Source organism: Mustela nigripes, chromosome 14 (assembly GCF_022355385.1).
Source record: "Mustela nigripes isolate SB6536 chromosome 14, MUSNIG.SB6536, whole genome shotgun sequence".
Classification (NCBI taxonomy): Eukaryota; Metazoa; Chordata; class Mammalia; order Carnivora; family Mustelidae; genus Mustela; species Mustela nigripes.
In genome coordinates this window covers 72,545,828-72,603,470 of record NC_081570.1, presented here as the reverse complement: position 1 = coordinate 72,603,470, position 57,643 = coordinate 72,545,828, and the positions used below count along the sequence as shown (strand labels likewise).

Below are 57,643 nucleotides of genomic sequence, written 5' to 3'. Positions count from 1 at the left end.
GAGAGAAAGAGAGAGAGTATTAGTAGTGTAGGAGTAGAGGGGCAGAGGAAAAGGGAGAGAGAGAATCTTAAGCATGCCCAGTACAGAGCCCCATATCACCATCCTGAGATCATGAACTGAGCCAAAATCAAGAGTCAGGTGTCTAGCTGACTAAACCACCTATAACCTTTCAATGTGACATTTTTTCCCTATAGAGTTCCCTGCTCTGGCTCTTTGATAATCGTATCTCCTCCAGGTTTGGCTTCACAGGCCTGATCTGTGTAGTCACAAATGGCCCTCTACTCAGAAATGTCCTGTGCTTGGTTTAATGCTTTGCTGTCATTGTCTTGAAATTCTCATTAATTTTGTCTTTGAGCTTGTGTTTTGTAAATGAAGCCATGCATTTAAGTAGAGGAAATACATGCACTATGAGCATGTACCATTCCTTGCAACCTGGTTTGCATAAAGCATTCATGATATCCCACAAACACAGAATTCTGAGTGGACCCACAATGCACTGGAGTTCAATGAAACTCAAAGTGAGTACCAGGTGAACATGTTATGTCTACAATCGAGTAGGTGTCTCCCTGACAGCTCTGAGAGGCTGAGCTTTCAGTTCAACCCAGAACTTTCTTTGAACAAGAAAAAAGGCAACGATAATCTAAGAAATACAAACAATGAAGAAATTGTATTTTTTTTTTGTTTTTACTTCCCTTTGTTAGCTAACTACTTATGTTGAAAATGATGGTATAGAAGGAAAGGGAAAAATAGGGCCACCCATAGTTCCTTCTTTTTACAAGGAAGTTAAAGGTAAAGCACATGTAATAAGATGTGAAATTAAAAAAAACAAAACAAAACAAAACTCGAGTTGGTTTTGTGCACTGTTTTCACCATTCTGGCAAGAATAAAATACGCATGCATGTACAAGCTACAAAATAAAGATTGTGTGTGTTTTTCATACAAGCTAGGTATTCTTATGTTTGCATTTAGGACTCCCATTGTACATAGAAAGATGAATATTACAGTCATATAAGCACTTTAAGATTATAATTTATTTTTATTTAGAACAACTTTAAATAACTAAAACACCAGGACAAGCTGAGAAAGACTATGAAAGAAAGGAAAAAGCTTTTCATTTTGGTAGCTTTAATAACATTAGTTACTGCTGCTTGAACAAGGAGTCCTGCATTTTCATTTTGTGCTAGGTTCCCATAATTATGTAACTGGCCCTTTCTATGGGGCAAGGAGTCCAGAGGGCTAAGGAATTGTACCCTTCAAGTGGATGACCCTCTTCTCCACTTTTAGAACACACCACTCATCCACTCATTCCTGAAACCGGAAATTCCCTGATTAGTTAATGATCCTCCTTCCATGATCTATATGGCCCAGAACTGATTTGGGTACCAGGGTCAGTTCTCCCTAGAGTAGATTATGTCAGAAGTGTGTGCATTTCCAGGCTAGAGAAATGGGCAAAGGGCTGCTGTTGATATTGTACATGGGCTTGAAGGGGCCACACCCATGAACATGAGGTCCCTCATGGTGAGGATTGGAGGTGGGAAGAGTAGGAAAAAAAGGGTGCTCCATGGCCCATCTCTTCCTGACCTGCCATATTCCAGCATGACATTGGGGGGGGGGGCATCCAAGGATTTTATTTTATTTATTTTTGTTTTTTCAAACCCCAACATGTGGCTTGAACTCATGATCATGCGATCAAGACCTGAGCTGACATCAAGAGTTGAACGCTTAACTGACTGAGCCACCCAAGCGACCCATAGAGGAGTCCAAAAATTTTAAATTTGAATCTGGCTTTCCAAGTCATAATGAAGGTATATTTGTGAAGAGAGGAGGTAAAAAAAACAAAAAAAAACAAAACCATTTTGAATAGTTTGTTAGTCAGATTTATAATGTTTGCATATTTAGACATATTTTAGGTGGGTCCCTTGTTTGTACTTTTGTCCCCAGGCCTCTCAAATATTAGGGGAGGGCCAGGTTGTGAGTATGGAAAGCACTTAGTGCGTAGCACTTGGTAAAATCCGGTAAGTGATGGCTGTTATCAGTATCAGGTAACAGAGCAAATGATGATGGTGATAATGTAATACCTTTCTATTTTTGTGCTCAAAGCCCTGAAACCCTGCTCACAACTCCCTCTACCAACACCTCTTCCACACCCCCAAGTCAGTGGGATAATCATGGTCATGGTAGTATTCTGCTTTCCAACCCCCAGATACTGAATAAGGCTTCCTCTAAGTAGACTGGTTGTCTGGTTCCTTGAAGTATTGCTCTGGGTCTCATGGCTAAACCCTATGAGTAGGCTTAGCCTTAGTTCTGTTCCTGCTAGAATCATGCACAAGCTTGCTCTGCCCTCTATAGTATGCATTGTGCTATCCATTCTGCAGCTCATCACATATGTTTTGTTGTTGTTGTTGTTTTTCTAATGGATTTGGGATTACTTCTGATATTTAGGAAAAGATTTATCTCTACTAACAATTAAATAGGCTAAGAAGAACAATTTAACATGTTTCCCTTCTCACATTGGGTGCCCAGAAATGGGTTAAATAGATTTTTCTCAATTACAATAACTATGCACTGCTTAGGCTTCCTAATTCAATGAATTTCCTGCCCTCATTATTTAGTTCTTATTAAGATTGTCATCTTTGACCATTTTGGTGAAATTTTACTGTAAGCTTTCTTGAGCACTGTCTCACTGATTTGTCTTCTGTTTTAATGAACATTGTTAGACAGCACGTTCTTTGGAAAGACTTTGATATTTCCTTAAAAGTCTGAAACCATGTAGGATTATCTGGGAGCATGTAGAATTCATTGGGTTCACATGCAGGTAGCTAAAGTATAATTTTAAAAACATGGTGTTTATATTTTCTTTCTCATTCTTTTTCTGATGTTGCTGATTGGATTATCATCGAGTGAATGAAAAGAACTTGATTCCAGAGTCACTCCAGCTTCCATCTGGCAATAAATTTTGACCAACGGGAAAGATGCAGTAATATTTGGAGAAATGGAAGTTTGTTTAGGATCATTTTGTTTCTTTTCCTTCTCTTAGTTTTTAGCCAGACATTATGACATTAAATATCACTTCCTTTGGCAGACATCACATGTGGACTGGCTACCAAACTATAGGTTCTTAAAATAGATGCTTCCCCCAAAACAGCACCTACATATTGTGCATTGTTACTTGCCTGCTTGCTTGTTTATTGCCAGCTGGCTATAAACTCCTTAAGAGCAGAAACGATTACCTGATTTGTCCACTCATTGTATCTTTGGCATCTAACACAGTACTTGGGACACTGTGTAGATACTTAAAAAATTTTTTTGTTGAATGGATAAATGAATGCCTCTAGCACACAGACAATATGCTTAATGCAAAGCTAGGGGCTTTCAGGGCAGGTATGGTAACAAGATAAGTAGAAGTAGATGAGGGAATGGAAGGGGTTGTCAAGGGGATACTTGAAGTGACACACCATATCAGGGTGTACAGAAAAAAAGAGAATGGGCTGGGTAATAGAGGCTATCGAGTAATGAGAGGTCATCATAAAATTGCAAAGCCAGTTTAGTGGGTTAGGAAGTGAACAACTCAGAAGTTAAGACATTGTGGTCAGAATAGGTTTTTGGATTTTAAGATTTCATATATGAGGTTGTTCTATGCCATTATTAGTTCTGGATTGGGCCTTAGAAGTAATAGGAGATCAAGTCCTTCATCCTGTTCCCTGATAGGTGGGGATCCTGCTTCTCCCTCTTCCTCTCTTCCCCTGAGCCCCAGCTCATGTGCATGCACTCTCTCTCTCAAATAAATAAATAAAAATCTTTTTAAAAAAGAAATATTGACCAAACCATGTGGAATTGTCAATATTCTCTCATCTTTTTTCTCTCATTTTTTTACTTAGAAAAAGGCACTTTTGGGGCACCTGGGTGACTCAGTCATTAAGCATCTGCCTTTGGCTCAGGTCATGATCCCGGGGTCCTGGGATGGAGCCCCTTATTAGGCTCTCTTCTCAGCAGGAAGCCTGATGCTCCCTCTCATACACACCCCCATCTTGTGTTCCCTCTCTTGCTGTCTCTCTCTGTCAAATAAATAGATAAAATATTTAAAATTATATATATATGGGACACCTGGGTGGCTCAGTCGGTTAAGCATCTGCCTTCAGTTCAGGTCATGATCCCGGAGTCCTGGGATGGAATCCTGCATCCATCTCCTTGCTTGGCAGGGAGCCTGCAGTTCCCTCTGCTTGTGCTCTGTCTCTTTCTCTCTCTCAAATAAATCTTAAAGAAAAAAGTGTGTGTGTGTGTGTGTGTGTGTGTGTGTGTGTGTGTAGGCATGAATCAGTCCAATAGTTTGCTAAAGTTTAGTGGAGATGGGGTGAAGATCAAAGAATTTTCAGGCTAAGATATTGATGGATTCATTCATATCGTTTCTGATACTAGGCAGTATGATTTTAGCAGGCAAGGGGGAAACATTGTTACCCAGGTGCCTGTCTTAGGTGAAATTGGTAGATGACAGTGAAGAAAATAGATGGATGATGACATAGATCAGTGATAGATTAGGATGAAGACTTTCTCCAAAAACCCATGAAAAACAAACATGAGACCATAGGAGTAATGGACTAGTTTGGAAGTTGCAAAGGGGAGCTTAGAGAATACTGCTCCCCACCCAGCCCTGGTACTTGTGCATTGGGAGGAGTACTATCTTCTAGAGAAAAGGGAGTCTTCCAATAAGGGTTCAGGTTCAGTTGAGTAACAAAGGCATAGAGAAGATTCACAGGGGAAGCAGAGTAAAACTTTCCAATAAAGGAAAGTCCTAAGTTAATAATGTCTTAGATATATTCACCAGATTCACCCACTCACTTAAGTGGCTTAGGAGAAACTAAAAACAAAACAAAAAACAAAACAAAAAAAACTAAGGTGGTTGTGGGGTAGTAATGGCATAAGGCAAAATTTGGGGGGTTTTGTTGTTGTTTTTTGTTTTATTGCCACATATGACTCCAGATTCATTTTGCAACAAGCTTCCCTACATCCCAGAGGAAATAAAAATGTTTTTCTTTGCCATTCTCTGCTTTCTTATTTACATGCTGACATTTATCTTTTCTCTGAACTAACACTATACATCCCTGTGTAGTTCCTGGCCTTATCCCATGAGTTTGCCCAAATGGGACATTAAAATCTCAATGAGTGATTTAGACATTATCCAAGTGAAACCCATAGCAGCCAAGTTCTATGGGGCTGAGTTGAAGACATCAGGTCCATTTTTCCACATGGCTTAGGTGAGTGGCCCTCTGGTCATATGTGTGCCCTCTGGTCATATGTGTGTAACTTTCAGAAGAAGACTTTGATTTGACCTTCTGTCCATTTGGTTGGCCGAGTACCTGGATGTGTCCTTAATAAGCAATGCTGAAGTTTAGAACATCGTTGTTTTCCTAGCCTCAGAACTCTCTGCTGTTCAATTATTATAACAAACTTGCTATAATGAAAGTTTGAGTTAGAAAATGTTCTGAAGGACAGGCAATCCATTACTCCAAAATTTATCTTTGGAGCAAACTCAAGAGCTTGATTCCCCCCTGTATAATTGTCTTTCCTAAATAATGCTGGGACATTACTCCACTGTAACATCACAGTGATGTGGGATTACAGAGAAGAATGCTGTGATCTGCACTCTGTTAAACTTGCTATTGTGATTATGATATAGATGCCACTGAGGCTGCAGCCCTTAATATCACAGTTCCCTAATTTATTAAGAATCTATGGGTAAAACTTCACCTGGCTCCTCCTGAGCCTCTGATGTGTTTTCCACTGTGGACTCTGTTAATTTTGTTACTCTATATATTTCCTTTGTTCTGCCTACTTGGAAGCTCAAAATAAAATGTGCGACTAGGATATAGCAATTGTACAGAACATTATATTGGGCACTGGATGTACTGAACCTTCCTTTTATTTTTAGTATATACTTATTTAATTTTTCTTAATTTTTTATTGTGTTTATTGAATGTATCTCTAAGGTACCTGAAATCCTATTTTGAAATAAGGAAGATCTACATAGAAATAAATTTGGGGCCTATGTAGAAAAATCTCCTATTGAAAATAGTTTATTTTCAATCAGAGAGCCACCCACATCTTGAACTCATTATGCTAATGAACTGAGAACCTGAACTGTCTTTTGCAGTAATACTTCTGGGAGGCCCTGCAGTTTGTGATCAGTCTCTGTGGGGACTGTCATACTGCTAAGTTTATTTGGCTCTTTTTTTCCATTTCTTCTCCTTCCCGTTTAATCTGTCACACATCTCCAACCTTTATTCAGTTCTTCACATGGTCCTCAAAGTACCTCTTTTGAAGCATAGTTCTGATTATATGCCTCTTAATTAAAAAAAAAAAATCAGATATCCTCAGATGTTCTTTATTACCTAGAGGAAAAAAAAACAAACTCTTACTCTTTTTTTTTTTTTTTTTTCTACTCAGGACCTAGCATGGGCAGCTGAGGAACATTTGTTGAATGAACTGAATTGTACTCCATAAGAAAATGCATATGGGGCATTGGTAGAGCATTTAGCACAAAGTACACACACACAAAAACATTTATTTCTTAGTCACTTCTACTTCACATCTGGCTTGAACCTACATTTCCTACCTCATCTCCCACCACTGTGGCTTTAAGCATCACTGACTTGTAATTTCATGCACATAACATACATTTCTATGCCTAAGGAGACATCATCATCCTACTGTTTCTTTCTGCAATGCAATCTCTTCCTGAAATGGGTAATCCTTGCAAATTTAGAGAAGAGCCATTTTCCTGGTAATGTTGATACAAATAGCAAGTTGTGCCTTTTATATTTAGATAGTTGGACCTAGCACCTTTCACATGCAATTACATGTTCTTTTTTAATTGGCAAAGCTCCTTAAAATGAATTAAACATACTTTCATTTATTGATGCAAGCACCTCTTCTTTAAAAATCATTAATAGGGGTGCCTGGATGGCTCAGGTCATGATCCCAGGGTCCTGAGATTGAGCCCCACATGGGGGGGGGGGGTGGTCTCTGCTCACAGGGAGCCTACTTCCTCCTGTCTCTCTGCCTACTTGTGATCTCTGTCTGTCAAATAAATAAACAAAATCTTTTTAAAAAATCATTAATAAATGCCTGTGTGATTAAACTTCTGGATTTAAATGATAGTCTTTATACATATGTAGCCAGTTGTTTAGCATTTGATTTTATTATATCACCCTCTACGGGAAAGTTTAAAATACATTTTGGAGAATTTTATAATCAAAAGAAGGGTGGATGATTTATTCATCTCATGAAACTCAGCCCAAGGCTACTGACAGCTGCAATTCCCCTAGCCACTTCCACATTATTTTTAAAATGTGAAGGCCAGGAATGGTGCTATTGACATTGATATCAGGACAAGGAGGAGTAGGTATCTCTGGAGGAGTCAGTGGAGGAATAAACAAAGACACTCCCACAATATTAGAGATTTCTGACTTGAGATTAGACTTATCAACAGCCTGAACTGCAATGAAGAGATCCGTGCCATTTTCAAAAGGGATGTTTTCCGGTGTAAACACGAAGACTTCCTTAGAGTTGGCCTCCTTCGGGATAAGATCAGATGTGTTCACTTGAAGTGATTCAGTGAAATTGTCTCTGAGATCAAGAATACTTGCACTTATTTTAATGATATATTTGAGAGCTAAAAAGAAAAAAAATCGTGACTTGTAATTCTCAAGTGTTATAGAAGTTTTAAGTCTATAAGAAACTATATTACCATTCTATAAAGTTCTAGTGAATAAATGTAGTTGATGGTCCATATTTATAAGCATTAGTATTCTTTTTACATCCTTGTTTGTGTATCGCAACAGAGTGATAAATGTAAAACTGGATCAAGGGGTGCCTGGGTGGCTCAGTTGGTTAAGCATCTTTACCTGATTTTGGCTCAGGTTATGATTCAGGGTGGTGAGATTAAGCCCTGAAGAGCTTCCTGCTGGGCATGGAGCCTACTTAAGATTCTCCCTCTCCCTCTGCCCTTACTCCTTCACCTGTCTCCACTCTTCCCCATCACGTGCATGCTCGTGCTCTCTCGATAAATAAATAAATAAATAATTAAAACTGGGCAGGCATGAGCTAAAGTCTTGATCAGCATTTCTGTATATGCATCTGGCTGAGAGAGGAAGTCTTTAAACTATTGCTTATTGTTTATTATTTATAGAGAAGTTTGGGGTACAGTGCCTCTCAAATTTTCATGTACATAAAAAATACCCAGGGACCTTAAAAGACAGATTCTGGTTTTGTAGGTCTCATTGGGGACTGGAGTTCATTTCTAACAAGCATTTCTATGATGTCCATGCTGCCATCTGAAGACTATACCTCAAGACAAAAATCTAGTAGGACCCGAGTTTTCTCCCAAAGGTCAGTTCTGCTCCATAGAGATCTATGCTGTATTCCCAAGCCTTTCCAGAGTGATTGCTAAGAATGGGGTTTATTAAAAGACAGTTTGGTAAGATTTCAAAAAAATCTAAAGATTGCCTGTTACTGGTTGAAACCTCTTAAAAGATAAATGTGGGCCAGCTTTCCAGGTTCTAAACCTCTCCTATTTAAAAATCCTAACCTTTCATTTCATAGGACATTCACAATCCCTCTTGCTTCCTGTCTTCCCCATGCACCATAACATGTCTGTCTGCCTCACCTCCTTCTGCACCCCTATTGGCTGGAAAACTCCTTTACACGGTTCACACTGTTGGGCTGGCAGGAAGGGCTACTAAAGATGGCGAAAGTTCCCGCCACAAGACCTGAGCTCGGACAGGAGAACAAAGGCCCAAGCAGGAATCTGAGACCCCCGCCCCGGGCTCCTGTGGACCAATGGGATCCCGATGAGCAGGCGGGATATCCAAATAAGGGAAACTTCCAAAAGACCCCTGAGCTTCCTCCGAGACCCCTTAAAAGCCCCCTCCTCCCTGCCTTGGGGGCGACTTCCGCCACTCTGCTTTCCAGAGTGGCGGAACCTCGCCCGAGGGTGCCCACCTCCTCCCGGCGCAACTTTCCTGGCTCCCCTTCTCCTGAGCCCTGAAACTTCGCCGGAGAGCATTTTTAATAAATCTTGCCTTGCACCCACTTTGCCTGGTGTTGTGTTTATCTCGCCGGAAAAAACTTTACACACACCACATTCCGCTTACCTCTTCCATGATCATAATCACCCCCAGGAGCTGTCCAAGTCAAATTAATAAATTTGTTCCCTTGGATTTTTGCCTTAAGATCAGTGATTTGACAAGGTGGAAAGCGGTCAGGTATGGGAGCCTGTGGGACACCAGAGGCCACAAATGAACCTCCTGAGGTTGTTCTGCTGAAACACACTTGGTTGCCGTCAAGTTCATTCTTACTAATTTCAGGTCTCGGTGGATTCCATTTTATTTCACCTGCAACACATTACATTACACTACATTACATTACATTATATTACAAGCAACTATATGACTATACTTCCCTTTGTTTTGTTGTCGGATTGCCCTCTTCCTACTCTCGCCTTTGCCTTCTTCCACACACAAAATTAATTTGGTGTAAGATCCCAAATCAGGTTGCATCAGAGGAAAAAAAGCAAAGAGAGAATCACAGTTTATTTTATCTTACAGATATTTTCTGGAATAACAATTCTCATAATTTATTTTCATGACATTTGTCGTGGAGTTGTTTCTCTTCCCATCTTTTTGCCCATCCTGATTTTACTCTTCCTAGATCAGTTTAAATCCTACCTCTATTTTAAGCCTTCTTAGACTGCCTCAAGAAATCTCTTTCACCTAGTTAATGTGGTTGGTTTTATTATTTTTCCTATTTACTTGGTAATTAATAATTTGGACCATCAAGAATTGCCCTGATTATTTCTTCCATGCATTTTCCCCCTCTATATCTATGTTTGTGTTTTATCATTCTTATTAGATGGCAGCTTCTCATAAACTTTTATGTTAGAGGTTCTAAAATTTTATGCTTTTCGAAGACTTCCGAGTTTCCATTGAATGCCTAGGAAATTAGTGCTTGTAGCAATTTCAATATTCTTCACATTCTTGCTGAAATGTTGTATAAAAATAATCCTGGAACTCAAAGAATACCCTGACCTGCTCAATCAGTAGGGTTCTCCAATTCTCATTTCAATAAAAATATTCCGTAATACCCTAACATGGCATTACACAGAATTTACTCTTTCCTAAAACCTACTTCTTTAACCCTTAAAATTTTTGTCTGTAAAGACAGATTGATCTTCATACCCATCCATCTGGTCTTGGGCAAAGATAAAGCAGATACTGTAGCAGGTTCAGAGTTAGTATTCAATTCACCAATAGAGAGCATCTCTCTTGGTATTCATCAAGGGATAGAGGAAAAAATATGGCTCTCCAATGCCAAGCCAAGTCCTATCACAGGCCAATAACCTCTCTAGCCTCTGTTTCTCAGTCTTTAAAGTGGCATAATTAGAAGAATGTAATGTTCTAATGTGAGCAAAACACTGAGCATGAGGCTAGATATAGCCATTAAACCAAAAAGCTCCTGCCTTTTCCCCCTAACTTGGAAAGAAGAACAAATGAAAATGAACTAAGCCGAAATATGTGAAATAGCTTTGGAAGCAATGTCTTTAAAGCATTGCTTTTTCTTGTGCTCACCTTTGCATGAAACACCACATGTCCTAAAATCCTCCTTTTACTGAGCACACTCCAAGTAAATAGGACAATGGGAAGCTTCTTGGAGGAGCTATTCCTACAATACACCAGGTGCTAAGAAAAAGAGATTGATGGAAAACAAGTCCTGGAACCCATCAGTACTAGTGTTGGTCCCAATTCCAGCTCTAATCCAGGGCAAGTGTTTATGACCAAGACTGTATAGGACTGTGTGTTTCTTGGAGCACAATTTCCCCACCTGCTTACTTGTGGGCTCAGTGTACTGGCTGATACTAGGTTCATCTACTATTCTCCCAGGTCTGAGCAAGAGAAAGGAGACAGTGGGGCTTGTGATACTGATGCATATAATAAGCTGTAAATTCCCTTATTCTATAGAAATGCCACTATCAGTGGAAAGAGCTTTATTATAAAATGTTTTAAAATTTATTAAAAATAATAGCAAACATTTAACACTTTTATTTACCAGCAACAGCTCATTAGATGTATTTCCTTGTTCATTCCTCATAACTACCTTACGAGGTAGTTACCATTGTTATTCCCATTTTATAACTGAGGAAAGTGAAGCACAAAGAGATTATCTAAAATACTTTGGTAGAGGGCTAGAATGTGAACCCAGGCAGTAGAAAGCTGCTTTCAATCTATTGGCTTTCATCTGAGGGTTACTTTGCCTCTAGAGGACAGTCGATGATGTTTGGAGACATTTTTGATTGCCATGACTGTGGGGGATGCCTCTGATACCTAGTGAGTAGAGGACAGGAATGCTAGTAAACATCCTACAATGCACAGGACAGCCCCCACAACAAAGAATTATGTGGCCCAAAATGTCACAAATGTAGTGTTGGCCCAAAATATAGTGTTCAGCCTGAAAAACCCTGATATCCAATCACACCATTCTCCCCACAGGCTTATTGGTTTTCTCCTGATCCCAAGCCTTTTTATTCAAGCCAGGTGTGTGATTACAGATTACTTACCATTCTCAATCCAGCCAGGCATGTGCATGGCTCCATTCTGCTGAGGTCTCACCCTCTGTCCAGCTGCATTTATTCCTCCCAGAGCCCTCACTTTCACACTGTATCTACCATTTGTATCATAAGCCGTAAAATACCTCGAATAGATACCATCGTCCTTAGTAGCATCGGCACCTTGAAAGGAAAATGAAGAAATTGATGAATATCTGAAAGGCGGATGCACATTTGTATATTTCCAACTCATATGTGGGTTAAAAATGTTCAAAGCAAAGATAACCTTGCACTATCTCCAAGAGAGTTTAGGATTTGATTCCGTTAAAGATGAAATCTACTTTTTCTCTTAGGCGCACATGCATATGCGTGTATATGTCTCTGTGTGTGTTTAGCTTCATATGTGTATATTTTATCTTCCTGAATTGTTGTCTTTCTTTCTGAAATCAGAGGTCATGCCATGTGTCTGCTACATCCAACATAGGTCAAGGTAACTATTCATTAAGTATCTGTCGAACTGAGTTGAATTGTTGCACATTACTATGAAGAAAAAAGTTATATGATTATCTTTTTTAAAAAAAACTTATGGCTTCTCACCAGGGTAGATTTGGGTAGGAAATCCATTTATAGAATTTGTTCTAATAAGGTTACTTGCATCATAGTAAGCAGTCATGTGCTTCTATAAAGAAATGTAGAATTCTCTTTCTCTCACTCCCTGATTTCTTTAAAAAATAATGGGCAGGATTTTCATTTTGGGGGCAAACTAATGCAGAGTCTGCATAGATATAGCAGGCACATATAACTGCACATGAATTTATCTCTGCCGCTTTCTAAATGTGAAAGCCTCAATTTCTTCATCTGTAATGTAGGGTTAATAATATCTCAAAAGTGTGGTAAAGATAAAAATGAAGATACTATGACATAAAATAGCTATTAATTTTTCTCCTTCCCTTTTGGGGAGTGTGGAATATCCTCTGACAACTCCCTAGAGTATCTAAGTGTATTAAACTTGAGCCACTAATGTGTTTGGTCTTTGCAGAAGCTAAAGGTAAGCCCTTCTTCATGCTGTCCAACATTTTAAAATACAGGAATTGTGGGGAAGCAGAGAACTCTCCCAACCAGACCCCCAGTGGCGGACTCTCTGATTCTAACTGTCCGCACCAGATCATGCCCTCCTTCTGTTCCTTGATTGCTTTTTGGAAAAGAAAGAAGTGTTTTCCAATCTTTGGAATGGTTACCTGCTCCATTGTCCAGTAATTCAAGGTTAACTGTTTTACCATTCACTGATTCTATTATAGCTGTGACAGTAGCCCTGAGGATTGGCGAGGATCCTTGATGAATCTTTGCATAAACGGCCATAGGGCTAGGAAATTTGCCTTGGTCTTTGCTCATTTTAGAGGTCACTGTAATTGGAGGCAGAGTAGCACTTGAAGCACGGGAGGTTACAGTCAGAGTCAGGGTTTGTGAGCTTGCTTTCAGACTGTAACTCCAAGTACCAACCTGACCAAAACAAATGGAGATATTTCCAATTAATAACTGTAGGTGACACAGACCTGACTTTAATGCTACCTATAGGAGAGCTTATCTGGTATAAGCATGTTACAAAAGCATATTTAAGAAGATCTCTGATATTTTGTCAACCAACGGAAATTCTGGTACATTTGGGTTAACTACATGGTTCTTACTGTCAAGAAAATCCTAGTTGGGGAAAATGAGGTCAGAAAGCTGTGTCCTTATTTCCTTGGTTTCTAAAAAGCAGTATCAAATCAATGGGTCCATGAGGTGATATTTTTCATGATCCCGAAGTTTCAAGGACCATTTTGCATCTTGGCTTCTATGTAATTTGAAACTTCTCCCTTTAGTACCTGTAGAAAATATCATCAATTTCCTTTCCCTTGATTTGCTGTCATACTAATGAGATAGAGAACTGGATAGAGAATTTTCCTTGTTCTCTCTTTCATTCAATACTAACTCTCCTTTTAGCAACCACCCACATTGAAAAAGCTATTTTGTAAAAACTTCAATTTATCTTGTCAAATTGTGGGAAGGATAAAACCCTAGTCCATACCTTTGCAGTGCCTGGGATCTGGAGGTAGGCCATTCTAGTGCTTGTGTCCACTACCAAGCCATCTTGTTTCTTTCCACTAGGATCACTGAGAAGGATTTGGGGAGGCTGTGTTGTCCAAGTGATGAGAAATAACGTGTCCTTTCCCACAGTGCTGTCCACAAGCACTGTGCCATTCATCCACTGATTGTTCTGGAGGGTTAAGCCTCTACTCTCAAGCTGTTAAGAAAGAAAAACAGCTCTTTACATTCTGGAGAATATAGCCCCCATCGCACAGTCTCTTCCATTCTGCCTCCAATTCCCAGTTGCCCCATTAAAAGCCTTCTGTGATGCCTGAGTCCTTGGTTTAGTATTTAGGTCTTAATCATTATCCAGTTCTAAATTACCTTTCCTCCAGCCTTAGCTTCCACAATGTTTATTCCTACACCCAAACCAGACCACTTCCCAAATGACACTCATGAATCCCTGACTCTGACTTTATCATACTCTCTGCTTTTCCTGGAAGTCTATACATTCAACTCCATTTATCTAAGCCTTACCAATCCTTCAAAACTCGGTTCAAATGGCACTTTCTCTCTGAAATTTTCTCTAAAGTCCATCTCACTTACTGACTGAGAATTCTCTCTCCCTCCTGTGAGTTCTCACACAATCTTGTTTCTGTCACTCCTTTGATACTCTCCCAGTGTTTTCCTTTATACCTACTTGTGTTTATATCTCATCCTGTTTACTAGACTATAAACTTAACTCTTTAGGGGCCTGACTGGGACTTTTTGCAAATAACCAATGCTGGATCAAGTAGCCCCTGTGAAGATAAATGAAAATAAGTCAAGGGCCAAGGCTGATTTGTTGTTTGGAGAAGAATGAAGAAGTGGCTAGAACAGAGACTGAGGTGGGGAAGGGTTAACAGGACTTTTACAGAGAATGTGATCTTGAGGACTGTCTCCTAGATAATTATCTCCTGTCCTTAAACTGATATCTAAGAGAAGATAGGGAGGCTGGGTCATAGAGTCAGATTTCTGATTTCATAGGTAGATTTGATCTTGGATGTGGAAGAAGTAAAGGGCTCTTACACTCATATACGGAAGGGCTCCTAAATCTGATTCTTAAGGCAGGTGGGGAAATGAGTTCTGCTCATTTCTCTCTCTCTCTCACTGTTAGGCCTCTTAAATACAAAAGTAATAGGCAGAAACTGCCTGACCGTGAACTTGTCCTTCATCAGTTTAATCACTTTTTTCAGACACATTCCTCCAATTTCCAGATTGGACTCTTGAGTTCAGTTTTCTAAATCTGAGCTAGGATAACACAAATGAGTATAATCGCTATCTTCTTTGATTGAATAAATGCTACCCTGGTAGATCAGAAAACCTATTGTTTCAAAATCTGTCAATTTTTGGCTTTAACATGACATTGTTTTTTTACTTTCATCCAAACTCTCACAATAAAATTATCACAATAAAAATAATAATTCACATAGATGTGAGTTCTGATTATTTACTCTCTAGCTTAAAAATTCATATGAGTAGCTTTTGAAACTCAAGAAGAACATTTAAAATATATTTGTTTTTTTCTTAATGTATAGTCCCAAAATTTTTGAAAGAAAATTTGGTTTTCTTGACATTTTAGAACCAGATGGGCCCATGGTTCTGGTTCATATCTGGCTGAGAAACTGAGGCCCAGAAAGGGGAAGTTCTTAACCTACAGTTCGAGAGTTAATGGCAGGCCCAGGACCAGAATCCAGGTGTCTTGACAGACATCATGGGCTTTTCACAGAGCAAAACACTTTTCACCCATAAGGAAATCCTGGCAAATATCAGAGATTTGAGGTAATGGAAAAATAGAGCACATAATCCACGAACACTGACTTGTCCCAGAAAATTTGTGTTAAGTTGATCTACTGTGAAGAAAATTTTGAGCCAATTATACTGCTATGGGTGCTTGTTAACAGATGTTAAAAAAAAGAATTTTTGGACCTATTATATTGTATGTTGCTGGTTTCTGTGGAGAAGTCAATATTGTTTCCAAACAAGTAAACACTAATTGCTTTGCTTTAAAAAAGTAGTGTTACATTTTAGGAATAATGTCCAATATCAGGGTAAAACATCTATTTTTAGTTTTACCTTACTACTAGACAAATGGAGCACTTAAAAATTTTAACCATTAGGGGCACCTGGGTGGCTCAGTGGTTTAAGCCTCTTCCTTCGGCTCAGGTCCTGATCTCAGGGTCCTGGGATCGAGCCCCGCCTTGGGTTCTCTGCTCGGCGGGGAGCCTGCTTCCCCCTCTTTCTCTGCCTGCCTCTCTGCCTACTTGTGATCTCTCTCTATCAAATAGAAAGATAAAAATCTTTAAAAAAAATTTTAACCATTAAACTCTCCATTTTGGTTATAATTATTTAGAAACATGAAAAACCAGAGAGTAAAAATTCTGACCTGGATAGCACGCTGGGAGGCAGCTCCATTTCCAGATGAAAGGGCCCCAAAAGCATCAATGAGACCATTGTTCTGAGCCTGATCTGAAGCATATGTCTGTAAACCTCCTAAAACACATTTATATTATCAGAAGTTGTTTTCTAGAAAGCAAGTATTTGCACCATTTTAGCTACTGTTAAGATAGCAGAATACATGACATAAATATTCTATTGCAGTTTTAAAAATATTAATCAATCACCATCAACCAGGCATCCAGATTAATTCAGAAGTCGATACTAAATTTTTAATCCTATAGCTTCAGCAACATCTCAGTTGCCCAGCTAGGTCAATTATCTGCAAAGCAGCCATGAATCTCTGATAGGTCAAAACTAGTAACATAAAATTTCATGTTTTAAAGGTCATATGCTTCATATAAGAGAATTCATTAAGCCTTATTCCAAGCCTATTGGTTTATTCTTATTTTAGACATAATCTTAACAAGCTTGACTTTTGGGTTTTCTCCTAAATCATAAAACATATATATGTTAACAACAGCAAGAAATAACAGCTGTAAGGGACAGTTATAGAAAGTATAATATAGAGTAAAAAATAGATTATACACCAGGTCTTGGGCTGTTTAGAGCACGGGTAACTAAGACAGTTGATGTGAAAACACTTTTAAACCATTAATGCCATCCAAGGGTTTAGGTACTTTGGTAATGCTCTTGGGGCCCCACCCAGATACCCTTACTGAGGCAATAGAATCTTTCCCCTGCTGCTCTAAGTGTTAGCTGCTAATGGAATATAACTGTTCCTTTTTCCAGAAAATTGCCTTACCAAAAGAGGTTATGCTTGCTGGAGAAGTAACATGCTCCCTCACCTCCATCTTGCCTTGATTGTCCACGGCTGATGACTGACGGACACAGTGGTATAAAAGGTCAGCCCTTTGCCTCAAGAGTGTACCAAATGTGTGATGCAATTCCAGATTGAGAGCTCTCTGTAGTGTTAGGCTTCAGCTAGACTCTAAGTCCACTTCTGTGCTTGTGTCCTTCCCCTGTCCTATCCTACTGCCCTTCTCCTGTTCTCCTGAGAGCTCTCCCTCTATAAATCACATGCACCCAAATCCTTGTCTCAGGCTCTGCTGCTAGGAAACCCAGCCTAAGACATGTGGTATTAGGAATAAGCAGTCCATCATTTCGGCTCCCTCAGGAGACAACTCGGCATAATAATTGATATCTATAATGCTGGCCCTAAGTTAAAAAAATACTGTGCCTATTTACTCTGCTAAGGAAGCCAGGCACATATGGAATCTTTTTAAACCATCTGTGTGTGAGATTAGAAACTCAATATATTAATATTTTAAGGAGAAAATGCATTGTTTTCTACATTGTCAGAGTGACCTTCTGTGCACTCAGTGGGTTCTTTGCTTTTCCCCTGCTACTCCTTATTAAAGTCTCAATTTAGAGGTCACCTTTCTGGACCTTCTCCTTTCCTTAAAAAATTCTGACCTGGATAGCACGCTGGGAGGCTGCATTAAGGTCAAAGGCTTTCCATTCTAGTGTGCCTTCTATAGTTAATAGAGTACTTGTATCATGGCATTATATAATTAGTGGCTTATCATCTGTTCCCCCTGGGTCTGTAGGCCAGCTGCCAGTTGGAAAAGAGTGGTTCCTGGCTAATATATTATGTTCTTTGCAGTCCTTACTTACAAAGTGTCTGGGAAAAGAGACCTGAGTCCTAACTAGAGCGCTGTGCTGATCCCATCTTCCTCCAGACTGCCATAATCCTAGAACTGAGGCCTTAAAAGAAATGGGGAGAGTCAATTCTAATGGTCATTTGGAGGAAAAGGCAGGTAGTTGGTTAATAAGATTCCCCCTCTCTATATATAGCCCACCCTTCCCCTTCTCCCTTGTTCACTGGAGCTCACAGTACAGTGGAAGAGACAACTCAGCAATTCAGTGGGACACAGCAGCAGCAGACCGTCCTTCACCTGTCATTTTAGACAGCTCCTCTAGTTCTTTTGCAGCAGAGGGCCCCAGCGCGACTGTGTGGATGACAGCTCCACTTTGTTTCACCTCGTTGAAGCACGAGCTTATAGTGTTATCCTCTCCATCGGTCAGCAGCACGATTTCAGATCCATCTGTTGAGAATTTCTTCCTAATAACCTAAGAACATAATGCAGTGTATGAGTTATCAGTGTGGCCAAGGTATTTGGGAGAACAGCATTTAGCGGGAATGAGAAGAGAAATTCCAGAGGGATTGAACAAAAGTGCCTGAGAATTGTCAAATAGCTCTCTCTCGAAGTGATAAAATTTTAAATCAGCAACACTAATGGAATCTGACAACAGTCTTTTCTTTTGGTTACCCTACTGCAAAGCGGGCTCTGTAAAAAAATGTCAGGGTAGTTATAGAGATTCATAGCACTGGGGAAGCCGCAAAGGAGGTTTTTAGTTTCCTTCATATGATCTCTCCTTGACAGGCTTCTGGAGGTTCCCAGATGCTTTCAGAAACCACCCTCACTGAATAGGATAATATATGGGAGATATTAGACACAGGGTAGAGTTAGCTTGCATGATATTCACCATCTGACTATACCAGCTGTTTATGGTTGGCATTAGTTCTGACTGGTAAGTACCCAGGTCACAGGAATTATTAAAATTTTTAATATTCCCTCTGATTAAAATAAATAATTTTATTCTATTAACCCCAGCTCCTAATGATCTTATGACATCAATGTTTCAACCATTCCTGATTAACATGGATTATAGTTTTTTACATTGTGTAGAAAACACAGATTTTTTTTTTTTTACCAGTGTTGGATAAGATGTTGATAGAAGGAAAATTAGATTTAAAAAATAGTGTTACTCATTTCAGAAGAGGAATGCAAGAGTCCACTTTTCCCCTAAAAAGAGTAGAAGGAGAGACCTAGTAGGGAAAACTAGCAATCAAGCCTGAATAACCTCTCTTCCCTGGACCAGACGCAGAAAGGGAAAGCACCTTCAGTAGGTTGAAAGAAAAGCTAAGAGCAGAGAGTACTTCTGCTGCACTGTTTGAACTCTGAGGGGCTGCCACACAAGGGAAGAGAGCAGAACTGTGCCTGCTGCTACATAATAGAGCCTAAAGCCCAGGATCCTCTCAACCATGGCCGTGGCCTTGATCTGAACAAACTGAGAGGCCAGAGAAAGGCCTTAATTTGGATTCCTTTGTCCTACTCTCTATCACTGCTATGTGCTGTGGAAAATGTGTGTAAGTTCCCACATATCCCACAGAGAAGACAGAAGTCAGCCGGAAAGAGAAGAGGTCATCTCACCAGACAGGCTGAGGGGTGTTCAGTCTCCTTAGGAGCTGGATGGAGGACAAAGTGGTGCTTAGGGCTCTGCTTCAATAGTGGGATCCAGGGTGTGGCTGAGTCAGCAAAGATGACTGGGCCTGAATCAAGCCCAGAGAACAAAGTCCAATGGGCACCTCAGCAGACAGGGGAGCCCAACACAGACCTGACAAGGGCCCTGCTGCAGGAACCAATGGGGAACTTGGGACACTGTAGGACCCAAGGCTCTTTACCTCATCACACGCAAGCTCCTCCCATCCCATATCTGGACTCCATTGGGCAGGGGGAGCATCTAAATTCCAGTTGTATCCTTCACACTCTCTCTCACCCATCTAAGTGGAAAATGCAGAGCCAGAAGTTCTCTCTTCACCACCAGGCCATCTGGCATTACTCATCTCCCCTAAGATTTTGCACAGCAGGAGTTTAATATTACATATCAGCGATTTCACTGCCCATTCACCTCCCTCATTTGCTTCTTTAATCAAAGCTTGGGTGAGTGGCAGAGGCGAGAGAATCCAGATGCCCACAGGCCTCTGGACAAGGGTTCTGCTGCTGACTGTGCATACAGTGGAAACCACTTTTAGGGAACTGAACTTAAAGGTGGAATAAAAGGTCCCGGGGACAGACTGAATTTGAGGAAATGTTGTCTGTTGTCCACATACAATAGTGTGAGCTGGAAACTAAATGTTCCTGCTGCTGCTTGGGAATCTAGAACAGCCCCGGGGCGGGTTGTTCCCCCTATTCGACAGACAGCTGACCTGCCCAAGATGTCACAGGGATTTTGAGACCTTAATCAGCCAGCTTCTTTCAGCCTCTTATTCTTTGTTTCATGGGGCTAAAGATCTTCTAAATAACTATGGAATATTAGATTATGTGTTTGGAGCAAAGAGGTATCAGGTGCTATCAAATAATTCAATATTATTGAGACCCTTCTGTATAAAAGATACTGCGCAGCAGCCTCAGAGGTCAAGAGGTAAGTCTTATCCCTAATGAAATTTTGCTTGAGTGAAGCACGTGATTAGAAAATCAGACAGAAGGGGCGCCAGGGTGGCTCAGTGGGTTAAGCCGCTGCCTTCGGCTCAGGTCATGATCTCAGGGTCCTTGGATTGAGTCCCACAGGGAGCCTGCTTCTCTTCCTCTCTCTCTGCCTGCCTCTCTGTCTACTTGTGATCTCTGTCAAATAAATAAATAAAATCTTAAAAAAATAAAATAAAATAAAACAATGTTTAAAAAAAAAAAGAAAAGAAAGAAAAAGAAAATCAGACAGGAGAGCCTAGAAGTCAGAAGAAACTTTTTTGTTAAAGTTCACAGGATTTAGAAAGAGTGATTCTGTACAACTGAAAGAATCAGGAAAGATGTCCAGAAGTAGGTCATGTCTGCGATGGATTCTTGAAGAATGACTGTGATTTGAGGGACAGAAGAGGAAGGGGAAAATATTCTAAGGGGGGAGTCTGGCAAAGGTGTGGAAGCGCTGAAGGACAAGTGATCCAAGTTGCTGAGATACAGGACACCTGGAAGAGCGTTCCTGGTATGGGACCTTAGAAAGGTAGGTAGGTGGTGCTCTATTATGAAAGAATTTAAATATTGGAGAAAATTTGACTTAATTTTGTTGAAAACAGACTTAAGTTTAGGAAACAGAAATTGTAAACATTGACAAATGACAGGGCAACTCGTCTTACAGCAAATGCTGATCGAAGCCCGGAGCAGATGGATGTTCCTCCTGCAGCCACTGCCGGTAACCTTTTGGTGAGGGCATCCCTTTCTGCAGCACTGTTTATCTGTACAAGTTCACTTTGTACATGGGCAGCACTGTCAAATGTCACCATCCCAGCCCAGGAGCCTTGCTCAACTATTTGCAGAAGGAAAAGTTTGCCGGCTTGATTCAGTCGGTTAAGGCGGTCACCATTCTAAATGGAAAAGTAAAAGAAAAGCAGTCAGGTTGGGTTTAGATGAGCAGACTAATAACAAAACAGGGCAGAGGAAATTTGAAAATGACTGCCCTAACATCGAGTAAATGACAATAAGCCTATTCAGGGGCCTTGATATTAAATTAAATTTCCATATTAAATTTCTCCTTTATAATTAGTAACATCTGGGTAGAATTTTAGGGCCTTTGTTTAAATAGCCCTAAAAGATCAAGCTAGATTAGGCAGTAGTTAGATCATTACTGCTTTAGTAAGAGTTCTATAGATGGACATACTGTCAGTGAAACATTAAAAAATGTCAAGGCTATATACTTCAGCAGATCTTGCTCACAAATTAAAAGCTAATTTTATTTGGCAAATGAGACTCTTGCTGTTGAATCCCTGTTGAATAGAGTTGAGGTGGGTGTTTCTAATGATAATGTTATTGCTGTAACTGTTCTGACCCTAAGGGTTGTGTTTATTCCCAGCCTGTTACAAACTGTGGTCCAGATCATATCATACACAAATATTGAGAGCAGCACCCTGAACACCAAGACCAGTTAACGTACCGTCATGCTTCCAGACTTATCGAGAACTAAACACACAATTCTTTGTCCAATCTGCAGCAGTGAGAATGTGGGTGCGGGTGGCTGGGTCGTCATAGGAGTGGTTTTCTGAAAGTCCTCAGAATCACGTATCACTTCCCATGTGCTTCGGAGATTGCATTTTTGGTTTTGTGGGTTTGGGGCCTCTTTATTGTGGTTTTTTTCTGTACAGAATTCAACCACCTGAAATTGTCGATAAAATTATAGAGATAAACCGTAGAGAGGATATTTAAATCCCTTGCCCTCCTTCCTAGTCTGCCTGGCTAATCCATAAACTTGGCTTAATCCCGCAATCACTACAGGGCACTGCTGGGGAAATTCACAGTCATAATTCAGACTTCCTGTCTCATACCACATCTTCAACCTTATTGGACCCTTGGTACAACTCAGCAATCTATTTATCTGCTCTTGGCTTCCTTCCTACTTCTCAAACTGCCATTTCAAGCATCACCACGGTCTTCAAACCACCTACTTCTTAACATTTCTCTGCTGGTAACATCTTATCTCTCCATCCTTTTACTTCCCACTCCCTCTTCCCACTCACTGACCAACACCCTGCATTCCAGCTCTTTCCACTAAGACGTCCCACCAGCTCCTCAACCTTCATGTGTTCGCATTTGAACTTACCACCTTTCCTTTAACTCTGCTCCTCCTCCTGTCCACCCAGTCACCTCCATCAGGAAATCCTATCTTCCTCCTTCTACAAAATAACCAAGATCCATCTATTTCACTGCTTCTCTAGTTCATCATCTTTTTCCTTCTCCATTGGAATCTCCATTCAAAGCCTTATGGTCCCTGCCTCGGACTATTTTGGTCTCCTATCTAACTTTTCCATCTTGTTTGCCCTCCGACTGGCCCACTCCACAGTTTCCAGAAACAGCTTCTTTCTTACTTCTGTGCTCAAGACCCTTTGGCAGCTCCTTATTTCTCACACACTATTTCTGGACTATTTGCATAGCAAGCAGCAATCTCCATGATTCAGACTTTGCTTCACTCTCCATCCTCACTCTGGCTGAGCATTCCAAGTCTCTAATTTCCCCTACTGTAATCCATAAGTTCTCAAACTCGCCCTTGCTCATGGTTTCCCCCTTTGTCAAGGAATTCCTCTTCCTCTGTCTTCTGCATCGTGAACTTTACCCTCACGTTTCAGCCAAAAGGTCATTTTCAAAATGTTTTCTTATTTCCTACTCCCCCCCAAAGAATTTTCACTCAGCCCTGTGGCTTCACAGTACCCTAGAGATACTTCAGTAAGACCTCTTTAACATTGTTAGTACACTTATTGGGCTACAAACCCATCTATAGTAGAAAATTGTCTCATTAAATTTTGCTTCCTCAAAACTTGGCTTAGTGTCTGACATAATAAAAGCTCAATATAAGTTTGTTGTTTTTTGAGTAACCTAAAATCTACATATCAGGTTTTTTTTTTTTTTAAATCTACAAAAGGGCAATAGTTATTATGCAAGAATTACATGAGAACATAGGGAATAGGGTCCATACTAACACAGCCAATAAATGACAGTTTCCTCCCCTATCTTTAAGATATGTATCTCTAGTATTTGAGGGATTAAAAAAGGAGCCACAGTACCCAAAGCATGTGTAATTTCATTCCTCCTCTCAGATTGTTATTCATGGTATTATCGTCCAATTAAAAATCCTAAATATCCAAGATTCTAGTAACTTAGAAAGTAATCATTATCTGTAAAACACTTATTTTCCTCCTCATTGGCATTTCCCAGGTCATTTTGGTTGTGTTTCCATAATATCATAAGGCTCTATTTTAGCAGGGGATCAGAAAAACATATGTAAACTATAGGAAGAGGTTCCCAAACCTGATTGTACAACAAATTTAACTTTGTGGTTAATTTAAAACACAAAGCCACAAAATCTGGGCCCCCTTTTGAAAGTTTCTTTCTTTTTATTTTTCTATATTATACTTTTTTTAAAAAGATTATTTATTTATTTACTTGTCAGAGAGAGAGAGAGAGCAAGCACAAGCCAGGGAAGGGCAGGCAGAGGGAGAAGCAAGCTCCCCACTGAGCAAGGAGCCCAACACAGGATTCAACCCTAGGATCCTGGGATCATGACCTGAGCTGAAGGCACACAATCGACTGGGCCACACAGGCACCCCCTCTTACAAATTTCTGAGTAAGTCTAGAAATGGATTGCAAAGCCAGACCAAAGGATGGGCCTTTTGAAGCATGGTAAATCACATTTTTAAAACAGACCACCAGTAACTCTGATAAGTTACTTCATCCTCTATTTCAAAAGGAAAACAATTTTATATACGAGGCTGAAAGATAAGGGACTCCCCACAAAGTCTCTCCACTGACTTTAGTCAGTGGTAACTGATACATTTAGGTTTAGTTTGTTCAGATTTGCCAAAATGTTTATTTAGCACTAATAAGGATAATTTGTCAAGTTTATTTTATCACCTGTTTATCATTAAAAAAAAATTAGGAAGTATTTTAAAACTACTTAAGCCTATTAAATCTATGACCAACTCCTTACAAATGCCTTCACCAATGCTCTTAAAAAGATAAAAAATTACAGTTAACAACCAAAAGCAAATATGCAGGCTGAAAAGATCTCTGCAAGTCAGATTTAAGGCTATTAATCGTGTCCTTATTAAGAAATAAAAAGAAGTGTCTGATCCTTTTGGGTAAATTTCTTATTTAACTAATAATTTTTGTGCTTGTCTGCCTTTAAGGATATTTGAAGTAATTCTAAGCACTGAAACTCCAAGCTTTTGGGGCACCTGGGTGGCTCAGTCGGTTAAGCTGTTGCCTTCAGCTCAGGTCATCATTCCAGGATCCTGGGATCCAGTTCCACCTCGGGCTCCCTGCTCAGCAGAGAGCCTGCTTCTCTCTTTCCCTCTGCCTGGTGCTCTACTTACTTGTGCTATTTCTCTGTCAAATAAATAAATAAAATCTTAAAACAAAACAAAACAAAACAAAAAAACTCCAAGCTTCTGGGAGGGAGATAATGGAGCCGCAGGAATTGACCTAAGGAAAGGAGAGGAGGAAGATATGACTTTATCCCTGATTTTGTACTTCCAGCTTGTCCCACAGAGAATCAGCTGCTCACTGGTGATTTCTTAAAGTAAGATCCTTCCTTGCAGCAATCAGGAATAAGAACCTCTCTAAATTCGTAAGTGCCAAGAAAGCAAAAGAACAGGGTACTTACAGAATTAATACTTGGAGAAAACATTATGGAAGCCTTCTCAGTCTGGAATTTATTAGGTATGAACTCACACCCTTCTTTGTACAGCCCTGTTGCTTGGTCGATTTTACATGGTTTCCAGGCACAGCTGCCTCCCTGACAGTGTTCAGCTTGATATTTACCAGCAATCCTTGCCGAACATCTGAAAACATATTAAAGTTAGAAGTTTAGGTGCTATAATCATTTCAGAGGGTTAGACTCTGTGGTCAGGTTGTTCTGATGTCTACCACTTCCTCTTATAATTCAGTGAACAAATACATCACCTTAAATAGCAAAATTATGAAATTCGCATCAGTGGTCATTTTTGTTTGCCAGACGGTGAAGGGTTCCCCAAACAGTATCAGAATTTGTTTCTCTGCAGCAGAAAAGCTAAATCTGGCTTATGATCACCATCAGGTAATGAGGATCCACATCCTTAGCCACGTCCTCATCTAGAACCCTCTTTTTTAGGTCATAAATCAGAAGCTCTCTTTTGTTTCCCTTGAAAGCTTGTGAACATTTCCTGGTTTTCTTTTCTAGTTAGTTTATGTCATGCAATTTTTACATAGTTCTTGTATGTTCATAGGTATTTTAGATTTTTCCTTATATGCTTATGAGTTTGCGGCTATTATAAATGGATTGTCTTTACCCAATATTTTATTTTTTGAGTATATGAACACTAAAGGAAGTTGGTAAAATAGCAAGAATATTAAGAAGAAAAGAAAAAATCATGTCCCACCATAAGAAATAAGCTACTGTTAACATGTTGAAGTATTTTCTTCTCTATAAATCAGCATAACATTGTACATATAACTTTGCTTCCTGCTTTAAAAAACTTGGTATATTAGTATATTTAAGATTTTAATATATCATTATAATTCATAGTATTCTTTTAAAATGTGATTTTAATAGCTATATGTTTTGATACTATAATACGAATCTAGTCTTAATTTACTTAATATGCTTCCCCCAATTTGTCAGTACTAAAAGTAAAACTTCAATGAATAAATAAAAATTCACATAAAGTTTTGACACTGTTTCCAAGTTTGCTGCAGGATTGATTCCTGGAGTAGAAGTTTGAACATTTTAAAATCTGTTGATACAACCCATTCTATGATTTCCCTTAAAATAGATTTTTTAAAAAGAAATTTATTTATTTATTTATTTATTTGACAGAAATAGAGAGAGAGAGCACAAGCAGGGGGGAGCAGCAGGCAGAGGAAGAGGGAGAAGCAGGCTACTTGTTCAGCAGAGAGCCTGACTCATGATTTTATCTCAGGACCCTGGGATCATAACCTGACCTGAAGGCAGATGCCTAACTGACTGAGCTACCCAGGTGCCCATTAAAATGGATTTTGAAACACGGAATTACAGAATCAAAAAATAAGAAAAAATTCACAGATTTTATGTGTCAACAAATTGCTTTATAGGAAAGCTGCACCGATTCATGCCTCTTACAGCTCTCTGTGGGACTGCTCATCCCACTGAGAGTAATAATAAACAATTCTCATCTTTGTCAAATTTGTGCTAGTAAGTCTAAATATTTATTGTATGTTTATCAGCCATTTTTATTTCTTCTTTTGTGAATTATTTTTTCTTTTCCAGTATCCATTTTTCTATGAGAAAAATGGAATGTTATGAGAATGCTATGAGAATGTTACTGTTTTCCTTATGGTTTTCGAAAGTTCATTTTTAGTTATAATACTAAGCTTTTAAAAGCCTGATTTCTTAATTTTTCGAAATACTTTGTTCTGTTTTTACCTTTTTATTTAGTTTATGTTTGATTTGTATACAGTAACCATTTTAATTCTTAGGTTGCCAAATTTGTTATTCTTTTAGTTATGAATTTTTCTAACTCTTGAATGCATAGAAAGACCTTCACCACAAAAGAGTTAATATTCATCTAGCTTTTCCTACTCTCTCACTATATGTTGACTCTATCCAATTGGAGAAGGGTCTATTAATTTTTCCCCCACATACTTAAAAATTGTCCTGATCTCTTAAGAAATTCTGCCTTTCCTCATAGCTTTGTAATTCTAGCTGTATTAAATAATAAATTATTATATATGTGTCTACCAGTCCATACTGTTTTAATTAATGTAGCATTAGTATATACTTAAATTCAATAAGTAGAATTTCCCTTTGTTATTACTATTATTCTTTTTTTTAAAATTTTGTTAGCATCTTAAATAGTTTCATAAAACCTCTATATTAATTTGGGTTGAATTTACATCTTCCATGAATTGAAAGTCTCCCAGTTTATCTTGATATTCTTTTAAACCCTTTAGAAGGATTTTGTTGTTTTCTTCATATTGATTTTCACATTGCCTAGAGTTTCCCCTACTTTAAAAATTATTTTATTTTATTTATCTATTAAGTTTTTTTTTAAATTTTATTTATTTGACAGAGAGAGAGAGATCACAAGCAGGCAGAGAGAGAGAGGAGGAAGCAGGCTTCCCACCGAACAGAGAGCCCGATGTGGGGCTTGATCCCAGGACCCTGGGATCATGACCTGAGCTGAAGACAGAGGCTTAACCCACTGAGCCACCCAGGTGCCCCTATCTATTAAGTTTTTATTTTAATTACGTGGTGCTTATCATGACAAGTGCACTCCTTAGTCCCCATTACCTATTTCACTCATTCCCCTACCCCCACTTCCTCCCTGGTAACCGTGAGTTTGTTCAGTTAGTTAGGAGTCTTTCTTGGTTTATCTCTCACTCTTTTTTTCCCTTTGCACATGTGTTTATTTCTTAAATTCTACATATGAGTGAAATCATATAACATTTGTCTTTCTCTGTCTTTTTAAAATTTATTCTATCTTATTTATTTTTTTGTCTTTCTCTGTTTTATTTCACTTAGCATTATACTGCATTCATATGGTTGCAAATGACAATATTTCATTTTTTATGACTGAATAGTAGTATTCCATTATATGTATATGTGTGTGTTGTGTGTATATATATGTATACATATATATTCCATTTTTATATATAGTATTAACAGCATATTGTATATATAATGGAATATATTATTCCATCATTCCATTCCATATAACAGAATTTGAATGGAATATATATATTATATACATGAGTGGAATATATGATATTATATATATCACATCTTCTTTACCCATTCATCTAAAAAGTCAACCAGGTGCCCCGCCTGTCAGATTTTAGTATTCTGAATTATGCTAGCTCTTCAAAGTAGATTAGGAATTTCCCTGTCTTTCCTGTTTGTGCTAAAGAAGTTTATATTCACTGAAACCAATCTCACTCATAAAATAAGGCAGCCAAGAGTACTTTACAAATATTCAGTTTGCTTTCTATTGACACCACAGAAAGTTTAATTTAAATTGGGATGGGGGCACCTGGGTGGCTCAGTTGGGTAAGTGTCTGCCTTTGTCTCAGGTCATGAACCTAGAGTCCTAGGATTGAGTCCTGCACTGGGCTCCCTGATCCTCAAGGAGTCTGCTTTTCCCTCTCCTTTTGCCCCTCCTCCCTCCTCATGCTCTACCTTTCTCTCCCAAATAAAAAAAAAAAAAAAAAAATTAAATTGGGATAAATTCTGTTTTGTTTTAATATTTTAATATTTGGATTGTCATTCTTTTAAGTTCTACTGTCCCTCCCAGGCCCAATCATACTAATGAAGTCTGCATAGATATCATTCTGCCCTGAAGGCACTGAAGAATGCATGAGATTTGTTTATGTCCCTGATTCTGATGCAGGAAGATGGAGACACTAAACATAGCACCTGTGGATTTCTTATAGTTACACACACACACACACACACACACACACACACACAGAAGCAAATAATTTATAGCTACACAGTAGAGAATTCAACTATTTGAAGCACTTACAATGTGTACAAAATCGGTAGTTTTTTGGGAAGCTGAAAAAGAAGACACTAAGAATGAGAGATCAAAATAAGATGAAAAAAACCTGATACTTTTAATGTCATCAATTCCTGAAAAAATTGTTTTTAATTTAAAATAGTTTGGGAGAAGTTAAATCAAAATATACATACCTTACTGCTTCTCTTTTTCCATTGAGTAAGTAGAATTTCTGGTTATTATTGTACTCATCAAATACCCCCCATCGTAGATGAGCCCATTCATGGACAAAGACTCTTCCTGTAAGAAATATTTGAAACACCCAATTACAATAAGAAGGGCAAGATTATCTTCTCGTGCTGGGAGAAAATAATTTTTTCAAACATCATTATACTTTGCTATATTAATTTTTTAAAATTAAATGTTTGATTTTCTTAGGAAAAAATCAAATAACAACTGCACATTCTTAAAAATGTAACTCCTTATTTTGGCTCCTCCAATGTTAATTAGACACTGGTAAGTGCCAGGCAGTTGCTCATACAAAGATGAAACAACTGCCTTGTCCTCATGCAGATCATGCTCCAGCAGATGATGCAGATGACCAGATAACTAAATCCCAAGTTGCATAAGTGTCATGATGGAAGTCAGCGTGGGCTGCTGTGGAGCCAGAGGTAGTCACGAGGCAGCCTGGGCAGCATCACCAGTGTGTCCTTCTCCCTCATGGCTCATTCTGGCTAACTGTCAAGGCCTGCCTACTATACTTCTTGCCTTTTTGCTTTGACCTAGTCTCATATTTCTAGTCTTACCGCCACCTACTCCTGAATCACTGCAGTAGACACCCACCTCGCCTCCATGTCGCTAGTCTTTGGTGACTGTCCTATGGTGCTCAAGTTAAATCCCATTTCTCAACATGGCATACAAGGTTCCTGATGATCCAGGCCCTGCTCTTCTCTATAGCCATTATTTCTTGCTGTTCTTAACCCAGTTCCAAGCACAGTGAATTCCTAAACTCCCTTTTACTTTCTAGGGTTACACCATGCTCTTGCCCATCTCTGGTTCTTTTCACATATTTTTCCTCTGGCTCAGAACACACACTCTCTCTCTTTCTCCATCTGGATAACTCCTACTTTTCTTTCAGAATCAGGCTCATAGTCACCTAAAAGCCTTCTCAGACACCCTCAGACTAGTCCAGATACTCCTTCTTTGTGCTTTCATTAACATTCCATTATGCTGCTTACATGCTAGTGTCTCCCCTAGACACTTGTTTTCATAAGAACAGACACCTTGATTTCTTCACTGTCTTGCCTTGGAAATAGTGCCTAGAACTAAATAGGCACTCAGTATTTGTTAAATTTGCATGAATCTTAGTGACTTATATTCAGCTCAGTTTTTCTGGAATGTAAATTCCTAGGTATGCTGAATTTGGAAGGCTAAATGAGAGGGCACATGCTAAGAAAGACCTTGTAGATCACACTGGAGATTTAAACTATTCTATCAGTGCTGGGGAATAACTCATGGCTTCTTAAAGGAAAGGGTAGGTTTTATGGGAGCAGGCATAAGTCACAGTACAGAAAGGAAAGATTATAAAGGAATGGCATTATATGTGGTGACTATGGTGGCTAAGGTGGGCTCAGGAGTGGGAGGGGGCAGTTAGGTAAATCTATTCAACACACATTGAGCCATATGTTGGGAGATCGAGTGTTGTAAAAGAACAACAAAGAAGTACATTTGTTTGACTCCTCTTTCTGATAAGGTCTGTCGGTGTTCTAGGGTATTTGGGGGTGGGGTATGGAGGTGCTAGCACTCTTTTGTTTGTTTTCTCTGCCTTGCCCATTTAAATGAAGAAAATCAAACTGGTTCTAACCTTTTCAAGATAGTGAAGAAACCTACTACTAGTTATCAGTTAACCTAATTATCTAAAAGGAATCATATTTCATTATACTTGGGAAGTACATAATATGTATACTCCATTGCTTGTTTCTTTTAATATTTCCTCCAAAGTTTGCTCTAAATAGCTTATATGGGAATGGTAGTTTATTTTGTGAAGAAAAATTGGATCTTTTCTTTAGTCATGGGTTTTTGAGATATTCTGTCTGGTACTCAAACTGTGGTCCATGGCCTCACAGTATCAGCATTATCTGGGAACTTATTAAAAATGTGGATTCTTGGGGCACCTAGGTGGCTCAGTGGGTTAAGTCACTGCCTCCGGCTCAGGTCATGATCCCAGGATCCTGGGATCAAGTCCCGCATTGGGCTCTCTGCTCAGCAGGGAGCCTGCTTCCTCCTCTCTCTCTCTGCCTGCCTCTCTGCCTACTTGTGATCTCTCTCTGTCAAATAAATAAATTCTTTTAAAAAATTATAAAAATGTGGATTCTTGAGTCTGGTCCCACACCTATTCAACAGCATCTGCATTTTAAGCCATTTCTGAAGTGAAATCACAGAAGAGTCTGAGCGCACTGTGCATCTCTGCCATCTGGTGGCTACTACCTGAGTTGCAGGCAGGAGGTTTAATTTGTTCAGGTGTTCACCCCCCACCGCAGGATCCATAGAAACCTAATATACATATAAAACTATCTTACAGTTATTATCTTATACTAATATTACCAGATAACAGTCTCTAAAAATTAAAAATACTGCATTTACACATGTATGCTAAATACGAAGAAGTTAAACTTTAACTGAGAAATGCATTATTCTTATTCCCTATTTTAAGTGAAAGTTATAATAGTTTATTTTGCTTATATATGCTCACTCAGATCATGTTGATTGTTTATCTACTTTGAACATAAAATTATTAAATTGTGAGAAATATAGCAGAATATTTTATTTCTACCCCTACCTTGTGGTCCATATATATCCAACTTTTTCCCTGCTAGGAAGTCTGGAGTGAAATTAATCCTTTCACCCTTTTCTCCACAGTTTCCCATCTGCTCCGTGTAGGGTTCATCGTCACCTGGAGTATTCGGTTCAGCAACTAGAACATCAGCCTGAAATTTAAGGAAAAGTCATTATCACAAAATATTAATGTAAGAAAGACATTAGGTATCAAAGCCAGTGGTCAAGAAAGAATTCTTGAGACCTCTTTGTTGCAAAAATGTGGTCTTATTAAAGCACAGGGACAGGGCGCCTGGGTGGCTCAGTGGGTTAAGCCGCTGCCTTCGGCTCAGGTCATGATCTCAGGGTCCTGGGATCGAGTCCCACATGGGGCTCTCTGCTCAGCAGGGAGCCTGCTTCTTCCTCTCTCTCTCTCTCTGCCTGCCTCTCCAACTACTTGTGATTTCTCTCTGTCAAATAAACAAATAAAATCTTTAAAAAAAAAAAAAAAAAAGCACAGGGACAGAACCTGTGGGCAGAACAAGCTGCACTGGAATCATGAGGAGTGGCTCCTTATAAACTTTCAAGTTGGAAAGGGGTTAGGGATACCTAACCCCTTTCCAACTTGAAAGTTTATAGTGTAAGACTCCCCAGTATTTTGGAAACAAGGTTTCCAGGATCCTGAGGGGGCTAGCTATTGTTAGGAAAGGTCATATCTTCCCATTTAGTAAAACCTAGTCATAAGACCTTTCAAATGTATATCAGTAGGTCATATGCTTGGGGGATGTATCCCAAGTATCGTGGGAGGGTAGAGATAAGGAAGTTTCCAAAGGAATTCTTACATGTTAAAGTAGACTATGGGTTCCAGGAAGTTGGGCTAAGGTTCCATTTGCCACTAGCAAAGCATCAACAAAGACAGTTCAGTCCCTAGAGGAATGTCATTCTGCCTGTTTTAAGGACTTGCGCATGGGCTGTAGGTAGTAAGGAAACTTAGTAAGTTTTCTTCTACTTTTGTTTCCCACATCGATATCAGCAAATAAATGACTTCATTCACACAGGAGGATTTTGGAACAGTTTCATTTGATTCTAGAATATTTTGATGAAATAAATCTGAATCAGAGAAGGAAATTGAACTTGAAAAAAAGAACTTGAGATTCTCACATTTTTGTAGGTCTCGAGTTTTGGTCTCACATACTCAGGCTTTGTCTTCCATTTTTCAGGAATCAAAATGGCAACACTTTTGAAGTAAAATCTTTTTTCTGTAGCTTCAAACAAATATGGAGATGCCTGGGTCACCATGTCCTGGGAAAAAGAAAACATATGTAACCAGCACAATTATGACAGAAAATAGGCAAAGCTGCCAATCATTCAAATTTACACCTGTATTTCACATCTCCAAAGACTAGCTATTTATCAGGCTAGGAAGGGGAAATGTGGAATTGCCTCTTATGAATAATAATAGTTAACCTTTTCTGAGCACTTACCATATGCTGTGTCACGCTGTAATGGTTGACGGAGCAGACCCCAGAGGCAGACACTAATTCTAGCTCCACCACTTACATTAGCACATCATCCAGTTTTCTCAAGCCCTCCTGAACCTCAGTTTCTCCAGGTATAGAGTGGAAAATATTCTACTGACTAGCTTATAAAGTTGTGAGGGTCAAAGGAAGTCAGGAAAGCACTTCAGACCATGTTTACTCAGCACAAGTGCTTATGAAATGTTAGCTATTGGTTTCATTTCATTTGCTCTTGGGAGTATCAATAAACCTTTCAGGGAGAGACTGACAATTAGAGAGTATAGGGCTCAAAGTCATGCACCAAGTAGTACTGGGAGAGAAACCCAAATTAAAATGAATACAGCTGCTCACGTCGCTGTAATAAATTGGGGGTTAACTAAATGTTATGAGAATATTTATTTTTAGTATAGTACCAAGTGTTCAATATAAGGAAGTGGCATAATTAATTTATCTTCAAGTTACACCTAACTTTATTTCTCTGAAATGAAAGAGCCATAGTGTTAAATTTTAAATGCCTCTGCAGACTCCCCGAGTTGCTTCATGACAAGAGAGTAGAGAGGGTATTATAGGAGATTCATTATACCAGGGGGCATTGGGTCTACTGGGACCAAAACCCACTGAAAAGCACAAAAGCAAGTATAGATAGAAGAAAAAAGAGGGCTGAGGACTGAGCCTCAGGGCCCCAGCATTAGAGGTGAGGTGAGGAGGAGCCAGCAAAGGAGACTCAAGGAGCAGCAGGTGCATGGGGAGGAAGTCAAAAGGCACTGGATGAGAGTGTTTCAGGAAGGAGAGAGGCCTTGTCAGTGTTTCATGCTCCTGGGCAATCAAGTGTGGTGAGGACTAAGAACTGAGCAATGGATCTAGCAACCTGAGCGATCCATTTTAGTGGAAGAGAGATGATAGCTCCATATGAGTGAGTTCAAAAGAATAGGAGCTGAGGAAGCAGAGGCAGTGAATACAACAGATCAAGAAGTTTTCCCATGAATTAAAGAGGAATGCAGAAATGAAGAAGTAGCTGAAGGAGGACTTCAGGGTAAGGGGTTTTGTTTTGTTTGTTTTTTTAAAATGGAAACAATTATACGTGTACACTATGGAAAAAACAACAACAACAACGACAAAAAACAACCCAGGTAACGTAAGGGAAAACAGACTTGCTGGAGCAATGTCCTTGCAGGAGCAGACCAAAGTGACTAGCCCCCAGTGCCCAGTGGGGCTGGCCTTAGAGGCAGGAACAGTTCATCATTACATGGGGAAGCAGCGCTTAAGCATGGATACAGGAGGACTCTTGCCCTGCCACTTCCTAACAGGATAAACTTGGGGAATTTATCTCAAAGAGCCTGTTTCCCTCCTTTCAGATAGTGATAATAATTATGGCTGCCTGGATATTATTTAAAAAGTTCTTATAATGATTTGCATTGCCTCCTTCTCCCAAAGACAGATGTTTAACAATCCACTAGGAGAATTTAACATTGTATCATTTTTAGAAATAAAAACACGGAGGGGGACCTGAGCGGCTCAGTGGGTGAAAGCCTCTGCTCAGGTCATGGTCCTAGGGTCCTGGGATTGAGCCCTGCATCGGGGCCCCTGCTCAGTGGGGAGCCTGCTTCTCCTTCTCCCTCTGCCTGCCTCTCTGCCTACTTGTGATCTCTGTCAAATAAAACCTTAAAAAAAAAAAAAAAAGTAGACTAACCATTAAAAAAAAAAAAAAAGAAAGAAAGAAACAAAAACATCGAGTCAAGATCACCAAAAAGTTGAAAAGTCGGTATAAAACTTCCAACCTTAGGTTGTTATATCACAATTTGACTTGTGAAATCTGAATTGTCAGTATCTCCCGGAAGAATAAGCAGCATGAAATGCTCTTATCTTCCATGTTTTAATGGAACCATTAATAAGGGATCTTTGCTTCGGCATCTGTTCCAGGTTTTGAGATGACCTCACATCCAAATAGACATCTAAACTTTTTGAGGTTTGGAGAAAGTTGAGGATGACAGCTTTTGAGGAAGGGCTGATAATTCCTTACGGAAAAGGGTATCATATCGTTCATCAGTAGGTTCCTGGTGCCAGCATAATGTAAATGCTCTGTAAATATTTGTCGAATGAAAGAACAGACTGAATGAATGAAATAAGTGGTTATGATGAGTGGTACACTGTCCAGGAGTGCGAAGTCAGGAGATACCTGGGCTCCCATGCATCGAGGAGACCCCAAACTACTCCGATTGTGTGTGTGTGTGTGTGTCAGAGAGCGGGAGAGAGAGAGAGAGAAGGGGGAAGAGAGAGAGGACACACAGAGAGTGAGTCCCTGGCTCTCATTCCCTCATCTGGTAGATGTGCTCCCATTGCTTCTCTAACGCTGGGTAGAGTGTTGGCGCGGTGGCTAGAACAGCTGCAGCGCCATCTGCCGGCCTTGTAAGTGGAAAAAAGTTGGGGACTGTCCTGGGGAAGCCGGTATTTAAGAGCTGCAGCTTCTGTCCCTCTGAGGGCAGGAGGGAGAAAATCCCCTCAGAAAGCAGAGTCAGGAATGGCCAGGAAAGGCGGCAAAGCCCACAGTGAGCTCCCTCACCTCTGAGGATCTGGAACATCAAATAGGGGAAACTACTTTTATTAGCTACTCAGGGACACTGAGCACACTTAGTGCCCTTCCCAGTGTTCCTTTTATAGAGAAGATATGGAAACGAACTTACAGGCAGCACATTCAGGACTTCAACCATAAAGTTGAACTGAAGTGAGAAGTGCATTTTTTCAGGAGGAAAACCCCCAGAGATATTAGGTGAAAGCACTTTGAAAGCTCTAAGGCACCATATAAATACAAATGACCTCTGTATTCAAGGTAAATCATCTGTATCCTCCTTCTGGCAGTTTCTGAGCCCTTCTCACTGTCCAGCCAGAGACAGAAACATCACTGGCCACGTTTTTCTTCCATACTTTGTCTGTTGCTCCAAGTGACTACTTCATTTTTGAAGTAGTCATTTCTAAATTTAGAGGTAATCAAAAACTTACCCAAGGTTTCTGATATTGAGAGATTTCAAAAGGTGTGAATTTCTTTCACCAATGGTGGTAAACCTGATAGTCTTCTAGTTCAATAGGTAAACTCTCTGCCCCCATGAACTGCTGCATTTCTCCAACCCTAAAATGCTCTTGGTGATAAAATGGTTCTCTCCAAACTCATCTGCTGCTGCTGAGAGCAAAGAACCTTTGAGGGTGAACTTTGGAGCCCTTGCTCTACTAACTTCTGAGCTCACACTCAAGAACTTTGCCCAGAAACAAGCTTCAGACCCTTTGGCTTGGTTAAGAGGGAGGAACTCCTGATCTAGAAGAATTAAAAGTGGTACTGGTAATTGATGGCTATGCCTACCATTTACTGGGCTCTCATTACATACTAGGCACTATGCATATGTTTTTGAAGTTTTTTTTTTTTTTTAATTTTGAGATAAATTTAGGCTTATAGAAGATATACAAAAATTGTACAGAGTTCCCATATACACTTCACTCTGCTTCCCTTATATTCATGCATTGTTATGTTGAATCCTCACAAAGTCCTATGAGGAAGGTACTTATTATTATTCCCATTTTACAGACTAACACTTCTACTCACTATACAATACTGCTTCTAGATGTGTGCTACAGCCTTTTATAAGGCATTTCCTTTTTATTCTTAGCTGTTTGCTGTTGCACACGACCTCCCTAATCCCTCTACCTTACGGGCGGTCAGATGCCTCTGCTGGAACACAGAGTCTTTCTCCCTAGTTTTTCCTTCTCCCATATGAGAAGTAGTAAGTGAAGTGAGGCTGCCTAGCAGCCCTGAGAGGGTTGCTTTGCATTAGGGCTGGTAAAATGCACAGTTTCCTCTCATTGGAAGGATTGGGATCGTTCTAAAATCAGAAATTTGCTTCCTAGGCTCCTATATTAGGATAACAGACAAGGGGGTTACAATTGGGACTGTAAAAGGAGAATATGATATAACAATAGTGAAATTAAGCAAAGGAATTAACTTCCCCATATCTCACAATATCTGTCAATGCTGGCCCTACCTTAGTGTGAAGCTAAATAGTTTTCAATGATATCGTCTATAACCTGTCATTTATCAAGCTCCCACAATGTATCAAACTCTGAGTTATGTGACTGCATTTATAATTTCATCTGTCACAAGAATCCTAGTAGTTTAGTGTTATTATTTTCATTTTATACCTGAAGAAACAGGCTGAGATATGAAAATAATTTGCTAATGTCACACAATTGGAGTTAGAGAACTCACGTTTGCTCTATCACAAGATTACACTTGATTTTTTTTAAAGCATGGATAATTACCATTTCGAATTTACCTTGATTGATTGATTAATTGATTGATTTTTTAAAAAGATTTTATTTATTTAATTTGACAGAAAGAGACAGAGAGAGGAAACACAAGCAGGGGGAGTGGGAGAGGGAGAAGCAGGCTCCCTGCTGAGCTGGCAGCCCAATGCAAGGCTTGATCCCAGGACCCTGGGATTATGACCTGAGCCAAAGGCACAGGCTTAAGGGTCTGAGCCACCCAGGCACCCCTGAACTTACCTTTATATTTTGAATGAGTGTTTCATCTTCTGGCACATTAGGGTCAATTGCAATGACAATGCCTTCATAGCCATTATTATTGAGCTGAATGAGTGAATTGCTCAGGGCCCCTTCAAGGAGATGAAAGACCAAGATGAAAACAGAACTCTTAAATGACCTCATTGCTGTACATTGCACTTTGATTTCTGTCTTTGGAGAATGATGCTTTTAGAGGTCTTCTTTATCTCTCTCTCTCTCTATATATATATATAGACATGAATATATAGACACACATTTTTTCCAAGCTATCAGAGGTTGTTTATCAGTCTTTAGCCCTTTGACCCAAAATTCTTTCATTATTGCATTTGTTTCCTCCATAGGGAAATAAATCTTGGTCTCAAATTCTGTGTACTTTCAAATGTTTCATTTTGAAAGGATTATTAGCCTTGCCTTCACCTGTGCCAGATGCTGGGAATGAGGGTGGGGAGCCCACATCCGGTTTCCTGGAGGGACTCACAGGTGACAAGCAGCTTGGCCATTGAAAGATATTTACTTATTACAAATGTTTGCCAACCAGGGACACTGACCCACCCAACACCGCCTTTCAACCTTCCCCTGCCCATGGAGGTCTGACTGTTCTGCATATTCAGTGAGCATTTATTTATTAAGTGTAAGCCATATACCCAGTTATCCTTTATGGTGTTCTCCCCCCCCCCCTTTTTTGTAACCCTCATTGATTTTGACATAGCCTCATCACCTCTTCATACCCCCTTACAGAATCCACCGGCACCAAAAAACATTAGAAAGCAACATACTATTGGATATTTTATAACGGAGAGAAAAGATAAAATTTACATATCACTGTGCAAAGCGAACACCCTCCGGTTTCCCATCAGACCTCTATTTCTCTATTCCAAAGCTCCCATTGGTCAATATAATGAAAATTAACAACATTAAATTATTTTATTCAAAATAAATGTCTCTCAGAATATGAATTATGGGGGCAGTTGGGTGGCTCAGTGGGTTAAAGTCTCTGCTGTCAGCTCAGGTCATGATCCCAGGGTCCTAGGATCGAGCCCCGCATGGGGCTCTCTGCTCAGTGGGGAGCCAGCTTTCCTTCCTCACTCTCTGCCTGCCTCTCTGCCTACTTGTGATCTCTGTCTGTCAAATGAATAAATAAAATCTTTAAAAAAAAAAAAGAATATGAATTATGGACTGCCAGCTACTGTATAGACACTTCTAAGTTTGCTGAACCTCAGATGGAAACACAAATTGGTCCACCATTTCACAATATTCAAATTAGTTGAAATATCCGTTCATCCTGTGTCTTCATTTGGTCTTGACACTGTAGTAAGCATCTATTTCACCTTGTCCACCCCCTTTCTTTGACATTGGCTCATAAAAATTAGATTGGTATTTATAGCTAATAACTAGAATTTACTGCTTAAATACATAATCTTTAATATAAAGTGAGCCATTGAGATTGAGATAAAAACATTATTTGAGGAAATCAGGAAGAGTTGTTTTGAAAGAAAGTCCATCCCTTGGGGAAATTGACCAAGTTGCTGGGTAGTTGATTTCTCATAGGAGTGGAAATACTCAATTATAAAGTGGTTGTCCAGATGATCTAAATATACTTTTATACAAAAATAACTTATTCAATAATTGAATAAGCATATACATTTATTTTACATAAAAATTTATATCTAAAACATCTCACACCCCAACTATATAAATTTTTCCTGAGTTCCTAAAAAACAGAGCCTAAGGCAAGCTTATGTGTAATAATTAGAGAATTAAATCCCAGAACAGTGAGAGTGAGGGAAAGGGGAAAATAGTCGGGGATGGCTGGGAAGCAATGAAAGGTGAAATGTTATTGAAGCTGACCACTGTACTTGCCCTGATATCTGGGATGTCTACTAAGGGCCTATGGAAAGAAACCAGGCCTTAGAACAGTCTGTGGGAGGGAGGAAGGGGAAGTGTTGGGCTTCTCATCTCCTATAGGTGATCAGCTCCCTGAACTTTCTGGCTGTGTTGTCCAACCCCTTCAGCAGCAGCTTAGAAAGAGAGATCATTAGCCTTCTCATACTTAAGGAGGTACATTCCAAGTGGTGAATGGTTGGTCTCTGGCGGTGGAACCATTCGGGCCCTCAAGTAGGAGGTAGGGACTGAGGGGGAGTAAGTAACTGAGGGTCCAGTTGCACGGATGGGGCCAAGAAAATCTAAGGGGGTTCTGTCTGATCAATCCAACATAATTTACCCCTTCAACTGCTGGGATCCACTGTTGTCCTTCCATAATACTTAGCTCTAATATTATAATGTAAACTTTACATTTTGTATGTATGGGCCCAAGCTTTTTTTTTTCTCTGAAAGAAGGTACAAGTCTAATCATTCGTAGAATCTTCTTCAAAGTGGTCACCATTTGCAATCTCCTAAAATACCTAAAGCAAGAGACATACTAAAATAAATTAAAGTCTGCTGCTAGAGCTGGTCTCAAGACCATGTTAATTTTAAAATAAAAGTCAGTTCTTTTGCCAGCAAAATGGGTTTATTCAGGAATAATAGAGAATTGTAATTTGGGGCATGCCAGCTATGGCAACTTCAAAAAAAAAAAAGAAGGGAAGGGAACATTATTTGAGGAAATTGGGAAGAGTTGTTTTGAAAGAAAGTCCATCCATTGGGGAAATTGACCAAGTTGCAGGGGTAGTTGATTTCTCATAGGAGATGCTATGTACATCTTTCCTGGTTGAGGCATGTAAGGGATTATTTTTTTCCTATTGATGATTCTCTTTTGGGGTCTATAACTGACATTTCTTCCTGCAATTGATGTTGAGTGCTATGGTTCCCCCTTCTAGCCTCCTCTCCTATCCTCCTGATTCCACTTTACCGATGTTGCCCTGTATTAATTTTCTCAGCCATTGTGGATATTTATCACCTTCCTTTATCTCCAATTTCCCTCACTTTTAGCAAGAATTTTGGCTCATCTTATTGTTTGTTTGCCTATTGGTATAACCAGAGACTTCATTCCTGAAGGATCTGAGCCCTTAGCTGCCCTGCTCTTATTAGATTGTGACTTCTGCAGTTGCCTGTGACAAAGATGTGACAGACCCAGTTCAGGCATTTCCCCAGATTTGCCTGGCCTTCTCTGCTGACTGGGTCTTGGCTTCTTGCTCAATGGAGAGTCCATGCAGCTGCTGTGACTGCCTCATTTCCTCATCTTTGTCTCATCTTTGTCTCCACAGGGAGAGTGCCTAGTTTAGTATGAGCTGGAGTGGCAGCTCCACGTTCAGCCAAAACAGATTCACAGAGTCTTTGGCTCAGATAAAACATTGTACAATGGCACCCGGGATATGGTCTTGTCAGAGACAGCCCAGATGGGCCAGATGACACTAAGCAGAGGTACAGGAAGTTAACACCCTGAGTGACAACTTTTGCCAAAGATGTAAAGTATTTTCAGCATCCCTGAGTCTCTTTTTTGTTCTCTTCTAATCAGAAACCCCCACCCAAATGGTCATCACTATTCTGACCTCCATTGCCACCTACATTAATTATACCTGTTTTTGAACTTCATGTAAATAGAAATACACAGTACATCCTCTTGTATCTGGCTGCTTTCACATAACATTTGCTGCATGAAATTCAGCCATGTTGCATGTAGCAGCAATATGTTCTTTATCCACTGTATTCCATTTTAAGAATATAGCACAGTTTAGTCACTGGCTACTGTTGTAGAACATTTAGATTATTTCCTGTTTGGGACTATTGTTAATAAAACTATAAGCATTGATTTCGGTTGTATATATACCAAGAGCAGAATTGCTGAGTCACAGGGTATACATAGGTCTAGCTTTATTTATATATTTATTTATTATTAACTTTTAAGGTTTTATTTATTTGACAGAGAGAGAGAGAGAACACAAGCAGTGGGAAGCTACAGAGGAAGAGCGTCCCTGTCCAGCTTTTTGTAGTTGGTCTGCCAGACACTTTCCAAAGTGGTTTCACTGCTTGTTGCACATTTCTATCAGTATGTGGTAATGTCAGTCCTTATGATTTTAGCTAATCTAGTAGAAATGTAATCATATTGTACTGTGGTTTTAATTTGCATTTTCCCTAATGACTAATGTTGTTAAGTACCTTTTCATGTACTTTTGGTCATTTGGATGTCCTCTGTTGTAAAGTGCCTGTTCAAGTCTTTTTGCCCAATTTTAATTTTTTTATTTTTTAAAGATTATTTATTTATTTATTTATTTGTCAGAGAGAGAGAGAGAACACAAGCAGGGGGAGCAGCAGGCAGAGGGAGTCTAATTTAATCTTTTCTTTTATGGGTAGTGTTTTTTGTGTCATATTTAGAACAGCTTTTTCAAGTTCATGAAAATATACAGTATTCTGTTCTGCTATATTGTTCTGCCTTTCATAATTAGGTCTGTGGTCTATGTCAAGTCATTTTTTTTTTTTTTTTACATAGTATGAGGTAAGATTCAAGATTTTTGTCTTATTTTGTTTGGTTTTCCTTTATGGGTGGCCGGTAGGCCCAGACCATTTATTGAAAAGACCATACATGCCTCCCACTGGATTGCAGTTGTGCTTTTGTTGTGAATGAGATGGTTGCAAATGTACCTGTCTGTTTCTGGACTCTTTTCTGTTTCATTAGTCTATGTGACTCTCCTTACCTCAGTAGTATAGAGTCTTAATTATTGCTGCTTTGCATGTCTTAACATCTGGTATCATTCTAGATTTGTTTTTCTTCAGGATTATTTGGAGATATTTTAAGTCCTTTGCATTTTGACATAATATTTAGAATGAGCTTTCCAATTTCACCCTCCACCCCCGCCAAAAAAAAAACCTGCTGGGTTTGATAGGATTCTATTGAATTTGTATATCAGTTTGAGGAGAATTGACCCCTTTCTAATACTGAGTCTTTCAATCCATGAACACAACCTTTCTCATTTTAGGTTTTATTTAATTGATCTTAGTTAATTGATAGGTTTTATTTAATTGATTTAATTGATTATTTTGGGTTTTATTTAATTGATCTAAATTAATTTTATTTAATTGATCTCATGTCTTACCATTTTCAGGGTAGAGGTTTTTCATTAGATTTACTTATAGTTTTTTTTGGAGGGTGTTATTATAAATGATATTTTTATAACTTTTCATTTCCTTATTGTTTATGCTGATATATAGAAATATAATAGGTTTTTATGTATTGACCTTATATTCAGTAAATTTCTTAAATTCCTATTATTTTTAGTAGCTAGATTCTTTTGGATTTTGTATATAATTATGCCACCTGTGAATAATAACCTGTTTACTTCTTCTTTTCCAATCTTATGTCTTTTCTTTTGTTTCTTTCACTTATTATACTTGCTAGGATTTCCAGTATAATGTTGAATACAAGTGAAGAGAATGGGCTCTTTTTTCATGTTCCCAATCCTGAGTGGAAAAGATTCTATATTTTACCATTAAGAATGCTTTTATCTAGAGATATTTTATAGATACCTTCACCAGATAAAGAAAGTCTCCATCTACTCCTAGTTTTCTTTTTTTAAGCCATGAATAAGTGTTGAATTTTATCAAATGCTTTTTTATAAATTTTTTTGGTTGTTTTTAAAGATTTTATTTACTTATTTGTCAGAGAGAGAGAGAGAGAGAGAGAGAGAGCGCATAGTCAGGGAGAGTGGCAGGCAGGGCAGACAAAGGGAAAAGCAGGTTCCTCACTGAGCAAGGAGCCCTGTGCGGGACTCAATCCCAGGACCCTGGGATCATGACCTGACCTGAAGGCAGATGCTTAACTGACTGAGCCACGTAAGCATCTCAGAATTTTATCAAATGCTTTTTTTGCACCTATTGAGATTATTGTCATTTTTCTTCTTTGTTTGGGTAATGGGGTGACTTACATTGATTTTTCAATATTAAATTAACATCATATTTCTAGCATAAATTCTATTTGATCATGATATAGTATCCTTTTCAATTTGCTTATATTTTGTTTAGGATTTTTGCATCTATGTTCATGAGAAAGATTGGTCTGTACTCTTCCTTTCTTGTAATGTCCTTGCCAGGTATTAGAATCAAGACTATCTCCCTCAAAAAATTAGTTGGGAAGAATTTCCTTTTTTCTATTCTCTGAAACAGTGTGCCTGAAACTGATATTGTTTCCTTCTTAAAATTCCTTTTGACTATTGCTTTAGCTTCATCATGTAAGAAATTTTGATATGTCACATTTTAATTATCATTCATTTCCAATTATTTTCTAACTTTCAAGTTCCTTTTTTTAACATAGGAACCATATAGAAGTATGCTGTTTAATTTCCCAGACATTTGGGTTTACTTTAAGTTATTACAGATTTCTAGTTTAATTTCACTATAGTCAGAAAACATACTGTAAATTTAAATATTTGGAAATTTGCTGAAACTTGCTTTTTGAATCAGATTATGGTCTATTTTGATAAGATCTTCCATGTGCTTTTGAGAAAAATGGGCATTCTGTAGTTGTTAGGAATAGTATTCTATATATGTTAGGCCAAGTTGGTTGATCACATTATTCAGATCCTCTTTATTCTTATCAATTTCTTGTCTGTTCTTTCAATTACTGATAGAGTTGTGTTAAGATCTCCAACTATGATTGTGAATTTGTTTATTTCTTTTTTTCTTCTTTCTTTCTGTCTCTTTTTTTAGTTCTGTCAACTTTAGCTTTATGTATTTTAAAGTTATGTCATTTGCTGAACACAAATTTAGGATTGTTATATCATTGTCATTATAAAATGCCTTTTCTATAGTACCTATATTTTCTCTAATATTTCTTGCATCAAATCTACTTTTTTATGATATTTGCTGTGGTATACTGTTATTTAAATATTGAAAAAATAAAGGAAAATAAATATAACACAGTCATACAATGCCTGGCACATAGAATGTATTTAATAAACAAAAAATAAAATAAAAACAAAAATAAGCATTTAATAAACAAAAAATTTATTTAACAAACAAATAATATGCTTTCCCTTCTCTTCCACTCACCCAAACCTTAACTTTGTGGTGAGAGATAGGAGAAAAACCAACAAGCTGGAGAAAGCTGGGGTTTTATATTAGATGGTATCAAGAATGACCAGTATGTATTTTAAGGTCATGGATACTTAAGAGTCAATTTTCTTTAAAGATTTTATTTATTTATTTGACAGACAGAGATCACAAGTAGGCAGAGAGGCAGGCAGAGAGAGAGGAGGAAGCAGGCTCCCTGCTGAGCAGAGAGCCAGATGCAGGGCTCCATCCCAGGATCCTGGGATCATGACCTGAGCCAAAGGCAGAGGCTTTAACCCACTGAGCCACCCAGGTGCCCCTGCTATTTTAATTGAAACACATTTATACGTAAAAATAAAAATTTTGGATTAAAGACCATTATTTTGAAATCCTAACATGTTCTCATAAGAGTCCTGTCTTCTCTACCCTAAATTTCTCATTTTTTTCATTACTTTTCTATTCCACTCTCCTTTTTCCCTTTTATCTTCTCCATCTTCTTGCTTCTTTCCTATACTGGTGTGAAATGAGCTCATGTCAATTCTAGAAAAGTTCCTTTAAGATGTTTGTCAATTTATATTGCTTCTGCTCCACAGAGCCAGGGAGGTAGAAAGCAATTGCCCACGGTACTGGATGGCTTCCTCCTTCTTGTGCCCTTGAGGCAGTTGTTTTCAGAAAGCAGCAGTTTGGATAAGACCGCCTGTAGATAAGAGGGAATGGGAAGTAAAATTAGCCACAATCTGGGTCAGTCTCCACCCAACCCAGGAACCATCTTGCTGATAAGAGTTAGATATTCTACAAACAAGAGGGATTTAAGGAGGGAGGCAGTCCTTCTGAGCCTTGGAATCAGGCTCTAATTACCTCCGTGGATATGAGCGTATGTTTCTGTATGCTTGAGTGCTTCTCTCTCTATCATCATGTACTCTATAATCAATATCCTTAACTTTCATGTTATTTTTGTCTCTCTCTTTGTGCCTGATCTATGCTTTTTCTACATCCTAAGATACATGATAGATCAGATTCTCATTTCATCAGAGCCCATTTCTCATCTGACGTTCCCTCTGCTTCTATTCCTCATTTCCCTATATTTTAAATTCATAAATCATCACACAGATCTTATTATGTAATGCACTATCCCCCAGCTTTATATTCATTCCCCTTTTTAATTTTTTATCAATTAGATTTTCTACCAGCATTTTGAATCTGGATCCTCTAATGTAGATCATCTTTATTTGAATTATTTCTTCTCTTCATTCTTGTCTTCTCAGCCACACTTAAATCTGCCTCACAGTTTTGTGTCCCCTTTCCACCTCACTAAGTCCACTTTTTCTTACATTAATGTATCAAATATCCTTATAAATGACCCCTTTCACTTTCCTACTATAAAGCATGGTTTCTTGGTCTTGGAACTATTGACATTTTCACTGAGTAATTATTTGTTGTGGGGCTGTTCTATGCATTGTAGGATGTTCAGCAGCATCCCTGGCCTGTACTTACTAGAGAACTCCCTTGCCTGTGAAACAAAAATGTCCACAGGTATTGCCACATGTTCCATGAAAGGGTAAAATCACCTCTGGTTAAGACCAATTGCTATAAAGATTGCTATAAAGGTAAGGATATAATAAGTTTATTCATATTGTTTCTTTGAGTTAACATTTATGTACAATAAAATGCACAGATCGAATGTACACAAATAAATGAATGTTGACAAATGTATACACCCATGTAAACCACCATCCCAATAAATATATATAAATTTTCATTACTTTAGAAAGCCTCCTTCTGCCCCTTCCAGGCAACTCCAACACTTCTGCTCTGAGACAACCAACCACTATTGGATTTCTGTGCTCAAAGCATCGAACTTCTTAGAAGTGGAGTCATACAGTGTGTGTTCCTTTGAGTCTGACTTCTTTAGCTCAAGATAAGGCGTCTGAGATTCATGTACATTGTAGCATGTGTCAGTTGTTTGTTTCTTTTTGCTGCTGAATGATAGTTCCTTGTGAATTCATATAAATAGCAACATTTATTTTATCTATTCTTTTAATAGAAACTTGATTGTTTTCCTGTTTGGGGTTATTATGAATAAAGTGGCTATAAAAATTTTTATTTTTTTAGAAGACTTTATCTATTTGAGAGATAGAGAGTATAAGCAGGGGGAACAGCGGCGGGAGGGGAGAAGCAGACTCTCCAATGAGCAGGGAGCCTCACATGGGGCTCTATCCCTGGACCCTGGGATCATAACCTGAGCCAAAGGCAGATGCCTAACTGACTGAGATGCCCCTAAAGTGGCCATAAAAATTCTTGAGGAAGTTTTTTGGAGGACATCTTTTCATCTCTTTGGAAGTGGAATTGCTGGGTCATGAGTTAGATATATACATAACTTTAAGAAACTGCCAAGCAGTATTCCAAAATGGTTGCACATTCACCAATGTAGGAAATTTCCAATTGCTCCATATCCTTGTTGACATTTCTTATTTTCAATCTTTATTCTTTAGTTGTTCTGGTGGGAATGGAGATGTATTTCATGATACTATTTTCATTTGTTAATGACTGGTGGTGTTGATAGCCTATATACGTGCTTATTGGTCATTTATATATACATTTTGAGAAGTGTCTATTTAAATTTTTGCCCATTTTTATTGGGTCTTTGCCTTTTTATTACTGATTTATAACAGTATTTTAAAATATATATTTTATTTATAATTTATAAAATATTACATATTTTATTTATATAATTTTTACATATTCTAGATAAGACTTCTTTGTCATATATACATCTTGTGAATATTTCTTCCACTCTAGCTTGCCTTTTCATTATTAGCTGTGTCCTTTCATGAGCACAAATATTTAGTTTTGATGCAGTCCAACTTTTTTTCTTTTATGCTTAGTGTTTTCTCTGTTCTAAGAAACCTTTCTACACTGTAATTGTGAAGACATATTTTTTCTAGAAGTTTATATCTTAATTCTATTTTATATTTGTGATTCATCATGAATTTATATTTTTATAAGGTAGAAGTAAAATTATTTTCCCAAACTACATTTAGTTATTCCAATATCATTTATTGGAATTGAGTTGCCTTCCCCCATTTGCCTTCCCCACACACCTTTGAGGAAAATCCATTGACCATATGAGTATAGGTCTATTTCTGAGCTCTATATTCTGGGATGTTTTATGGCCTACCTCATGATCTCATTTGGTGACTGTTACATGAGTGCTTAAAAAAAATTGTGTACTGTGCAGTAGTTGGTCACAGTATTTTATATATGTCAAGGTTGAATTAGTTGATAACATTGTTCAAATTCTTGTTCCATTGTTGAATGATACTTCATTCTTATTGAGTCTTCTCATCTAGTTGCCACAGTTTTTGACAGTGGGAGATTTATATTTATATATCCAAGGTTGATTGTTGATTGTTCTCCCTTTAGTTTAGCCAATTTTTATTTCTGGTATTTTGAAGCTCAGTTAATAGGTATATGCATATGCAGGATTTGTATATCTTATTAGCAAATTTATGTTTATCCTTATAAAATGACACTTTTTTCTCTCTTTTCTCAAGGCCTGTTTTGTCTTATAGTAATACCAGCCCTCTTATGCTTAGCATTTGCATAATATACTATTTCCTTGTTTCATTTTTGACTTCTATGTCATTGTATTTATTAATTAATTTATTTAGAATTAATTAAACAATTTTTTAAATTAACATGTAATGTATTATTAGCCCCAGGGGTAAAGTTCTGTGAATTGCCAGGTTTATACTTCATAGCACATAGCTTTCCCAATGTCCCTAGCCCCACCAACTTCTCCCTACCTCTCTCCCCCCAGCAACCCTCAGTTTGTTTTGTGATATTAAGTCTCATGGTTTGTCTCCCTCCTGATCCCATCTTGTTTCATTTATTCCTTTCCTACCCCTCCACACCCCACATGTTGCCTCTCAACTTCCTCATATCAGGGAGATCCTATGATAATTGTCTTTCTCTGATTGACTTATTTCTCCAAGCATAATACCCTCTAGTTCCATCCACATCATCACAAATGGCAAGATTTCATTTCTTTTGATGGCTGCATAGTATTCCATTGTATATATATATATATATATATATATATATATATATATATATATATATAAAACTTCTTTATCCATTTATCTGTTGTTGGACATCTAGGCTCTGTTGTTGGACATCTAGGCTCTTTCCATAGTTTGGCTATTGTGGGCATTGCTGCTGTGAACATTTGGGTGCACATGCCCCTTCAGATCACTACATATTTATCTTTAGTGTAAATACCCAGTAGTGCGATTGCTGGGTCAAAGGGTAGCTCTATTTTCAACTTTTTGAGGAACCTCCATGCTGTTTTCCAGAGTGGCCGCACCAGCTTGCATTCCCACCAACAGTGTAGAAGGGTTCTTCTTTCTCTGCATCCTGGCCAGCATCTGTCATTCCCCGACTTGTTAATTTTAGCCATTCTGACTGGTGTGAAATGGTATCTCATTGTGGTTTTGATTTGTATTTCCCTGATGCCGAGTGATGTGGAACACTTTTTCATGTGTCTGTTGGCCATCTGGATGTCTTCTTTGCAGAAATGTCTGTTCATGTCCTCTGCCCATTTCTTGATTGGATTATTTGTTCTGTGGGTGTTGAGTTTGGTAAATTCTTTATAGATTTTGGATACTAGCCCTTTATCTGATATGTTGTTTGCAAATATCTTCTCCCATTCTGTCAGTTGTCTTTTGTTGTTAACTGTTTCCTTTGCTGTGCAAAAGCTTTTGATGTTGATGAATTCCCAATAGTTCATTTTTGTCCTTGCTTCCCTTGCCTTTGGCGATATTCCTGGGAAGAAGTGGCTGCTGCTGAGGTCGAAGAGGTTGCTGCCTGTGTTCTCCTCAAGGATTTTGATGGATTCCTTTCTCACATTGAGGTCCTTCATCCATTTTGAGTCTATTTTCGTGTGTAGTGTAACGAAATGGTCCAGTTTCATTTTTCTGCATGTGGCTGTCCAATTTTCCCAACACCATTTGTTGAAGAGACTGTCTTTTTTCCATTGGACATTCTTTCCTGCTTTGTCAAATATTAGTTGACCATGGAGTTGAGGGTCTATTTCTGGGCTTTCGATTCTGTTCCATTGATCTATATGTCTGTTTTTGTGCCAGTACCATACTGTCTTGATGATGACAGCTTTGTAATAGAGCTTGAAGTCTGGAATTGTGATGCCACCAACTTTGGCTTTCCTTTTCAACAGTACTCTGGCTATTCAGGGTCTTTTATGGTTTCATATAAATTTTAGGATTATTTGTTCCATTTCTTTGAAAAAAAAAAGGATGGTATTTTGATAGGGATTGCATTAAATGTGTAGATTGCTTTAGGTAGAATAGACATTTTCACAATATTTGTCCTTCCAATCCATGAGCCTGGAACATTTTTCCATTCCTTTGTGTCTTCCTCAATTTCTTCCATGAGTAATTTATAGATTTCTGAGTACAGATTCTTTGCCTCTTTGGATAGGTTTATTCCGAGATATCTTATGGTTTTGGGTACAATTGTAAATGGGGTTGACTCATTAATTTCTCTTTCTTCTGTCTTGTTGTTGGTGTGTAGAAATGCAACTGACTTCTGTGCATTGATTTTATATCCTGAAACTTTAATAAATTCCTGTACAAGTTCTAGCAGATTTGGAGTGGAGTCTTTTGGGTTTTCCACATAAAGTATCATATCATCTGCAAAGAGTGATAGTTTGACTTCTTTGCTGATTTGGATGCCTTTAATTTCTTTTTGTTGTCTGATTGCTGAGGCTAGGACTTCTAGGACTGTGTTGAATAGCAGCAGTGATAATGGATATCCCTGCCATGTTCCTGACCTTTGCAGAAAAGCTCTCAGTTTTCTCCATTGAGTATGATATTTCCAGTGGGTTTTTCATAGATGGCTTTGATGATATTGAGGTATGTACCCTCTATCCCTACACTTTGAAGATGTTTGATCAGGAAGGGATGCTGTACTTTGTCAAATGCTTTTTCAGCATCTACTGAGAGTATTACATGGTTCTTATTCTTTCTTTTATTAATATATTGTTTCAAATTGATTGATTTGTGGATGTTGAATCAACCTTGCAGCCCCAGAAAAAATCCACTTTGTCGTGGTGAATAATCCTTTTAATGTACTGTTGGATCCTATTGGCTAGTATTTTGGTGAGAATCTTCGCATCTGTATCCATCAAGGATATCGGTCTGAATTTCTCTTTTTTGATGGGATCTTTGTCTGGTTTTGGAATCAAGGTAATGCTAGCCTCATAAAATGAGTTTGAAAGTTTTCCTTCCATTTCTATTTTTTGAAAGAGTTTCAAGAGAATAGGAATTAATTCTTCTTTAAATGTTTGGTAGAATTCCCCTGGGAAGCCATCTGGCCCTGGGTTCTTGTTTTTTGGGAGATTTTTGATGACTGCTTCAATCTCCTTACTGGTTATGGGTCTGTTCAGGTTTTCTATTTCTTCCTGATTCAGTTGTGGTAATTTATATGTCTCTAGGAATGCATCCATTTCTTCCAGATTGTCAAATTTGCTGGTGTATAGTTGCTCATAATATATTCTTATAATTGTTTGTATTTCTTTGGTGTTGGTTATGATCTCTCCTCTTTCATTCATGATTTTATTTATTTGGGTTCTTTCTCTTTTCTTTTTGATCAGTCTGACCGGGGGTTTATCAATCTAATTAATTCTTTCAAAGAATGAGCTCCTAGTTTCGTTGATTTGCTCTACTGTTTTTTTGGTTTCTATTTCATTGATTTCTGCTCTGATCTTTATTATTTCTCTTTTCCTGCTGCTTTTAGGCTTTCTTTGTTGTTCTTTTTCCAGCTCCTTTAAGTGCAGGGTTAGGTTGTGTATTTGAGAACTTTCTTGCTTCTTGAAAAGACTTGTATCACTATATATTTTTCTCTCAGGAATGCCTTTGCTGTGTCCCACAGATTTTGAACCGTTATGTTTTCATTATCATTTGTTTCCATGAATTTTTTCAATTCTTCTTTAATTTACTGGCTGACCCATTCATTCTTTAGAAGGATGCTCTTTAGTCTCCATGTATTTGGGTTCTTTCCAAACTTCCTCTTGTGATTGAGTTCTAGCTTCAGAGTATTGTGTTCTGAAAATATGCAGGGAATGATCCCAATCCTTTGGTAATGGTTGAGACCTGATTTGTGACCCAGAATGTGAAATATATGGAGAATATTCCATGTGCACTAGAGAAGAATGTGTATTCTGTTGCTTTAGGTTGGAATGTTCTGAATAAATCTGTGATGTCCATCTGGCCCAGTGTGTCATTTAAGGCCTTTATTTTCTTGTTGATCTTTTGCTTGGATGATCTGTCCATTTCAGTGAGGGGGATGTTAAAGTCCCCTACTATTATTGTATTATTGTCAATGTGTTTCTCTGATTTTCTTATTAATTGGCTTATATAGTTGGCTGCTTCCATGTTAGGGGTATAGATATTTAAAATAGAATATTATGTAGTGTCCTTCCTCATCTCTTATTATCGTCTTTGGCTTAAAATCTAATTTATCTGATATAAGGATTGCCACCCTAGCTTTCTTTTGATGTCCATTAGCATGGTAAATTGTTTTTCACCCCCTTACTTTAAATCTGGGGGTGACCCAAAGACATTTGGGTCTAAAATGAGTTTCTTGTAGACAGCATATTGATGGGTTTTGGTTTTTTTATCCATTCTAATACCCTGTGTCTTTTGATTAGGGCAGTTAGCCCATTTAGCCCATTTACATTCAGAGTAACTATTGAGATATATTAATGGAGTGCCATTGTCTTGCCTGTAAGGTGGCTGTTACTGTATATTGTCTGTTACTTTCTGGTCTACTATTTGTAGTCTCTCTCTTTGCCTAGTGGAACCCTTCCAATATTTCCTGTAGAGCTGGTTTGGTGTTTACAAATTTTTTTTTAGTTTTTCTTTGTCCTGGAAGCTTTTTATCTCTTCTATTTTCAGTGATAGCTTAGCTGGATATAGTATTTTTGGCCATATGTTTTTCTCATTTAGTGCTCTGAATATATCATGCCAGTTCTTTCTGGCCTGCCAGTTCTCTGTGGATAAGTCTGCTGCCAATCAAATACTTTTACCACTGTATGTTACAGACTTCTTGTCCTCAGCTGCTTTCAGGATTTTCTCTGTCACTAAGACTTGTAAGTTTTACTGTTAGGTGATGGGGTGTAGACCTATTCTTACTGATTTTGAGGGGGTTCTCTGTGCCTTTTGTATTTTGATGCTTGTTCCCTTTGCCATATTAAGGAAATTCTCTGCAATACTTTGCTCCAATATATCTTCTGCTCCTCTCTCTCTTTCTTCTTCTTCTGGAATCCCAATTACTCTAATGTTGTTTCGTCTTATGCTATTGCTTATCTCTTGAATTCTCCCCTTGTGGTCCAGTAGTTGTTTGTCTCTCTTTTGCTCAGCTTCTTTATGCTTGGTCATTTGGTCTTCTATATCACTAATTCTCTCTTCTGTCTCATTTATCCTAGCAGTAAGAGCCTCCATTTTTTATTGCACCTCATTAATAGCTTTTTAAATTTCAGCTTGGTTGGATTTTAGTTCTTTTATTTCTCCAGAAAGGGCTTTTATTTATCCACACAGGCTTCTCTAATGTCTTCCATGCCTTTTTCAAGCCCAACTAGCACCTTGAGAATCATCATTCTGAACTCTAGATATGACATATTACCAATGTCTGTATTGATTGGGTCCCTAGCCTTTGGTACTGCCTCCTGTTCCTTTTTTAATGGTGAGTTTTTCCACCTTGTCATTTTATCCAGATAAGAACATATGAAGGAGAGAATAACATGCTAAAACGGTGGCAAATACCCCAGAAAAATGTGTGCTAACCAAATCGGAAGAGACCTCAAATAGTGGGGAGAAGAAAGGGGGTAAAAAGAAGTTAAAAATTTTTAAAAAAGAAAGGAAATATAGGTATTATACTGGTGACTAGAACAGAGCCACCTACTTAACTTTGGGAGACTTTGGTCTCTTAGAAGAAACTACCTCCCAAAATTTTAAAGAAAGAAAAACGAGTGTGTGTGTGTGTATACATATATGAATACACACACACACACACACACACACACACACACAAATAAGGGTAAACACAATGAAGGGATGGGATATGACTGTAAAGATGAAAATTTTTTAAAATATTCTAAAAAAGGAGTTGATAAGATAATTTGGTTGGGAAAAGAAAGAAAAAGAAAGTGGAAAGAATTTGCTCAGACTGGAGACTAGACGAAAGCCCTGTGCTAGATTTAGGGTATATTTTGATCTATTAGAAGAAGTTATATTCCAAAATTATTTAGAAGAAAAAGCTCTATATGTATACAAAAAATAAAGTTAGATATAATGAAGGATAAAATATGACTATAATAATGAAGGTTCAAAAAAATTTTATGAGGGCGCCTGGGTGGCTCAGTGGGTTAAGCTGCTGCCTTCGGCTCAGGTCATGATCTCAGGGTCCTGGGATCGAGTCCTGCATCGGGCTCTCTGCTCAGCAGGGAGCCTGCTTCCCTCTCTCTCTCTCTCTCTCTGTCTGCCTCTCCATCTACTTGTGATTTCTCTCTGTCAAATAAATAAATAAAATCTTTTAAAAAAATTTTATGAAAGGTATTGTTAAGATAAACTAGTTAAAAAACATTGAAAGAGGAAAGAATACAAGTTAAAAAATTAGAATAAGAAAAAAAATAAAAAAATTAATTAAGTTTGCAAGACTAAAGAATCATGGGGAGAAAGCCATGAATTCCATGCTTTGCTTTTTCCTCCTCTGGAATTCCACTGTTCTCCTTGATAAGTGAGCTTGGTCTTGGCTGTATTTCTTGCTGATTTTTTGGGGGAGGGGCCTGTTGTAGTGATTCTCAAGTGTCTTTGCCCGAGGTGGAATTGCACCGCCTTTGTCAGGGGCCAGGCTAAGTAATCCGCTTGGGTTCACTTTTGGGAGCTTTTGTTCCCTGATTACTTTCCATAGAGTTCTGGAGGGTGGGAATGAAAATGGTGGCCTCCCAATCTCTGGCCCAGAGGAGCCGAGAGCTTGGGGCCCCCCTCCTCAGCGCGCCCTCAGAGAAAAGCACTCAATTACTCCCATCTCTCTGGCCTCTGGCTGCACTCTGAGCTCACCCAGCCTATGACCTAGTGTCTCTGTCTCTGGCACACAGCCCTGCCTGGAGTCTCCAAACCCAGCAGATCACTGCTGCTTTTCCAGGGATATCTCCCCGGACCTGCCATTTGTGGGGTCTCTGCTCAAAGAACAGTGGTCTGACTATGCCACGGATCACTGTGCCCTGAGCTGAGAGCTCATTCCTCGGCTCCATATCTCTACTGGTTTCCCTGCTCTAATACATGTGAGCTCTGCAATACTCGGACACTCCTGATCCTTTGGTGACCCCATGGGACCTGAGACCACACTGTCCCAGTGAGGACTCCACCCCTGCTTAGTCTCTGGAGCGATATCCCTCCACGGAGCAGACTTTTAAAAGTTCTCATTTTGTGTTACATTGCTCCACTGCTTGCCGGGAGCCGGCCCCTTCCCCTACGGTCTATCTTCCTGTTGCTTTGGATTTAGTTCTCTGCAAGTCCTACCTTTCAGAAAGTGGTCGATTTTCTGTTTCTAGAATTGCTGCTCTTCTTCTCTTTGATCCCCTGTTGGATTTGTAGGTGTTCGGAATGGTTTGATAAACTATCTAGGTGATCTCTTGCTACCTGATGTCATCTCAGTCTGCTACTCCTCTGCCATCTTGACTCCCCTATGTCATTGTATTTAAAATGAATCTGTTGTAAATTCTATATAGTTGAGTCTGCTTTTTTTTATCAAGTCCAAAAAATCTCTGCTTTTTAGTTGAAGTGTTTATTTAATATAATTATTAATTTAGCTGGCCTTAAGTCTACCATCTTGCTATTTGCTTTTTGTTAATTACCTCTGTTCTTTGTCCCTTTCTTCTACTTTACCTGTTTTATGTTAATTGGTTAGTTTTAGTGACCATTTTTATCCCATTTATTATCTTTTTAGATATATCTTTCTCTACTATTAATGTGTGGCAAGGGGTTTATAAATGCATCCTTAATTTACCCCAGTGTACTTGAATATACAACTTTAAGAGTAGTGTAAATACCTTTTAACAGTGTAAGTCCATCTGTCATCTGTTCTGCTCTTGCTGTCATACATCTTACTTAATTATGTTATTAATAGAATAACACATTGTTTTTGTTTTTACTTTAAACAGTTAATTGGCTTTTAAAGGAATTAAAAGTAAAGAAAACCAACAATATATTGCATTTACCTATTTACAATTTCCAGTGATCTTCATTCCATACTGTAGCTCTATATTTTTACCAGAAATCATTTTCCTTTAGATTAAAGAAATTACTTTGGTATTTCTTGCTGGTGAACATGATTTTGGCTTTTATTTATCTACCTTCATTTTGAAAGGAATTTTTGCTGAATATAGAGTTCTGCATTGAAAGATTTTACTTTTGGCACTCAAAGATGTCATTTTGTCTTCTGGCCTCAGTTGTTTCTGATGAGTAATCAGTCACTATTCCTATGATATACTGAGGTGTTATTTTCTTTGCATAACATCTTAGAACTATGGGTTGAGAGTTTAAGTTAAATTGGGAAAAAATTTCAGCTAGTATGTCTTTGAATATTTTGTGCTCTGTTTTTCCTCCTCCTACTTCTGGGATGCATTTATATGTATGTGAAACACCTTGATAATGTTCCACAGGTCATTTTGACTTTTCCATTTTTTCAAAATGAAATGTTTCAGTTTGCATGATTTCTATGTTCCTGTTTTCAAGTCATCTGATCCTTTCATCTGTAGTTCCAGTCTGCTGTTAATCCATTACAAAAATCTTCTTTCATATATTGTATTTTTCTGTTTTAGTATTTTCATTTGCTTCTTTTTAAAGAATTTTGGCATCTTTCCTGAAATTTCTTCTCTATTCATTACTTATACCTATAATTTCCTATAATTCTTAATCATATTTATAATAGCTATTGTCAACTTATTGTCTGCTAATTCCAATTCTGGAAAAATTTTGCGTGTTCTCTTGACAGATTTCTATTCTTATTAATTATGGGACATATTTCCTGCTGGTTGGCGTGTCTATTGATTTTTTATTAGATACTGCATGATGTGTTGCAGAGACTCTGTATGTGTTTTCTTTTTCCAAGTTACGTTCTAGAAGTAGTTTAGTTATTCACAAATCATCTTGATTCTGTGGAGACTTGGTTTTAGGCTTTGTCAAAGCAGATCTATATCTGTTTTGCTCTTGTTCTAGAGCATAACTTCATCTGGGAATGTGGTCCTTGGAAGAGTTAAATATTTCTAGGCATAATCCCCACTCTCCTCCCACACCTTCTTAAATAGAAATGAAGAAGTAGTATGAGTACCTGGCTATACTCCTACATACCTCTGATGTTAACCATCACAGGCTTTGTATTATTCCCTTAACCTTAATTTTTTTTATCTATAAAATGGGGAAGACATTCAAAGGCTTAAAATCCACCACACCCCAACTCAGTACTATATAGTATCAACTCACTGAAGCTATAGAGAGGCAAATACCAGGCTAGCAGGCTTAATGGCAATGAGGGCAGAGGGACTCAGTGCCTAGGGACTTGAGTCTGCATCAGCAAAAATTTAGGCACTGTGAGACTTAGAATATTGTGTAAGGCTGATGATTCACAGACATGTGCCCCTGAAGCAAATAATACATTATATGTTAGAAAGAAAGGAAGGAAGGAAGGAAGGAAGGAAGGAAGAAAGAAAGAAAGAAAGAAAGAAAGAAAGAAAGAAAGAAAGAAAGAAAGAAA

At 38.4% G+C, this 57,643-nt stretch overlaps 1 protein-coding gene across 1 annotated transcript; it reads right to left on the bottom strand.

Moving 5' to 3' along the window:
* Nucleotides 1-6,251: 6,251 nt before the first annotated feature.
* LOC132001982 (calcium-activated chloride channel regulator 1-like) lies at nt 6,252-38,001 on the bottom strand. The gene is made up of 14 exons (XM_059377009.1): nt 37,814-38,001; nt 32,910-33,050; nt 31,774-31,921; nt 29,129-29,234; nt 25,088-25,265; nt 21,869-22,087; nt 21,075-21,302; nt 18,058-18,232; nt 16,089-16,195; nt 13,665-13,880; nt 12,835-13,096; nt 11,609-11,779; nt 9,150-9,389; nt 6,252-7,669 (listed from the first exon to the last, which is right to left on the bottom strand). Exons 1-14 carry the CDS (start codon nt 37,973-37,975, stop codon nt 7,287-7,289), a joined length of 2,736 nt encoding a protein of 911 aa, XP_059232992.1. The 5' UTR covers nt 37,976-38,001; the 3' UTR covers nt 6,252-7,286.
* Nucleotides 38,002-57,643: the final 19,642 nt, after the last annotated feature.

Bases quoted from the DNA above. Each gene is read 5' to 3' on its own strand.
- LOC132001982 (XM_059377009.1), bottom strand. From the start codon at position 37,975: ATGAGGTCATTTAAGAGTTCTGTTTTCATCTTGGTCTTTCATCTCCTT. The intron at 22,088-25,087 runs GTAAGTACCCTG...CGACAATTTCAG, and splicing joins TTTCTCCAAGTATTAATTCT to GTGGTTGAATTCTGTACAGA. The intron at 7,670-9,149 runs GTAAGCGGAATG...TTTTCTTTTTAG, and splicing joins TGATTATGATCATGGAAGAG to CTCTCAAATATATCATTAAA.